Below are 72,089 nucleotides of genomic sequence, written 5' to 3' on the forward strand. Positions count from 1 at the left end.
GAAAATGATTTTATTTGAAAAGCGAGGGTTAGACCGAAAGGTATAGTGAATTCCCTTAAAACAGCTCAACACCTTTTGGAACACATTGAAATGTAAAACCCAAAATTTTAAATATATATAAAAAAAATATATATTATACGAGTCTTTAAATATATAATTTCTATTTATTAAATTTATTTGAAGTGTTAAAATATTTATGTGATTAGTTGAAGGAATAATTATCGAAATCTTAAAATTAGAAATGACCAAAGTTGAAATAAAATGTTGATTTAGGGGTAAAAAGTGTAAGTCTTATTAAAATAGTGAAATCAGGGGGTTGGTGGTAAATGTCAGAAAGTTCAGGGGAGCAAATGTCATATTTTTCAAAGATGAGGGACCTGTTTTGCCAACAGTACAAGTCTGTTTGGAGAAAACGACCTATCAGCCAAAAACTCGCGATTTGGTCCGATTTCGTCAACTAATAAGCCAAAACTCTTGCATATAAATATAGAGCACCGGCTTAAGATCATTTTGGTTCAAATAGCTAAGAAAATGAGCGAATATTGAGAGAGAAATCTAAGTTCGAAGTTCGGGTTAAAAATCTCGGTTTTCCACCGATTTTAGGTGAGGTTCTTAACTAAATCTCATGGTTTTTGTGTCTATGGTTTCGTTTTGAAGTATTCTATCAAACCCCAGTAGCGTCATATCTCAGATTTGGTTTTAATGGTTCGATTTATGTTTTTTTAAGTTGTTGGGTTTAGTTATAAAAACAAAACTTTAAATGAGTAAATGGAACTCATTTCTTGATGAAAATTCGTATTCTTTATGTCAAAGTGTTGGTAAAAATATTACCAAGAGTTTGATGCAAAAAGAATGAAGAAAAATGGTCAAATAACGAGCCATTTTCGAGCTCGAAAATGTAAAAATCGCACAACCATGGCTGTTTGGGCGATTGGGCCAGCGCTGGGTCGGCGGGTCGGACGGGTCAAGCTTGACCCGCGTTCGTGTACATCTTAAAAAAAACAGGAATAAGAGGCATCAAAGGCTGGATTCAAACTCTAGACCTCAGCCCCAAAGCATAGAACGCTAACCATTAAACTACCATTCAATTTTGTTAATCTCATGTACTGATGTTATTAATATTCATTAAACATTTAAGTTTCAGAGATTAACATTTAACCCCCTGAAGTTTCAGAAAATATTTTTCTCCAATATAACTTTATGAGACTTTCATTTAAGTTTGTTTGTATTTTGTAAAATGCAAACTTAGACCCAATTTCGATTATTTACCCCGTTTAGTTACCAAAATGACCCTACAATGTGGAAATCGGTATTTTAGCGATATTTTACGTATTTGCTTCATAAATTACCGAAATGACCCTATGTCTTGGGGATTGGTCTATGAACTTCATTTTTATATTATTATTTGTATAAAATTACCAAAACGACCATATATTTGGAAATCGGTAATTTAGCAATACTTTACGTATTTGCTTTATAAAATTACCGAAATGACCCAATGTCTTAGGAATTGGTATCTAAGTGTTATTTTAAATCTAATCTCTATGAAATTACCAAAATGTCCCTACAATGTGGAAATCGGTATTTTAGCGATACTTTACGTATTTGCTTTATAAAATTACCGGAATGACCCTATATCTTGGAAATTGGTATCTATGCTTTATTTTGATTGTTATCCTTATGAAATTACCAAAATGACCTCACAATTAGGGAATCAGTATTTTAACAATACTTTGAGTATTGCTTAATAGAATTACCAAAATGCCCATATGCTTGGGATTGGACTTTTAAACACCGTTTTAATATTCGACTTCTGAAATATACCAAGAATGTTCTAAATTAGGGAATTGGTTAAAGCTATACCTTTGGTATTCGGCTTTTTATGATTTACCAAAATGCCCCTAGACTTGGAAAATTGGTATTCTAAACATTATTTCGAGTATTAATTATGTTGAACGTTAAAGTTATGGAACGACCGTTATTATACGTGCGATTTATGTTGTCACATTTATTTACTTGCAAATCTTAAACGAGACATTTTGGTCGCAAAACATTATTTACGTTGCGAACTATTTAGTTTAGTTATTTTGGTAGAATATTTATTATTCAATAAAATGTGAAGTATATTGCTTATTTTATAAAATGAACGAGCAACAATTAATATTTAATGACATCACATTATTAATAATATTTCAAGAAAATATTGGAGTGAAACATGAGATATGATGTTATCGGGGGTTRATCAATAAAAGGAAAAGTCGTGTTAAGATTGTTAAGGAATGGTAATCAATTTAACTACRATTATTTAAGATGYTTAGRAATGGTATAAATTATCATGTAGGTTGCCGTTTTTGAGAGAAAGACCTATCGAACGTTAACGATTCAAGTTGAGTACATTATGCGATTTTTATGGGATATATACATGATTATTACAAAAATATTTTATCCATGATATTTGCATGATGTGTTTATATGCATATGATGATAACTTGATTATATTGNTATGGTGACAAATTAAATAAATAATTATAAGTATTAAAAATATTTCATATGTACTTATGATATTAAATAATATGATTAAATTCAAAAGTATTTAATACTGAGTTTATTTTAAAAAAATTGACAAGATGATTTTGATACTATAATTTAAGATAAAAACGTACCTTAAAATATCATGGAACTGAGCGACTTCTTTGTGGTCTACATTTGCCCACATTAATGCTTCAATAATGCCATGACTTTTGCGGCTTTGAGTTGTTATTACAGTATTTTGAAAAATCATAATTATAATCAGATGATAAAATCAAATAAGCAATTGTTTTGAAAATATCTCTTCCTTCCAACATGAACGGCTTTTATATGGTTTTATAAAATTTAAATATATTAATTATGAAAAATCAATTTATTAAAATTAAAATTGGATTTTCACGAATATTATATACAAAACGTCTATAATTTCCATGATTTATACATGTTTAAATAGAGATTTGAAATCAATCTCGAAAACAACCTCCAGCTATCAAGTCAATTTGAATAGGTTGTTGTAAACTCAGATACGTTTGATTTGAAAGAATGGAATGAATTTGGAGGGATTTTGATTTTAGATATATTTTAATTCATGTTTGGTTTTCAGAATTGTTCAGATTTGAAATTCTTTGATTTATTTAAAAACCATAAGATTTTGAAATCCCACGGGGTGGTTGGGATTTTATGAGATTTCGTAGGATTTTCATATAATAATGTTTTAAAATATGTTTAAAACACTTGTTTTCTAACAATTCATTAATAAGAAGATAATTTCATTATTTTTATAATTATTTATAATCTTTTTTTATAAATTATTTATAAAAAGTGGAATTCCATTTCATTCCAAATCCATCAAAACAAACATACCAACGATTCCAAATTCTTACAAATATAAATCCTTCCACAAAATTCAAATCTCTCAAAACTATTTCATCAAAGTTTCAAACCAAACGATCCCTTAGGGAAATTGAGAGAAATAATCATTTCTCTTTTCATGAATTGGTCTCTTAGTCATTCCTTTTTTTCAATTTACCTAATAAATATCACTACCTCCGCCGGTGGCATCTCCCTCACTTGTGCACCTAGCTAAAGAGAAAAAAAAATCAGATTCAACTCAATTCTGCAATTGCGACGGCTAGGTCCGGAATTACGACGTTACCACTTGCTAACCTGGTTGAATTTCAAATTCTTTTGTCTTTTAGCTAGGCCCGCAAGTGGGAGGTGCTATTTGCAGAGGTTGTTATATTTGGGTAAATGAATGAGAGAAATGACGATGAGACCAATTTATGAGAGATGAATGGCTATTTTGGCCAATTTTCTATAAACTTAAAGATAAGTCAGAGGTGATTTCTGTAACAACCCAAAATTCTATAACAACCGAATTTAATAAACAAAAGCCAAATCGGCAATATCCATTGTCAAAGTATAAGGTCATCCCAAAACACATCTCAATAGTAAACAACGAAATTACATAAATAACCACAACTGAGAATTATTATAAAACTAAGAACAAGAAAACTAAGCTGACAACCGCCTCTTCTAAACTCACATCTTTCCCTTCCCTTTTAATCCACTTTCTACCTGGTACCTGCCTGAAAATGATTTTATTTGAAAAGCGAGGGTTAGACCGAAAGGTATAGTGAATTCCCTTAAAACAGCTCAACACCTTTTGGAACACATTGAAACGACACGGATATTGCACATCGATTGTAGCAACCCCGTCACTTTCCCTTCGTGACAATAATAACGATCAGGCCCTTAAGAGGATCCTATCCAACATGCTTAAGAAACAGATTGAAGGCACGCGGATTATAACTCCCAAGAGGTATTACTAACTCAAGGTACCCTACGCCTGTCGTGCAACTCCACACACCTCACATAGATCATATAAAGCCAATTTCAATAGTAATGAAATAAGTTAAGTTGTTGTTTATGAAATCATCAACGTCTAAACCATAATCAGTACTCAAAGCTTTTAGAAACAATCTTGAGTTATAAACATCAGTGTAAGAAAACTCACGTGATGTTTCGTGCTCCACCCCAAGCCTAAAAGCTAAAAAAACCAGATCGAACGCCTGAATTAACCAGGTTAATAAGGGTGTTAATTCAACTTAAATATCCCAAAAAGTATTCGATTAAAAAATTGCATCTCAAAATGTAACATCCCGTCCCACATCGGTTGGTGAGGAGAACTAAGCACTCCTTATAAGGGTGTGGATACCTCATCCTAGCATGACCGGTTTTGGGGCTTGCGTTGTGCGGCTGCCAGAAACAAAATCGTGCGACTACTGCTTTGTGGTTGAGCGGGCAGGTTAGTCAAAGCGAACAATATCATTGCTACGGGGTTCTGGGGGCGTTACAAATGGTATCAAAGCCAGACCCGGATCGATGTGGCCCAACGAGGACGTTGTGTCCTAACGGGGGGAGGGTGTAACATCCCGTCCCACATCGGTTGGTGAGGAGAACTAAGCACTCCTTATAAGGGTGTGGATACCTCATCCTAGCATGACCGGTTTTGGGGCTTGCGTTGTGCGGCTGCCAGAAACAAAATCGTGCGACTACTGCTTTGTGGTTGAGCGGGCAGGTTAGTCAAAGCGGACAATATCATTGCTACGGGGTTCTGGGGGCGTTACACAAAACGAGACGGACGGAAGGGCATAGAAACAGGCCCTCACGCGACCTACACCGCGACCAAGGCGGCATGCCAGGTCACGCGGCTCACTGTTCGAGTTGTATTCCCATTTTTGTGCAGGTCTGATCTTCACACCCCAAAACCTCCAAATTCTCTATTGTTTTGCGATTTCTAACTCAATAATTCAACTATAACAAGGGAACCTTCCCATATCATTTCTAAACCAAAATCAACCAACTTATTGGAACCCATCAAATATTGTCTCAACCATGAATTCATCATCCATGGGGTTTCCACCATTGAAATCAAATTACCAAGGAGAAAACCCTCAAAAGCAAATACATTGTTGGATTTAATACACAAATTCGTGATGAATCCCCCCATGGATCATGAACTCTTACAACCAAATGATCTATACTCAAAGAAAATATAGAAGCCCTAAATTTTCCCAAATCAACAACAAATCTCCATTAACGGAGACTCTAGACTAGAAGGATGGTGGTCTTACCTGAAGGAGATGTTTCTTCCATTTGATTCTTCTTTAATCAATCAAGAGCTTCCACCTAGGGGTGTACGCGGGTTAGGTTGGGTGATTTTTAACATTTTTACAACTCATCCCAATTATGACGGTTTGGAAAATCTTAACCCAACCAAACATATTCAAAAGTATAACTCAACTCAACCCTTGCGGGTTTGGGCGGGTTGGGTTGGTGGTTTGGTATTTTTCTGCCATTTGTTGACTTCATTAATCTTACATTGAAGGTAGGAACAAATAACCACAAAATAGGCAGCAAATATAAATAAACCAACATGTTAATAATTGTTTGTTGTGAGGAAGGAGGCGTGTATCTGTGATAGAGAAGGCAAACGTACGGGTTAAGGGTTACTAGAAAAAGGGTTAAAAGGTAAATTGTTAATAAGTTGAATTTGATAAGTTAGGGAGGATTGACTTATCAAAAATTGCTTACTAGCGGGTTTATACCGGTGTATGCAATTTTTTTTCTTCTCATCCAAACACTCAAAATGACTTATTATAGGTATCACGCCAGAATAGGTCAATAAGGAGGTTTTATAAGCAATCCCAAACACCCCCTTATTTGTTGGGTTGTACAGTAGACTAAAAAATATACATATTTTTGGGATGTAAATTATAATTTTGTAAATATCATATATATATATATATATATATATATATATACACACACACATACATACATACATACATATATAGAGAAGCGTTCAAATAAAAACCACTCAATTTGTACAAACCGTGAAAACCTTATTCAATCAATCATAAATTTTCATTTTGTTCATTTTTTTGTAATTATGAGAGGTTGATTAACCATTTTTATTGTGGAATGTGTTAATCATAGATATTATCATCTTCATTATTTTAATTTTAGAGAAATACATTAAAAAGTTTCATTAAAATTTCATTAAATATTATATGAAACMATTTCATAACCATATATGAAACAACTTCATCAAAAAAAAAAAGAATTATATGAAACAATTTCACAAGATTAAACAATTTCATGAAGAAAAAAAAATTCATAAGATTAAACAATGAAATCGACGTATGAGGGTGGTTTGTACGGTTTGTACAAATGAGGGTGGTTTTCATTTGATCGCTCCTCTACATAGACATACATAATTTTATAAAAAATAATATATATTAGCGGCGGGTTGGGTTGGGTTGGATTGAGTCATGCTAACCCAATTTCAACTCTCCTAGTTAGCGGTCTGGCGGTTTGACGGGTTGGGTTTAATTAAGTTGTTAATGGGTTGGGTTGAACGAATTTCACATATTAACGGTTTTTTGTACACCCCTACTTCCATCTTTCTTCTTCTTTACTAATTCCTCCCAAAAGACACTACACCATGAGTCTATGATATACAAAATGGGTGAAATGAAAGTGTTCCTTCTCATTTAACCCTTGGTCCCTGAAGGTTAAGAAGGAATACAAATTTCACTGTGAACTCAATAAAACAACAAAATTGAGGTTATGGGTTATTACAATTTCATATCAAATCATGTAAATATTGTGTTCAAAGATTCTATCTTATATAAATATACTGTTATGTATACTTGATTCTTAATTTTTATACATACGAATAAGACTTGCATACAAACTGATAACAGTTTTATTTTTATACATAGTACAAGTCACTGTAACATTATTCTTCTGGTTGTACAAGTCAAACTTTGACCGGGATCGCCATGAGAGGCAAATTCTTTTGTAATGTCATCCCAAACTTATCACTCATATCCATCATCCCTCCTTTAATCTTCCAATCAAACTTGTAAATCAAAGATCCCAACATCAAATGCAGCATTCTATCTGCAAGAGGCAATCCTGGACACATTCTCCTCCCAGTACCAAATGGTATCAATTCGAAATCATGACCCTTGTAGTCGATTCCAACATCAAGAAACCGCTCCGGCTCAAACCGTTGTGCATTCGGCCATACGTTCGAGTCTTGACCCATTGCCCACAAGTTACAGAGGATCTGTGCGTCTTTTGGGACAATGTAGCCTTGGACCTCGACATTGGTTGTTGCCTTATGAGGGAGCAAAAAGGTCACCGGAGGGTGCAGTCGGAGAGTTTCTTTCACAACGGCTTGTAAGTATGGGAGCCTAGCGATGTCGGATTCTTCAAAGGTTCGGTCTTCCTTTCTGATTACTTCCTCAAGCTCGGATCGGGCTTTCGACATTTTCTCGGGGTTATTGATTAGTTCCGCCATCGCCCATTCCAACGTGCTTGATGTCGTCTCGGTTCCTGCAATAAAAAGGTCCTGCACACAAACCATTTGATTTATGGGGTGTTTGGGATTGCTTATTTAAAACAATTTATGTTTTTTTGTTAAAGTGCTTATTATCTTATGCGGTATCAAACCGGAGTTTTGTAAAAAGTGTTTGGATTAGCTTATAGTGGTACCAAACTGCAATAAGCTTGTTTTTTAGTGTTTGGCAAATTATGCTTATATCTGTAAAATGACCAAAAAGGACAGTCTTCTATATTATTGACTTATAGGAACGTTTGGGATTGCTTATTAACTTATTTGATTTTTTAACATATAAAAATTATTTTTCATCATTTATAATAATATCTATTCTCATAACATATATATAATGCTTTTTCTAATTGGAAATTGGTCGTTCTTCTGCAGAAATTAAGAAAGCATAGTCATATTATTTCACAAAAAACTGATGTCTTTTTGTTATAAACCTGCAGTTTGCCTACAACGAACTGATAGGAGAGGAAGAAGATAAGAACCCATTTTGTTGCAGAAGTAAACCTATAAAATGCTGGAGGCATAACTTAACGAGGGTGGATATTGAAAGCAGTGACGACGTCTGTCCCAATAATGGAGTCGAATTGCAGAAATATTTTCGTACAAACACGATGATGTTAGATACGATTTGTTTCAGCAAAGGTCAATTTGTATCTGTTGTGGAATCTCTGTTCGTATTGGGTTATCGATCTCTAGGGTTAGGGTATCGATTTGTTCATCGTATAGGGTAGACGATGATGTATATATGGAGGAGAAAAGATATCGAGAGGAGAAGAGGCGATGATGATGGGAGAAGAGATATCGATTTGGAGAAGAGGTGAAGAGATGGAGAAGACATATCTATGGAGAAGAGGTGAAGAGATGGAGAATGTATCTGTTAATGGGAGAAAGAGATATCAATGATTATTAGGATAGGTGTTAGACAGGGTTAAAATGGTAAATCGGTAATAAGTCGATTTTCATAAGTCACTACAGATTAACTTATCAAAAACTGCTTATTACCGGTTTGGCACCGGTATAAGCAGTTTTTTTTTTACCCAAACACTAAAAAACTGCTTATCTCCGTTATCAGATTGAAATAAGTTAATAAGTCGTTTTGATAAGCAATCCCAAACACCCCCAGGTCTCAAATCCCTTGTCCCCTCTCCGTCCAAACCACATCACTCATCTAATGAGAAAAAGAATTAAAAAATAGGACAAAATCCGCAAAATATCAACCTACTTTTATAAAATGTTTTATTATATCATTCTACTTTCAGTTTTTCTTATTACAGCAATGTACTTTCAAAATATTTTTTATTAGGGCATTGTACTTTTAAAAATTTACCCGTTATAGCATTAGGTAACATTTTAAATTAAATTTACTCATTATACCAGATTTATTTGTCACCTCATTGTCCACATAGGCTCTCCACATGTACGATAGTGCTGACATGACATTTCTTATTATAGCATTATACTTTCAAATTATTTTATTATAACATCACTAATTTCTCTTACAACATTGTGCTTTTGATTGTAATATTTTTTTCATTTAAACATTATAAATTTAATCAAATATATTTACTAAAAATTGTAATATTAAGTTGTATTGGTGATACTTATATGTGTTAGCTATTTTGATTTGTGTGCAGAGTTTTAAGAGAAGGTGTTTTTTTATTTTAAAAATATAATATTTAATTTAACAAACAACTTACATAATGGTAAAAAAAAAGTTAAATTTCATGTACTATTTGATATATTATTGCAGATATGTTAATGTTAAAAAAAGGGCAAATTGCATGAAAAAGTAACGTACTTTAACTTGATTCCTATTTTGGGTAATGTACTTTCAAAACTTCCATTTTGGTACCTAAGATGTAAAATTTTAAACATTTAAGTACCCGGGTAACYCARTGAAGACTAATTTTAGACTAAAAAAAAGACTAATTTTAGATTAAAAAAAATCCACGTCACTGACTAGGTCAACAAATAATACCGAGTTGGATACCACATCACTCGCCACATCAGTATGATAACCGGTTAATACTTCAWTCAGTTACCCGGGTACTTAAATGTTTAAAACTTTACATCTTAGGTACCAAAATGGAAGTTTTGAAAGTACATTACCCAAAATAGGAATTAAGTTAAAGTACGTTGTTTTTTCATGCAATTTGCCCTTAAAAAAATATCGATTTGGGTGTCTTTTTGCCTTCTATAATATGTCAAAAAAACAAAACAAAACGATATTATAATCTCAAATAATATTTTATTATAATTTTTAGTAAACATATTTGATTAAATTTACAATGTTTAAATGATAAAAATATTAAAATTAAAAGTGCAATGTTATAATAGAAATTCGTGATGTTATAATAAAGTAATTTTGAAAGTACAATCTTATAATAAGAAATGTAATGTCACCACTATCGTACATGTTTACATGAACGATGAAGTGATAAAAAAAACATGATATAATGAGTAAATTTAATTTAGGTATCCATTGGTGGAATCATTAGAAAACTACAGATTTGCGGATAGCTGTTCTTTATTCTTCATTCGTTGCATGAGTACATGAAGTCTCATAGAATAGATCGAGCTGAATAAAGATTACTTACGAACACCAAGTATCGAATGCCGACGAGGTTAATCGACGATTTCTCGTTTTGGCTCATATCTAACAGCAAATCCATAAGATCTTTGCTTGATGAAGCATCAGATGAACTTGTAGCAGTTCTTTCTTGCAACCGTTTACTGATATATTCTTCAACAATTGCCAATAGCTTCCCAGTATAAAGCTTCGCTTTTCGGAGCAATCCGTGCGGATCCAACGGACGAAGAACGGGAAAGAAATCGGCCAAATTTGGTCTTCCAGCATTTTCGAATAACAGCCATACGAGATCCATAAAATCTTGAGAAGACTGGGAATCATACTGCGCTAAATCAACGGAAAAGACGAAGTTGGAAAGAACGTTAAGAGTCGTTATGGATGCGATATGACCTATATCTACCGGTTTGCCGCTGTCTGAATAGTCGTGAACATAATCAAGAAGTTGCTGCACCTTTTTCTTGCGTAGGAGGTGGCTAGCATCGAGTTGTCGTGCAGCAAACAAGTGTTCTTTGTATATTTTTCGTAACATTCGCCAATGATCCCCAACCTGCGACCAACCCATGGCGTGTTTATAGTGGTCGTGAGCGGTGGCAACATATGGGACCGATCTGCCAGAGAAAGAGACGTCATGTTTCGAAAAGAATTCTTTCACGATTTCACGAGATGAAACGACGATCGTGGTGGTGGTGCCAAGTTTAAGAGACATTAAAGGTCCGTAAGTTTTGGAGAGGGCGGCAAGGGAGTGATGCGGTTTGTTTCCGAGTTTAAAGATGTTTCCGATGATCGGAAACGGGTATGGGCCGGGCGGCAGTCGGGTATCGCGGCCAGATCGGGAAATAAGAACATAGAAACATGTGGAAATGGAGAGAAGTATGAAGATCATTGTGTAATCCATCTGTTTTTCCTGCTTAATCCTAATTGCTTGTGGTGTTCAATTTGTAGTGGTGGTTCTCATAGAAGACAAAGATGGATGACATTGACAGCAGGGGTGCATCTACTCCATGCTGTAAGGGTTATCAGGAGTGCTAAAAATCCGACCAACCCAATCCAACATGAAATAATTCAAACCAAAACAACCCGATGTTTAATCAAGTTGTAAAATTGTCAAACCGTAGGTATTGGGTTGATATTAGGTTACTATTATTTGAACCCAACTCAACCCGATGAACCCGATATTCTTTTATTTCTTGGATTTAATATGATTGTTGAAAATCTATTAATATATACATTAGACAATTACACTATTATGTATTATCTTCATATACACATATTTTCAATCTATTCACATCTCTATATAATTCATTCGTATATATGTTGAGTAACTGTGAACATATATATGTAAATTGTGAAAATTAATTAAATATGATATACGTAAGAAGTATGTATAAGTTGTATCAAATGGTTGATGATGAAAAAGAAATTATGAGTATAGAAATATCATATTCAAGATGAAAAAAAATATTTTAATGTACCAAAGTATCAACCCGACCAACCCGTACGGGTTGGGATGCACTTTGATTTGGGTTGAGTTGGGTTGGGTTAAGATTTTTTCAAACCGCAAGCATTGAGTTGCGTTGTTCAAATGTCTTCAACCCAACCCATGAGCACCCCTAGTTACTAGTTCCCCAACAAACCCATCAATTTTTTAAAAAAAAAATTATAACAAGATTTGTTTAGTAAATTTTCCTATTGTACGTCCAACAAGAACAAGGCAAGGGCCCTCAACAAAAACAAGGCAAAGGCTTGCAACTTGATATTCTGAATGTTAATTGGTCCATTTGCAACATACACTGATATTATCATTCAAAATATAAAAATTATACACCTCGATGAATTAGTAGAAATGAACTGAAAATCGACTTGAATAAGTTATCTTTGTTCGGTTAACTGAACCGTTTAATCCAAAAAAGAAAACCCAAAACCGTTTTCATCCGGATGAATTAATTGGTTTTGAATTTTTTTTTCTACATCCCTAAGTGTGTCCTCAACTATAAAAATTTCTAGATCCAGCACTAGATGACAACTTAAAGCCTTTGGATAACAAACAATGTCGCAAAAGGATAAAGGTCTGGGAAATTACCCAATTCTTTTTTAAAATACAAATATGAAAATAGTAAAATATTAAATAAATATATACCTTCTTTCAGAAATATCATAGGCATGCAAGAGTAAAATAAGAAGAAAAAAAAAGACTTTAAATATGTGATAACCGATTATCCGGTTATAAAGTTGAGGGTTGTTTATAATTGATGGTGATAAGTTGAAGGGCTAAATGTGTATGTGTGCTTAAATTGTTTTTAAAAGCTTCCACCCCCTCATTCTTTAATTGTTGATAATCTTATTATCTCAAATGGTGGTTAAGAATAAAAAGCAATAAGCTTTTTGTGTGTGTTTTTCTTGTGTGAAGAAAGGAAGAAATAGAAGTTGATTTTATGTTCATTAATTGTTGTTGTTCATCTTTATATCAATATCTATGTGTAATTCATAAGGTGAGTTTATTTTTACAACTTTCATTTTATTTTGTTGGGTTAGAACAGTATGGTTTTTTTATATAGGAATGATTATAAAACTGTTTTGATGCTATAATTAGTATAGATTGGTATTTTCATATGAGTATATAATGTGATTAGAATAAGAGTGACATGTGAATGAGATGTGTGTTTTGGTTATAAGGGTTACATATCAATAAGAGGTGTGTTTTGGGATAAATGTGACATATCAAGGAGAGGTGTATACCAAGATAAGGGTGACATAATCAACAGAATGTAAAATCTGGGTTTTTGATCAAATTGTTAGTTGTTGTTGCATCTTTATGATGCAATGACTTTGAATTATCGCATTTGTATGATGCATCGACTTAAATCCGATCCTACATTTAAATATTGCATAAACCCAAATCTTGGTCCCAAAAATGTCCTAATTGGACCTAGCATATCCTAAAACGAGACATGCAACCACTTTTCAAAAAGACTTTGCTATAACATCTTTGGTTCAAGTCTTGTGTCTCATGCCATGTTAAGACTGAGGCATGTCATGACGTAATGAACGATTTTTGTAACACAATATCTGATTTTGATTATCTTTTTTTTGTTAGTTTTTAATATATAACTTAATTTAAATTGTTTATTATCATTGATTTATTGAGTTATAATAAATATTTTATATATATATGTTTATGTATATAGGTTTAGGTTCCAGTGAGAATAAGAGTTAATGTGATAAGCATAGAAGGAATCTCCATTCTTGTATGCACATTAGGATGAGATACACCAGATGAATCACATTATCAAGCGTGATTCATGGATAAGCTTAAGATTGAAGGTGATCAAGGGCCCATATCTCTTCTTACAATTCTCACATTAACTCTCTTTCTAACACGATCCTTTACATTGGTGTATATACTCATAAAATTAATATATGTATTGGTGTATATACTCATAAATATATAGAGAGAGAGTACGTTTGCGCGCTTGGTTCAAATATTAACCAAAATTATTGTATTAAAAGACAAGTCTTCGAGGCTTAGAACCGTTATTTTCGCCATCATTTTTCATAATCCTAACACAAAACATTTGTACGCATGTTTATATATCCTGATGAGTTGGGTATCCGATAGTATCAGATTTTGATCGGATTGGCCACGAGAGGAACGCTCTTGTGTAACGTTATTCCAAATCTCTCGCTCATATCCATATCTTCGGGCTCGAGTTTCCAATCGAATTTGCGAATCAGGGAGCCGAGCATCAGATGCAACATTCTATGCGCAAGAGGCAATCCAGGACAAATTCTCCGCCCAGAACCAAACGGAATGAGCTCGAAGTCTCGGCCTTTGTAGTCGATATTGACATCTAAGAACCTCTCTGGCATGAACTCATGAGGGTCGGACCATATCGACGGATCTCGACCAATAGCCCACACGTTACATAGGATTTGTGCATCTTTAGGCACAACAAACCCTTGGATTTCTACGTCGCACAAGGCTTTGTGCGGGAGTAGAAATGGGACCGGAGGGTGTAGCCGAAGGGTTTCTTTAACGACCGCTTCTAGGTATGGGAGCTTACAGATGTCTGATTCCTCGATAATGATGTTGGCGTTCCCGGTGATTTCCTCAAGCTCAGACCGAGCTTTCGCCATCTTTTCCGGGTTGTGTATTAACTCGGCCATCGCCCATTCCAACGTGCTTGTTGTTGTATCGGTTGCCGCAGCAAATAGATCCTACACAAGATATTGTAAAATGAATTCATGTCAGATACGGACCATCAAACCTCTATATAAATGACTTTTTAAGAGAGATTCAAAAAGGTTCCACATATGCTAACGGATGCATCATGGTAAAAAAAAAGTTAAATTACGAAAAGAAAGTGAAGTATGTCGTTTCGGCTAAACTCGGATTCATTTTTCGCACTGAGGTCCAGCAGCAAATCTAAAACGTCGTTGGTTGAGGAAGCAGCAGCCGAGGATTTGGCCCTCGCTTGCACCCGTTGATCGATCATCCTATCCAATATCGCCATTAACTTTTCGGCATGAACGTTGGCCTCTCGAAGCAACCCTTGTGGATCGAATGGTTTTAGTAAAGGAAAAAAGTCTGCTAAATTCGGCTTTCCAACAACATCTGCTAAACCAGATACAGCATCCTTGAATTCTTGAGATTCAACAGAATCATAAGGAGCCATATCGGTGGAGAAGATGAAGTTGGAAAGAACGTTAAGAGACGTTGTGAATGCAGCTCGACCAATGTTTATCGGTTTTTGGCTCGTACAACATTCATGAACGTGATCAACAAGTTTTTGAATCTTTTCCCTGCGTAGGAGCTGACCATCATCGAGCTGTTGTACTGAGAACAAGTGTTGTTTGGATATTCTTCTTAGCCTTCGCCATTGATCCCCAACCGGCAACCAAACCACGGAGAATAGATGGTGGTTAACCACCCGACCCGTGTCTGGGACTGATCGGCTTGAGAAGGATAGATCGTGTTTGAGTAGGATTTCTTTGGCTATTTCGGGTGAGGATACAACAATGGTGATGATGCTACCCAATTTAAGCGTCATCAACCCACCATAGATTTTGGAGAGCGAAGCAAGCGAGATATGGGGTTTTTCTCCGAGTTCAAAGATGTTTCCGATTATCAGAAGGGGGTATGGACCAGGTGGAAGTCGGATAACGTTGCCCGACTTCCACCTAGTAAACTTAGTGGTGACGACATAGAAGAATATCAAAATGGATGCTATGAGAAAGAACGTGTTATTCATCTTTGTGATCTCTGTATCTTATCTTTATAATCTATCTATCTATCTATATATATATATATATATATATATGCGTGTGTATGTGTGCACTTATACATATCTGTTGGAGACTTTGTGTTGTTTATCTGTAAGTTCACAAGTAAAAGATAGCTTCATGTCTTGATCTCTTTTCCATGGCAGTCTGTATATATAGATGTAGATCCATGGAGTGTCTGCAGGTGTTTTATGCTCCGATGTTGCCACGTGCATGCAGTGAGGTTGTCTTATTCTAAACGTAGAATGTAAATATAAGCTTTTGTGGTTCCAAGAAAACTAGTTGTCTTACCGGGTTAAATGCAGTGGGAACCGTAAATTTTAACGATTTTGAAGCTTCATTGGTTTTATTAGAGAAGATTTAAGGATGATATAAGTTACTTTTGGTCTTTACATATTAATACAATTTGAATAAATAAAAGTTATGGTTTCAATTACAGTCTATCAATAAAAAAATTGTATGGCAGTTCAAAATCTAATATATTTAAAATTCAACATATTTAAACGACTCCACAAATGTGTTCGATTTACACCAAGAGTAAAGAATCAAGAGATCGAGACCGAGACCGAGAGTTCTAGAGCAATTGAATGGGAGATGAATGAGAGAACCTTTAATAACTCATGGTGAATATCAGTTTGAATGTCACCTTGGGGGATGGGGAAAAGACATAAAGGTATGAGATGGTGAAGGCATGAGTGAAAGATGTCAAAAGTATCTTAGGAACATGAGAAGAAAAGACAATAATTTGCATTGATAACTTGTACTATATGTTATTTTATTGTAGATTAAGATATTTTAAGACTGAATCTATAAAGTAGTAGTATTTAATGCATTATGAGTTGTTTTTAAGATTTTTAAGACTTTGTGCATAAATATATAATACTTTATGTATTAAAAAATATTTTAAAACTTTTAATAAATCTGATTTATAAAATGGTATACATTATAAAAAAGGTTTTTGATCTAAAAAGTTTATGGTTATGGTTTCTATTATTTCATCTTTTATTATTTAATATTTCAACACCGCGACCTCCTCATAGGTATTCTTGTAAATTGTGAATTCACAATTTTTTTTATAAAAATAATTTATTGACTTATTTCAATAAGATATTGGTAATTAACATTTTTTAGTGTTTGGATAAACAGTTTATATCGGTGTCAAACCGGTAATAAAGAGTTTTTGAAGAAGTTAAACTCTGCTGACTTATAATAAGTAGAAAAACATGAGTTGTTTCAAATAAGCAATCCCAAACACCCCATAATTGTGGAATTAGGGGCATGTTTAATACCATCTAACAAAATTTCTAGTTTATTTGGTTAACTATATATGATTATTTGCTAAATATTTAGTGATGTAGAAAATAGCTTATTCACTAAGCTACAAAGAAGAGCATTATGTAAAAAGCCAAGTTTTTTCGAAACTTATTCCTCCAATCAAAAAGCGTGTTCCTTCAATCTCTAAAAAAAACTTTTCCAAACAAAAAGTTTCTCAATTTAAACAAATTAATATACAAATACAACTTTATCCATATAGAACTTAGACATTGTTTGTCAAAAATAAGTTAGTTTATTTCTTTTATATACGTTTGAATGGATATAAGTTAGTTTATTGAAACGTTAGTTGGAATAGCTTATGATAAATTTTTTGTCACTTTATCCAATTATAATATTCATTAATATTGATTATTATTTATTACTATTAATTATAAATAAAAATTAATTATTACTAATATTAATTTAATAGCAATTAATATTAGTTAAAAATTATTAATTAATTTTAATTATTAAGTACTAATATATTTTTTTGAAAAATTACTAATTAATCAAATATGCGATGTTGACCAATTTTATTTTTATTCATATTATTTATAGTGATTATTTAAAAACATAAAGTAATGTAGATTTTTTTAAAATTTATTTTAACAAATCCAAACTTTATAATATATATAATAATCAATTAAATTTCTTTAATTAACATATTTTAATTTTTCTTTATTATCTTGTTTGTATTAATATATTATATTATTACATATTTGTTTAGATTATGTTATAAAATATTGTAATTGACTAACTTTTTTAAGATGCTGTTTCATGGATCTGTCTATACATGCACCCCTCCCCCATTTCATTTGATAGTTTCTTTCTATGACAAAATGAATATCTGAAAGGGGTGAGTAAAGACGGATATTTAGCCAAAATTTATGAAACCGACAGGTTCTTGAAATGATAGAACCGGAACCGGTTATACCGGTTCTTTACATTTGGAAACCAGTCTCGGAAACGTTTTGGAACCGGTTTCGGTACTGGGTACCCGATGTTTAATTTTTTATAAAATTTTATCGTCTTTTACCATAAAAAAAATAATTATTAGTTTATTACAAAGTACCAACGTAAAGAAATAAATACTACAAACGGTGAAAACTAATCCGATATTAAAAACTAATAATTACATAAATAATGTAATAGAAACTCTTGAGAGCAACAAAACGGCTTCAAGAGCACTTCATGTCAACACCTAATAACAGAAAGAAAAAAAACAAAACTTATTCAACTTTTAAGGAAGCGACGGCAAATGTAATCTTAAAAAGTGATTTAATAATTTCAATTTTTGTTTATTATATTTAATAAACATATAAAATAATCTTTATTGAAAAATAGCGAGTACCCGTATATTTCGATTATGGATATCCAGCAGGACTAGGTACTCGATTCCGGAACCGGTCTCGACGAATACCCAACGATTAATGGTTCCAAAAAATGAGAACCAAAACCAGAATCAGTTACGTATTTTAGGAATTTGAGCCTGAACCCTTGGGGACCTAAAACATGTCGTTCATACCGACCACATACCTACACTTTATTTTCTTTGTTTTCTTCATGTTTTTTTATGACTTTGACACGTAATCTTTTTTGTTTTTACGATCATTTAATTTGAATATACATCCCTTACATTTTAGTAACGTTAAATACAATAAATAACAATTTATTTTCATAAATTTATTTATAATAACATTGTATTTTCATTTTTCTTTATTACAACATGTATTTTTAAATTATTTTTATAATTGTATATTATACTTTGAAAAACTTACTCATTATAATAATGGATAACTTTTTCATTTGAATTAATATGACATGACACAAGTGACTAGTTTTCTATGTCATGTTATTGTCGACATCATATGGGATGTCTTGATGTCCACATAAAAAATTTGCTGATATGATATTTCTTATTATAGTGTTGTACTTTGAAAAAAAAATTGATTTTATGTATTATTTAACTAGAAGGGTACTCGTGCAATGCATCGAGACACATTTTCATTTCAAAGTTTCGTTTTATTTTTTATCCATGTCGATATAATACGATTTTATGTGGTTTTGTAAAAGTGATAATGTTTTTATTTTTGAATAAAATATAAATTTAAAAATATCATATAAAATTTGCAAAAAATATCAATATTAGTATCAAGTAACTATTTAAAAGTTGTTGTTTGTTTATTTATTTTAATTCAATTTTTTATTATAATTTAATTTAATGTAACGAAGTAACTTAATTTAGGTTTAATAATAAATTTTTTATAAAGATAATAATTAAGTATTATGTTAGAACTAAATAATTATCCTAATTATACTTTAGATTTTTTTATATTTTAAAATGAGATGTTTATCCTCTATTTGATTATGTTTATCCGCAGTTAGTTACACGAATTCAAACATAAAGCTTTAATAAGTTATATTTATGCACAATTTACTTGTAATCTTGAATTTTAAGTAATATGCATCAATAAACAGTACTTTATGCATTAAAAAATAGTTTTTAAAAGTTTTTGTCAAATGCTTTATAATATAGTATAGATAAGCATATTAAATAAATCAAAAAAATTATAAATTATTCATTAATATGTCAATATTAAGAAGACTAGTTAAAAGCAATTTATCTCGCTAACATTTTTAAAAAATATGTATTTTTGAACAAGCAAAATAAGATTTATTACGTTTTTTACAAAAAATGTATTTATCTATTAAAGAATATATCATACTTGTTTAAAATAAATTTCATTGACATATAAATTTATTAAATTAATTAGATTTTTTTTTAAATTATTCATTAATATAACAATATTAAAAAAACTTATAGAGCACAATTTATGTTGCTAACATTTTAAAAGAATGTTAAAAGATATGTATTTTTTGAGCAAAATCAAATAAGAAGTATTACTTTTTTATAAAGAAAATATTTATCTCGGTATATCATATTTATTTCAGAAAAAAATATTCTAAAATATTTAATTTACAAACAATTTAATAAGAAAAAGTTAAAAAAATTAAAATGTATTTTTTAATCGTTTATTGGGAAAGTGAGCATGATTAAAAATAAACCGAAAGACTTTTTTATTTAGGTCACGTTACTAAAATAATATGTTATCCAAATCATCTCATTCAAAGCAAGTGAGAAAAAAAAAATAATTAACCAGTTTAAAAAATAACAGTTTATCATTGCTATAATAGATAGATTTTTTTAAAGTAAGATACCCTAATAAAAATAATTTGAATATACATTGATTTAATAAAGTAAAAGTAGAATATGATAATAAGAAAATTTATGAAAATAGTTGTTATTTCATGCATTTAACCCATAATCCTATATTTACATTACCATCCCTAGTCCCTACCATTACATATCGGCCTGTACCTTTACACATGTTATAGTCGATTCCGACATCAACAAACCTCTCGCGCTCTGCCGTTACCATGACTATGATTCTTGGCAATCCTAACACGATCCCGGTAGTACCAGATTTTGATCAGAATGGCCAAAGAGCGGAAAGTAAATCTAAATCATATCCATATCTCCCCCTCGCGTTTTTAATCAAATTTGCGTAACACACATCAGATGCAACATTGAAGGACAAAGCTTCCTCCCAAAACCAAACAGAACGAGCTCAAACTCTCCGCCATTGTAGTCAATATTGACATCTAAGGACGTACCTTTCGGCATGAGGGTCGGACCATATAGACGGATAACAGCCCACATGTTTGTGCATCTTTAGGCATGTGGCCTTGGATTTCTACATCACACCGTAGAAATGGGACTGGAGGGTGTAGCCGAAAGGTTTCTTTAAACTACAGCTTCTACGTATGTCTGATTCCTCGATGATCATGGTGTCCTTGGGATGCATACTAACTCCGCCATCGCCTATTCCAAGGTGTTTGTCCTTATATCGGTTGATGCAATAGATAAGTCCTACACAAGATATCGTTAAATGAATTTATCATCCAAGAGTTTTCCAGAAAAAACTTTCAGGTACGGATACAAAATAATCAGCATAATATAAAATAAATAAATAATTTATTATAAAAACGGTTTCCAATGAAAGTGAGATACAAAGGGTTTTTTTTCTTTGTTACCAAAAAATATTAGAAGGAAGTTAAAAGGATTCGAACTTGCAACCAATAATGCCACATGCAATAATACTACTAATAGATTACAACCATTATTTTTTTTTTTAACTTAAGAGAGCAGATAGCAATTTAAAGCGGGTGCACCTTTATAGACCCCTAAAAGAATTCCACTGCATCGGGACGATAGAGCGGATGCACAAGCACACATAGCCTAAGCCTAAGTCCGCCCTAGGCTGTTAGAGTCTCATGTCGGCTGGACACAGACCATCAAACCTGTAAATATGTAAGAACCTCTCATCTCTTTAAAATGGATCTTTTAGAGAGATCTTCAAATATATTCCACACATATCCTAACAGAAGCATGATGGGTAAAAAGAAAGATTAATTACCAAAAGCAAATGCAATATGTTAATTAGGCTAAACTCGGATTCATTTCTGACTGAGCTTCAGCTGCAAATCTAAAACACCGTAGTTTCTGAAGAAAACACCAGCCAAGGATTCTGCCCACGCTTGCACCCGTAGATCGATCATCCTATCTATCCAATATCACTGTTAACTTTTCAGCATACACGTTGCCCTCTCAGAGCAACCCTTGTGTCTGCTAAATTCAGCCTTCCAACAATATCTGCTAAATTAGATATAGCATCCTTGAATTCTTGAGATTGAAGAGTATCATAATGAGCCATATCGGTGGAGAAGATGAAGTTGGAGAGAACAGTAAGAGATGTCAATGCAACTCTACTGATATTTACAGGTTTGCTGCTCGTAAAACACTGATGGACGTAATCAACAAGTTTTTGAATCTTTTCCCTAGGAGCTGGCCAGCATCAAGTTGTTGTACAGAGAACAAGTGTTCTTTGGGTATTCTTCTTAGCCTTCGCCATTGATCCCCAACCAGACGATGGAGAGTGGATGGTGGTTAACCAACCGGCCGGTGCCTGTGACTGATCTGCTCAAGAAGGATAGGTCATGTTTGCGAAGTATTTCTTTGGCAACTTCAGGTATGATGACGCAACAATGGTGGTGGTGCTACCCAATTTAAGCTACATCAATGCACAGCAGGTTTTCGAGAGGGAAACAAGTGAGATGTGGGGTTTTTTCTCCTAGTTCAAAGATGCTTCTGATTATTGGAAGAGGTTAGGGTCCAGGTGAAAGTCTGCCAAACTTGGTGGTAAGAACATAGAAGAATATAAAAATGGATAGTATGAGAAAAAATGTGTTCCAATCCACATGCCCCGGACTTCATGGGACATTCATCATGAATGGTGTAGCATTCATTATGAATGTTGTAAAAAAATCACGTTTTTATTCATGATGAATGGGAGGCATGTGTCCCACTCTCGTTTGTGTGGTGTTGTTTATCTACAAGAGTTTTTACAAGTAAAAGAGCATTGAAAGTTGTACCTTATCCATCCTCGTATTTATCAATTTGTAGAATCACCATCTACTTATGTCTGTTTATGCTCAGTTGTTTTCATGTGCAGTGAGTTTGTCTTGTTGTGAACATAAGATGTAACACTCATCAAATTACGTAGACAATGGTCTCAAGTAACAAAGCATACATTTTCAATACTTCACTATAGCTCAAAATCTTAAGACACAACAGAAATAGTTAAGAGTATTAAACATATTAGATCCCCTAATAAAGTATAGGTAGAATCAGAAAAATTATCATCTCCAGATCTTATTTTATGATACATACATAATTTACATTGAAATAATCAGCCAGCCAAAGACTTCAAAAGTTTTAATAACATGCATGATAATCATAAAACTGTACTTTATGATGCATGTTGATGTAAACAACATCATGAAGTAACAGATATCATAAAAAAATTGTATTAACAGACTATCTTATGTGTTGTATCTTTATCATAAAACATTATCTTTTGGCAAATCTAAAAACGTTTTTCATATAATACTTCAAAAGAGACAGGTATATGAATATGTACACACACATATATTCCAAGTTTAAGCAAAAATATAATCCCAGAGTTGGAACGCATACCTGCATCAATTGTGAATTGGTGTCGTTGAGCCAATTGTACATTTTCTTGCTTTTTGCTCCTTAAACGTCACTAAAATGATGACAGATCCAGCTATCCCTTCCTCAAAGCAGCAAACCATATTTCACAGATACTTTTACATAACAGCTTCCCTCACTTCACAGTTCTTATTAACACAATTGATCAAACCAGAATATGTAAACACCGAAGAAGCAATATGTTCTTGCTCCATTTTCTCTTTCAGTTTCTTTGCCTCACGAGTATTTCCAACCTTGCTACATCGGTCCATTAAAGTATTGTAAGTAATGACATTAGGAACCACCCCTTTTGAACGAAGCTTATGAAAGAGTCTTAATGCTCTATCAAGATTCCCCGATTTGCACAAACCATTTATTAGAGCATTATATGTAGCAATATCAGGAACAATACCCTTTTTAAGCATCTCATCCCGTAATTTAAAAGCCTCATTAACTTCACCAGAAGCCGATAAAGCATGAATTAGGGTACAATAAGTGAAATTATCAGGAGTGAAGCCTTTTTGTAACAATGCAGAGATGAATCTTTTTGCATCATCAACTTTTCCAAGTTTGCATAGCCCTGTGATCGCTACATTGTACACAACGTTATTGGGAAGAAGAGTAGCTTCCACAACTCCATCAAGTAAATCTGAGAACTTTTGGACATTCACATTTCTCATGTCCCACTCGAAGAATTTCCTATTGTCTCCAGGTAAAAGATCAAAATCCATAATTTTCTGCAACAGCATGTTTGCTTCATCAGTCATACCAAGCCTATATAGTGCACTAACTATTGTGCTACATATAAGAACATTAGGAGCTAAACCCTTTTCTTTCATCTCAAAATATGTAGTGAAAGCTTTATCCAGCATTCCTTCTCTGCACCAACCAGAAATTAGGGCACCATAGGTTACAATGTTGGGGATTAGCGCTCGGTTTTGCATCTCATTGAGTAGTTCTGTAATCTTGCTTAACTTCCTACATCTAAAATATCCGGTAACAAGTGAGTTATACATTTCAATGGACAAAGGGACGGATTCCCTTCCCATGGTATCCTTGATTTTAAGAGCTCTTTCCAAGTTCCCATCTTTACAGTAACCATCTGCAAGCGTATTATATGTGATTTTATCTGGTGAACAACCTAGTTTAAACATCTTATTGAATACCTGCTCTGCTTCAGCCATTTTCCCCATTTTGCACAATCCATTAAGCATTGTGTTAAATCCAATGACAGGTTTAATGAATCCCCGAGCTAAAAATTGTTTCCACAGCAGCAAAGCCCCTTCAAAGTCCCCTACTTTAAAGAGCCCATCAAGTAGAGTGCCATATCCAACCTCATTGGGGGTCAAACCTCTTTTTATCATGAGATGCCAAAGTTGCAAAGCCTTATCAATGTCATTAGATCGGCAAAAGCCTTTCAACAGTGTATTATAAGTTACAATACTTACATCTATGCCATCACGGACCATCTTATCACAAAGCTCTAAAGCCTGAGTTGTATAACCTTCCCTACAGTACCCATCTACCAAAGTATTATAACTGTAAGAATCTGGCCTTAATTTCCATTTACTCATACTTGTTACCACTCTTGCAGCTTCATCGAATTGGCCAAGTTTACAGTATCCATTGATCATCGAATTGCAGATGAACAAATTTACCTTCAATCCTGTTTTCAACATCTCTTCATGAATCCGAACAGCACAATTCATCTTTCCAATTCGACAGAACCCATCTACCAGAACACCATAAGCTTGCTCATCTAAGACCAATGATGGATTATCCTCTTTCATATCCCTAAGCACCTTCTCAGCTTCCTCCACTTTCCCCTGTTTGCAGTATCCTTTAGCAAACAAGGTATATGTAACCACATTTGTCAACAAGCCTCTATCATTCATCAATCTTAATACTCCATTTGCACTTCTCAGATCACCCATACCAACATATCCATTAATTAAACTATGGTATGTCACTAAATTTGGCTCCAAACCAATATCCTCAAACTCTCTCACAAACTCTGCAGCCCTCCCCACTTTCCCATCTTTACAATAAGCGTTCACAATAATACTACATGTACATACATCAGGCACAATCCCGATCTTATTCATCTGATCATACACTACAAAAACGGAATGAAACTCTCCCTTCCGAACCAAACAACTCAACAAACCATTACAAGACTGTAAACTAGGCACTCTCCCCAACTTACACATTCCATCGAACACGTAGAGTGCATTCTTTGTCAACCCTTTTTCCGCATACAACTTCAGGGTAATGTCAAACACTGTAGGAGAAAACCCAAATTCTCGATACACACGAACCAAATCATGCCAAATACGCAAGCCCAAACGACCATCTTCCTCACAAAACCCAACTAGCACCCTCAAGTGCGCTCTCGTTTCATCAAACATCCGTGCCCTCGACAGTATGTGAACTAATCTACAGTATGACTTGGCATGCGGTCTAAACTTCTGCTGCTTCAAAGCTAAAGTAAAGAAATGCAAACACGCATTTGGGTTTAATTTGAGTTTACTTAAGATTTGGTTTAAAAGGTCGTCGGAGAAGTCAAAAGAAAGGGTATCTATAGCGTTGAAGCGGCGGAGCACGAGGAGACGGCAAATGCGGTCGACCAACTCGGTTCGGGTCAAGTCGGATAAATCCCGGGGCTGCTTCCATTGGTGGATTAAGACCCGACGGTGAAAGAGAGAACATAGACGAGCAGTGGCAGTCGTATGGAGGGTGTATCTGAGCATCGGATTTGTCGCCAGCACTGAGAGGAAACAAACTCAATAACCATTCGGCCGTCTCATACTTTAATTTCACCTCAATTACAAAATAGGTCCCTCAACTTTAAAACTTTCTATACAAGGACCGATATTTAAAAAACTGTTCACAAACACTTTTTAATTGTGGAATTTTTGTCGTATGTCCATTGTTCATTAACACACGCCACTAATTCATCAAACATGTCCAAAATAAGCATTCTATCTTCGACATTAGTCTTTGCATCTTGGGAACCTGTAAGGGCTTAGGAGCCGTTTATTAAACGCTTACCCGATAAGTGTTTATCGGGTAATTTTCTTTACCGGATGAATAGAGCAAGGGTCAAAATTTACCCAGTAAGAGGAACGATAATGATGGAGAGTCTTACTCGGTAGGTGAGTGTGACGCTCTTACTCGGGTAAGTGCTTACTGGGTAAATTGTTGCATATGATATCATTTTGATGTACTACAATCTTACCCGGTAAAATAAATTATAGTGTTTGCTCCTAACCTTAAGTACTTACCGGGTAAGCATTTAGGTAAACAACCCCTTAATGAGAAAATCTCGTGATTGAAAACGATTTTGAACGGGTAGAAGTTTAATTTTATTATCCATAACTTTTTTTCCTGAATAAAATGACAGTCAATCTTAACATATTTACATACAATTATTAAAAGTAGGATCAGGAAAAATGTGATGAGCAGACGTATTATGACAAATGAGTATGGGTATTGTATGCAACAATTTACACAGTATGCGATAACCGTGGTAAAAGTCGTCACCTTCACTTACCGAGTAAGACTCTCGTCCTTGCATTCGCTCTTACCGGGTAAGACTCTTCATCCTTGCCATATTCATCCGCTAAAGTAACGTGACTTGGTAAGCACTTACTCGGGTAAGCGTTTGGTAAACGGCCCCTTAGTGTAATTGAATTTGTTATTTAACTATCACATAAGGCATGCAAGTGTAATGAGGAAGAGATGGAGAATAATAACTATTTGCCAAGGTGTTCCTCAAGGTACTAACACTTGGCAGTTGTTGAATGATTTGGTGCAGAATGATTAAGTGTTCCGAATGATTAAGAGGCTCTCATGATATAAAACAAAATAAAATATAATTGTTTGGTAATTGTTTACAATGAAATTAGAACGCTAAATGGTTAAGGGAGGCTCTAACATACAAAATCATTCAGATGGTTTTAGAACCATTAAGAGACACTTTTTTTTATCAAACAAAATTCATCTCTTAACGATTCAGAGGTTGCCTCTTAATAGAACTATTAAGAGGTAAACAAACAACCTTACTCCCTTCTAGCTTGTTAACTTATTTTGGTGCGGTACCAGTAATAATAAAAAGTTTTTAGTTTTTGGATGGAAAACAAATAAATACTTATCTGCTTATTATGTTTTAGTACCGCCATGAGCTAATCCAAACACTTTTTATAAAACTCTGATTTGACACCACATAAGTTGATAAGCTTGAGTTGTTTTAAATGACATTATAACAATTTCTTGTTTAAAGAAGATGATGTTAGTTTCGAAGCATCACGGTGGCAGCTACGAATGTGAATCGACAAGTTGATAAGGTTTGAATTGGGTTTGATTGAAGTAATAAGGTGGGAATGATTAGGGTTCGTACAACCAAATGCCTTCGATTTGTGTAATTTCCTTTAAGGCAGCAGCATCTGGCGGAGGAGGTAGGGGCCATTTACCAAACACTTACCCGGTAAGTGCTTACCGGTAAAATTTAACACTATTATTTACTTACCGGATAAGATTTTAAGTCCATCAAAACGACATCGTATGCAACAATTTACCCGGTAAGTGTTTACCATGGTAGTCGTCGCCCTCACTTACAGGGTAAGACTCTTGGTCCTTGTCTCACTTTTACCGGATAAGATTCTTGGTCCATGCCATATTCATCCGGTGAGGTAATATTACTTGGTAAGTGCTTACCCGGGTAAGCGTTTGGTAAACGGCCCCGCAGACTGATTCATTCAGCGGAAACTTACCCCCAACACTACAAATCAAAAAAAGAGCACCTCGATATGCAACTTACATCTCATTAAAGACGTATGATGATTAGATGTAATTCAACATCAAGAGTTTCTTCAAAAAAAAGTTTGAGATTTTTACAGGATTTTAAGGCTGTGCACTAACCAAGTTATATAACAGAAACAGAATGAGATCCATAACAATCTTAGGCCTTCTTACACATATTTTGCCTTTCTGAATCGCTGCAAGTTGGCAATTTTGTTGCAAACAAACAATCAATCATTCTAACGAAAATGTAACAATCATACTTGAACATACATACAGGACTTGAGCGGACCCAGAAACAATTTCAACCAATTCTGCTGCGTTCCTTCTAAAATTTGCACAATTGAAGTCTCTCGAAACCCATGTCCAGAACTCAAAACTTGCAAGCTTCCATTTAACATCATCAACGGTGAAGATCCGATGGTCAAACAAGTTGACTGTAATTCGCTCTGATCAGGGACCAGAAGACTTGAAGTACGGTGTTTGCAGGCAATATCAACTAGGTAGCCATGGAGGGTACTGAAGTAGAATACTTGACACCAAATACAGTCCCAACAACTGGGGAGTATTTTGGGATTCTAATGGATTCCAACAAGGTTTTTCATTGAAAATAAACTTCCTTCTTGCAAAAATGTCAAGAAACCATAACAGCTTCAGGATTTGCAAATTTGGACAAATTATGAGAACATAAATGCAAAAACGAAACCACAAGGGTGGTGTCTGATTGGTTTGAGCTTAGCTCCAAAGGTCAAAAGTACCCAGAGGTCCCATGTTCAAGTCCAAGGAGGAATAAAAATTCCCTTGTAGCCATGGAGGTTCAAATGCGGTTACTCGGGCTATCTGCAAAGCAAAAAAAAAAAAAAAAAGCAAAAACGGGGATCGTATCATTTTTTTATGTTCAAATATTATAGTTCTTGCTAAAAAGTAATGTTTTTTTTCTTGCATTCTTCACAAAAACAATGATTTGATTGTAAATAAACCAAATATTCCACCTCAACTTAATTTTGTCTAGAATAGTAATGAAACAACTATGCTTCATAATGAAGAATTTCTTAGGTGAGGTTGAACTAATTTAACAAGAAGTATGCTAAAATTATGTTAAATCACTAACTAAAAGTGCAAAAAGAACACAAGATTTATAACCTTCAAATGTTTACTTATCTTTATAAGCTTTCTGAACTTCTCCAATCTCCATCTCCATCTCAGAGCATTGTGGAAGCAATTCATCTTCAAGATCACTCATTGTACCCTCTTCTTTGAAAGATTGATCGATTCGAATAACGTTATCATCCTCGGATTCACTCTCAAATAAATCATCATCTTCCAAATCAGGCAAATCATCAAAAGTTTCAATCTTTTTCTTCCTTCCTCTATACCCAGTAAGATTCACAACTTTCTCCTTCCAAACTACCAATGGGGATTTCTCAATCAATTCAGACCCATCATAAGCTTCTGTCAAGAAAACCCGAAATCTTTTCCCTCTTTCAGAAACATAAAAGATCCCAAAATGTTTCAATAATATCCTCATCAGCTTCTGGGGCATCACAAATTCTCTTCTGAAGTGAGTTAAATGATCAGTAACCAATTGTTTCTCATTCATAAAGCTTAACACCTCATGCATTACTGCTATTGCTCGCTTATCGAACTCCACCGATCCAGCTTTGAGCTCCTTAGCATCTGCATAAGGAGAGAGATATTCCCTTTTTTGAAAATTCTCAATCTGCCCACCATATCTATACACTTTCTTGTAATCAGGAGGGAATTTCATTGGAAATGGAAGCGAAAGCATGCCGGGAACATGATCGTCAGCTTTCGTGATACCCAAAACCTTCTTTTCCAATTCAGTAACAGACCATGATGGATTCCAAGAAACTAGCTTCAAAAACTCAACATCATCTTCATTCTTAAGAACTTGAAAAATGTCTGGATATTTATGCACCAATTGTTTCCTAAAATCATAGGGCAAACCCAAATCTCTTCTAAAATGTGCGATCTTATCCAAGGGTAGAATCTTTTCCACTGACATCATCAGCAACCTTGTTACATGCTCAACAGCTTTTTCTTCATTGTCTCCTATTAATCTCTCTTCTTCTTCAATCAATTCTTCACCTTTTTTCGTTAACCCAACCCACGTTGTACCCCTTTGGTCCTTGTACAACTCGAACAACTTTGGCGATTTCCGAATAAAGTCTGATATCTTGTGGGGTTTTGGCAAGTTGAGTGGACGCCTGTGTTGATCAAGAGACCTTATGGGTATGATTTGTTCGGGCTCATGCTTTAATAATTCCAACAGAAACAAGATTTTTGAGGCGATTTTGTGCTTTTCGACTGCGACTTCGAGGGCGTGTACTCGTTTCTTTTGGCTTCGGTCTTGAACTCGTCTGCTCGTTGTCATCAATCGTAAATGCGAGGCTACGTAGTAAAGATTTTTGAATAATTTGGTGAAGTTGGTTGGAGGTTTGATAAGTTGATTTGACATTGAGATTGATCTCAACGAGAGTGTTGATCAAGTGTTTGTAGAAATGCCTGACTGAGGTAACCAAGTCGCTGGCTACTGGTCAGCGAAAGACACCACGCTCGAATTACCCCTACTATTGGGCTGGGCTGGGCCGGGCCGGCTCAGGTAAGGATCATAATATATAACATACATGGGATGGGGTACACCACGGCAAGTTGGATGAGACTTGATGGGGGCAAGCATATGGCTATACGGGACCGGAAGAAAACCATATAAGATAAGGGTAAAAATAGAAAATTTAAGTTAATCAACAAACGTTTTTTGTCTTTGATTAGGGGTCTTTCTCCCAGTCCTTAAAGGCTAGATTCGCCCCTGATGGGGTATTATAAAATTATTTTCCCAATATCTAATGATGATGATATATTATGGTATCATTATATCCTATCAAAGATACGTAAATAATGAACTTTCATATTAAGTACCTTTATACAGGGGAGGGTTCTGTTGGGAGCTCAATTTTCATCGTGAACCGAGGGTGCTAACAACGTCATGTGTCAGGGTTGTCCCAATTTTTTCTACGTCTCGTTACATTACCAAAATAATATATATGAACTTTTTCCAATAGGTCGTTAAATTGAAATATTAGAATATAGGAATTCACCAAATGTTGTTTACCTCTAAATTTTTAAGAAAGCCTAACTCGATTCTAGGGTCAAATTCTCCCTCAACTCGTAACTTTTCTACGTGGTATCAAAAGGCTATGATACTCTGAACAATTACGATCAATATCATGATGAACTAAGTCAACAAAATTCTAGGTGAAGACGCTCGTCAAACAAGAAAGAGAGAAACAAAAAAACAAGAGAAAGATTACTAAACATGGTTGTGCTTTGTTTATTAGCCATTTGGAAGTAAAGATGAATGGAACTAGCCGATTACGAGAGATAAATTAGAGACCTAAGGATAAGGGATTTCAGATTTGCAATCATAATCTAAAATCAACGAATCGGCAAATCTGGTAGAAGAGGGAAGGGACTGGGGCATTATGGCATTGAGCTAAATTGCTAAAATATTATAATCGCCAAATAGGCTAAAATAAGATGTAAGAGAGCCAAGGAATCGACATATGTATATATATATATACACACACACACACACACTGAGGAGGGGGGAAGTTCAAATGCAAACTCAATTTTCATTGTAAACGTGAGGATTGATCTCGGCCATGCATTTTATTTGATCCAACAACTTACATTAAATATAGTTTTTAATTAAAGTTATTAATTAAGGTGGTTAGGGGTCAAAAAGACATTTAATTTCAATCCATGCCTACCCTTTTTGACTTATTATTTTCTTTTTTAATTAAAATTTTTTACCTCCTTAAAGTTTAAAATAAATTATCTTAAAAATCACTAATACTTTAATCAAACAAATTATATCAAAAAAATGAGAATTTCATGCTTTTCGATATGACATCTATCTCGATATACTTTTTTTTTTTTTTTTCATTTTAACCGTTTTTTTACATGTAATCGTATACATGTGTTATATTCATTATGAATATTTATGTACGTTCAAGTGAGTACAAAAGTTCGACACCTTAAGTTCGTAACTCGACATCATCTTCTTCAATACTTCTTCAATATCGTAAGGTACCATTTTCTTCATCACCGTAACCGAACACCCATCAAGACCGAGCGAGAGGACTTATCGAGATCGAGCGAGAATCCATCGAAACTAATTGAAATGGTCGAGAAACTGTTCATTGATTTAGTATGTCTTTATATGTGTTAAACCATAATCTACCACCTTCATTTTCCATCGAGAGCCTATCAATTGATTTTAAAATCATAGACTATCACTTTCATTTTTTTATCGAGAAGGATTGGGAACCCATCGACACCAATCAAGAACACATCGAGATCAATCGACAACTCATTGGGACCGATAGACACCACTCAAGACTAATCAAGAACTCATTCATTGACGTGGTGTGTGTTTGTTTGTATAAAACCATAACCTACCAATTTTGACTTTTGTCGAGATGGATCGGAAAATCTATGGAGACGAATCAGTAACTCATCCAGATCAATCTAGAATCCAATAAAGAAAAACTAATGTATGTAGAGTTGAAATTGTGATATATTCATGATGAATAATATGTGTATGCATGATGGATATTAAAATAAAAATTAATATTTATGATCAGTAGCATACTAATATAAATACTAAAGAGTTATTGTATACACATGATTATACATAAATATTCATGATAAATAATATGTATATTCATGATGAATGTACAGTGAAAATTTATATTAATGACGAATATCATACTGATATATAAATTTAAAAAAATGTTATATACACATGAACATATATAAATATTCATGAATAGTATGTATCATATTGATGCAAGCATACTAAAGAGTTATTGTATACACATGAATACACACACATATACATATATATATTCATGATGAATGTTATAAAGAAAATGTATATTCATGATAAATGTTATAATGAATATGTATATTGATGATGAATGTCATAGTGATGTATGAATACTGAATATTTGTTGAATACATAAGTATTCATGATTAATGTTATAGTAAGTTATATATTCATAATGAATAGCATACTGATGTATAAATATTAAAAATTGTTGTAAACATATGAACGTACATAAATATTCATAATGAATATTATGCAGATATGCTATTTGACGTAAAAAACGTTAAAAATATAAAAAGACACTATATCGAGATGGACGTCAAATCGAAGAGAATGAAATGTTCGATTATTCAATGTAATTTGTTTGATTAAAATATTAATTATTTTTAAGATAATTTAGTTTTGAAATTAAGGGAGTAAAGGTTTTTTAATAAAAGGGAAAATAAAAGGTCAAACATGTTAGGCGAAAATTCTTACTTCCATTTTTGTCTCTAATCACTTCTTAATTAACTTTTTTATGTTCTAACCATTTATTAATTTTCTATATTTTGATCAATGACTAAGATTTGTTCTTATGTTAACAATGAAAATTGAGTTTTTATTTGAACTCACCCTTACATTAATAAATATATATATATAGGGGCTTAATCAAATGAGATCTGAATTGTTTGTGGTAACTGTGAGAACCAATCTCAACCACATATTATAATAATCAATGGGTAAGATTAAAAATAATCTTAATTAATGTATTTCTATAAATAAATTACTGTCATTTAATGACATTATATGAACAAGGGCAAGATGGTCATTTTGTATGTTAATATTCTTGTTTCAATTGGAATCCAAATATAGTGAAGATATTTTCYTGTATTTGAGACGGAGACGATTGCCTTAAGCCCTAGAGTAATCTCAATTTGTGCTACATTGTGGTACATTTAGTGTTGATCATAATCTGTTGGAAAATGGTGTGATACATTGTGATAACATTTAGCCTTTGTAATAATATTTGACTGGACATTGTGATAATCAATTTGTGCTACATTGTGGTAACAGCATCTCTGCTACATAAAATCTGCAGATGTATTAACAACATTAGTACAAATTGGTGTGATAYWTTRTGATAACATTCTTAAATATTATGGATACAATCTTCAACAAATATGTGTGATTTCATGTGATTCATCAGAATAATGAACATGTTTACACAAATGAATTTATTTTTTTTGAAATTATTTCACTAAATGATATTAATATTTTATTTTARRAATGTAAATCAATATTAATTTATTTTATTTGAAACGGTTGCATTTAAAAAATTAAAATTTAATTTAAATTAGGAATTGACTAACATACCCTTTTAATTTGATTTTAATTGTATAATTAATATGTTAAAATGATTGATTGAGATTGGTTTTCACAGTTACCACAAACAACTCAGTTCTCCCTTGAATAGGCCCCTATATACATATATATATATATATATACATATATATATATACATATATATATATATATATATATATAAAGAGAGAGAGAGAGAGGGAGGGAGGTTTAGGTGAAAACCACCAAAAAGTTGAAAAACTAGAAACACATCGGTAACTAATTGTTTTGATGGTATGCATATGTGTATACAAGCAATTAAAGTTGTTTCTCTGTTTTTATGCAGATGTGCATATCGTTCAAATGAATGGTTACGAGATTGTTACTCAATTTTTTTAATTTTTTTGCGGTTTTCTCCTAAACTTGACCTTGTGTTTGTGTATAGGGAGAGGTTCAAATAAGAAGCATTAAATATATGAGAAATAGAGAAGCAATCCTAGTCGTTAAATTAAATGATCAAATTTTATTAAGTAAATGTAATATGGTAATTAGCAATTCTTTCAATATGAATATGATCTAGAAAGCAATCTTGAGTAAGATGTTGATTTTGATCGTAAAACTATAATCTTATATGTGAATCTAAGATTAATTTGTGAATCAATTAAATATACATGCCTTAAAATAATTCATATGTGAATCAGTGAAATTTTCTTATGCGAATTACACGGGTTCATATATGCACATATAGTGCATATGTAAGTCATATAGGTTCACATATGCATGTATTATAATTTGTTTGCCGCATATCTGTAAAAGTTATGAAACTACTCATTTATCTTTCGCATAGTTGTTGTCACGCAATTGAACTATCTTGTTTTGCACTATTAGCCCCTCAATCTTGACCGTTAATTTTATAGTGGAAGGCTATGATTACTTAATTATTTCTCATATATTTGATACTTCTCAAATAAAACTATGTATATATATAAACCTACATACATACATACATACATACGTATATATAGATGCAGGTTCAAACGAAAACGCTAATTATTCAAGAAAACAAGAAAAATGTCGTTAATGTACAAAATCATATACAATTCACGTACAAATCATACAGGATCCGGCAGCGACTTAAGTCACGGCAAAAGTCGCCTGATTCCACTTTTTAACATTAATGTAAAATCACATATGATTTTGTACATTAACAACATTTTTCTTATTTTCTTAATAGTTAGCGTTCTCGTTTAAACCCTACTCTCTCTCGTTCTCTCTCTCTATACTATACTATACTATAAAACATTTGATGAAAACTCTTAAAAACCATTTTTTATGTATGAATTACTGTTTATTGATGCATATTACTTAAAATTCAAGATTACAAGTAAATTATGTAAAAGTACAACTTATTAAAGCTTCATGTTTGAATTCGTGTAACTAACTGCAGATAAACATAATCAAATAGAGAAAAAATATTTTATTTTAAAATCTAAAATATAATCAGGATAATCGTTGATTTCTAACAAAATACTTAATTATTATATTTATAAAAAAATTATATTATTAAATCAAAAATAAAAAATGAATTAAAGANATATTTATAAAAAAATTATATTATTAAATCAAAAATAAAAAATGAATTAAAGAAATACACAAAAAGGGTAAATTTTAAATAGTAGTTTGGTACTAATATCAATATTTTTTTTTTAAATTTTATGATATCTTCATATTTATATTTTTTTCCAAAATAAAAACATTATCGTTTTCTCAAAACCACATAAATGATAAAATTGTATTACATCGACTGAGACAAAAATTAAATAAAACAAAACATTATAATTGAGATGTATCTTGTTGTATCGTGCGAGTACCCTTCTAATATATATATATATATATATATATATATATATATATATTCAGTCGATGTTTACTTTACAACCACGTTATTTGTACAAATCGTGCAAACTTCATTCAACCAATTATATATTTTCATTTTATTCAAATTTTTTATAATTATGAGAAGTTGATCAATCATTTTTATTGTGTAGGGTGTTAATCATGGATATTATCATTTTCATCATATTAATTTTAGATAAATACATAAAACAATTTCATTAAAATTTTATAAGTATTATATGAAACAATTTTATAACCATATATGAAACAACTTCATCAACAAGTATTATATAAAACAATTTCATAAGATTAAACAATTTTACGAAATTTTTTATAAGATTAAACAATGAAATCTACGGATGATGGTGGTTTGCATGGTTTGTAGGACCTGTTCAGAATCTCACATTTGTACACCTTCAGGCATGGTCGCCACGCGTCAAAGATATTCACGGGACATGCACCATGAATCATGTAAAATTTTCACGTATATCAAATTAAATGAAAACATAAATTAAATAAAGTGAAATATTTATATGTTTTATGTAATTGTAATGGATGGAAAAAGAGTACGAAATTTAAAATGGATCCACCGGACCAGCAATAAAGATGCATTTTATATTGGTTTAATGATGTAAAACAAGTGACAATAAATATTGTGCTTGAAAAAATATTTGAATTCACAACACAACTACCGCTTTGGCAGTTGGGCCATGGGGAGTGGTAGTACTCCAAATAATGGTGCCCATTTAGGGCCATCATTAAGCATGGAATGACAACTCACCCTAAATTATCATACCTTCTTTAAATCTTATCATACCATAACTATTTTTTTCCAGACATATCTTAATTTTAATGTTTTGTTTTATACTTTTATTCTTTATATTTATCAATATTAAAAGGGTATTGGTGCAATGCAGCGAGATATATCTTAATTTTTTATTTTATTTTTTTATCTCAGTCGATGTTATAGTATGGTCTTATGATATCTTTAAATTTATATTTTGTTTAAAAATATAAATTTAATAAGATGTAGTTACGCACAATTTACTTGCGATCTTACATTTTAAGTAATATGTATTAAAAAACAGTATTTTATGCATAAAAAATAAAAAAAAATTATCAAATGTTTTATAATATAAAGCATTCAAAAGAAGGCATTTTACATGGAACCTAAATATGCTATGCATTAATGAATGCAATTTATGAGTCTTCTAAACACTAAAATTGTTTTATTGCAAGTAAATCAAGTGATCAAAATATTATATTATAAGATACATTTATAAAAGTTGTTACCACATCGATCTTAATGTACGAGTTCATTAAATAATTTTAGAACGAAAACATGAAACTGCATCTGCATTTAAATAAATCTACCAGTTTCATGATCGTTCTTGTATTAAATAACTAAAACTGTTATTAAATAGTTTTTATTGGCTAAAAGATCTTTTACGGGTAAAAATTTAATCTTAATTAATATCTAATATAAGTTATTAGATATTTAGTAACACTTTTAAAGTGTCTCATATGACAAATTAACTAGTTTATGTGAATTAATTTAATTGAAACGAAATAAAATATAATTAAATTTAATATTTAGTATCGTAAACTATAATTATATATACAGAGAATGTTACAGAATCTTCAATATAAAATTATTATCAGTAAAAAGTGAAGTGTCTTGTAAGAATTACCATTTAGAGAGTTCTTATAAGAACCTTATCTTCTCTAAGTTCTTGTACAAGAATTTTAGTTCTCATCATGAAGTTTGTTAGAAATGGGTATTTTCTAGTTTTTTATATACTTTTCTTAATCTTATAATTATTATTGATGTCGAAAAAAATCAATGAGATCCACACAAAAAAAAGATTCTTATAAGAGCTCTCATTATGGACCTTTTTTTAATTTGATGAGTTAGAGATGAGGTGACAACAAAAAGTTTTTAAAAAAGGGTTTTTTTTTTATTAACCTGGATATCCAACCCGCTATGCGAGCCGACTAATTCCAGGACGACTACCTGCTTTGCAGATAGTCCGGAGTCATCTATTTGAACCCCCATGACCACAAAGGGATTTTTATTTCTCTTTGGATTTGAACCTAGGATCTTCAAATACTTTTGATCGTTGGAGCCAAACTCAAACTAATCAAACATCACCCTTATGGTTAAAAAAAAGGGGGGTTATAAAAACCTCAATGGGAATTTTTGTATGCACCTCTTTCATGTCAGAATCAAGTCATTTCATATATTAAGAATGTAAAAAGTAAGTATTTGTGATATAAAAATTAATATGTAAAAATACATTTAATAATATATAAAAATTTATTTAATGCAAGTGTAAAAAAATCATAATTTTCAATATGAGAACATGAAACAACTTTATATGCACGAAGTATATGCCTCTATAACATAGATGAACGATCAAATACAAATCGCCTCAATTTGTACAAATCTTACAAATTAATTACAACTAATCTCGTAAATCCATTTGTTTTTTCTTTTAATTTATAAGGGTATTGTGGTCATTTGAATTTATGTTTGGTAATTATTTAATATTAATAGATAAGTTTAGTAATAACATAATATTTATATAAATATGGATGATATATTGATTAGCACAATATTGGTAAAGATTTAATTGAGGTATCCATAAATTTTTTTTTAAAAAAAATCGCCACATTTTAAAAAATGTAGAATAATTTTGTTTAAAAAATTGCCACTAATTTTTAATGAAACAAGTTTAAACTGTTCAATGAAACAGAATAATTTCCAATGAAATAGACTGAAACTGTTCAATGAAGCATGTCATATATGATTGCATCAGATTCATATGTATAACAGCTGTAATGAAATATGTTTTATATTCATATGTATGTATAACGATTTGTAATGAAACAAATTCATATATATAACAGTTTGAAATGAAACATGTTTATATGTATAACAATTTGTAATGAAACATGTTCATATGTATAACAACTGTAATAAAACAGATTCATAAGTTATATATGATTGCATCAAGTTTATATGTATAATAGTTATGATGAAACAGATTCATAGAACATGTTTTTATCCATTTTACCCTTCCATGTCTCTAATATGAATTCTTCATTTTCTTTTATTTTGTTTACGTTACTCATTTAGGGCCTGTTTGTTTTTTTAAATTTGCCTCTTAATTTCCTCTTATGTCTGAATCAGTCAGACATATAGATTTTCAGATCGTTTGTTTTTTCCTCCAAATTAAGAGCTGAATTCATAAGGTTTCATCTGAATTTTTAAGTGGTAACCTTAGCTCTTAATACCTCTTATTTGTTTATCCGCCTCCTTACGTCGCTCTCATCCGCCTCCTTTACGTCGCTCTCATCCGCTCTCGTCCCATTCATCGATTGAAGCTGGTGTTCTTCATACATCGCAGATTCAAGCTGGTGTTCTGGTAACAAGCTGGTGTTCTGGTAATCTTCTCGATCTCTCTTTGGTTTCAGATTTCAGATTTCAGACGTAAAAACAAACAGTCTGGCTGATTCAGATTTCAGACGTAAAAACAAACAGTCTGGCTGATTCAAATTTCAGACTTCAGCACCACCTTTTAAAATTCAGAAGTGAATTCAGACTTCAGACTTCAGCACCTCTTAAAAAACAAACACCACCTTAATTTGTTTCAATCTTGATCTTTCATTAAAAAAAAGAATGGATGTAATTAGTTTATAAGATTTATATAAAATAAATGGTTTATAAAATAAACCTCCTCTATAACATAATCATATGGATTTGACAAATTTGGACATGGAAAAAAGGTTTTACGTTATTAAATGCCAAAAACACAAAACCACCACAATGGTTAAACCTTGAGGACTCTTTTGTCTTTTTGACCAAATAAGGGCAGTTTGATTTCCAGCTCATTCCCCACAACATGCATAGGTTTAAAACTAACCCAAGTTAGAACTCAAATTAACCATGGTTAAGTTAAATCCCTATTAAACTCTGATCCCATTCTCTAACCCCATAACCCCACTCACCCCATTCATTCAGTTTCAGCTTGCACTGTCTTTGGCTAAAGTGCGCCACCATGGGTGCATTACGCATCATCACCATCCTCATTGTTTCTCTACTCGCCGCCGGCTCCGTCGTCACCGCTCACAACATCACCGCTATCTTGTCGCAGTTTCCAGAGTACAGCGAGTTCAACAACTACCTCTCACAGACAAAGCTCGACGATGAGATCAACAGCCGTGAAACAATCACCGTTCTCGTGTTGAACAATGGCGCCGTGTCGTCACTCGCCGCGAAACATCCACTCTCCGTCGTCAAGGGCGTTTTGAGCCTTCATATCCTTTTGGACTACTACGACAATAAGAAGCTTCACGCCATCTCCGATGGCACCACACTCTCCACTACTTTGTACCAAACTACCGGAAATTCCCCAGGGAATGTCGGATTTGTTAATATAACAGATTTGAAAGGCGGTAAGGTCGGATTTGGTTCGGGGGTTCCCGGCTCGAAGCTTGATTCGTCCTACACCAAATCTGTCAAACAGATTCCGTATAACATTTCGGTTTTGGAGATTGACGCCCCTATAATCGCTCCGGGGATTTTAACGGCCCCTGCTCCATCAGCAGATGTAAATATTACTGGTTTATTAGAGAAGGCAGGTTGTAAGACGTTTGTGAAGTTGATTACTGACACCGGAGTGTTGAAGGTTTTCCAGACGGCGGCGGCGAAAGGATTGACGGTGTTTGCTCCGTCGGACGAAGCGTTTAAGGCGGCTGGTGTGCCGGATCTGAGCAAGTTATCAAATGCTGAGCTTGTTGCATTGTTACAGTACCACGCTCTCGCGACTTACACTCCAAAAGGATCTCTGAAGACGGCGAAGGATCCTATTAGCACACTCGCGACGAACGGCGCCGGAAAGTACGATCTGACTGTTGAGACCGCTGGCGATTCGGTCACACTAGATTCTGGAGTCGGCACTTCGCGTGTTGCTAGCACGGTTCTAGATTCGACGCCGCTCTGCATTTTCACCGTCGACAATGTACTTCTCCCAACCGAATTATTCGGCAAATCTCCATCTCCATCACCGTCTCTATCACCGGAAACTTCCCCTTCGTCCTCGCCTGCACCTGCTGCTCTATCTCCGGAACCTGCAGCAGCACCTTCACCATTCCTTTCACCTCCTGCACCTCCGACGTCATCCCCCACCGCTGGTCCTGCTCCGTCTGACGGCCCCACTGCCGATTCCCAAAATAGTAACGCCAGCAATGCCGTTGACGGCGTCAAAGCTCCGTCACTCATCCAGGCTCTGGTTACGGCGTCAGTTTCGGTTATAATATCATCCGTTATGTCCTAAATCGTCATTTCACTTGTTTGCGCTTTTTGTTTAATTTATGATTTAATTTTTGTTTTATGTCTAGATTATGGTGATGATTATTATTAGGGCTTGTTCGGTTAATTAGATGCGCATTTTAGCAGCAGGTGGCGTTATAACCTTGATAACTGCGCGTGTGACTTTGAGTGATTTGAGAGTGATACTGATTACCGAGGAACGGTTTCATTGATTCAAACTTATTTTTGTACTTTTTTATGTTCTTTTCTTTTCAAGTGTTACAGTTTATGCATATCTTTATAAGTTTTGGATTTAAGGTGTTTGTCAATATTCTTTGACTAAAATAATTATATACTAATCACGAGTGGTGAGAATTTGAGTTTGTGTTCCAGTAATTTTCAATTCATGTCCTTTCACAGGATCGTTAATAGTTATCTATACTATATTATAATAAAGTATTTGATAAAAACTTTTAAAAGTTATTTTTTATGCATAAAGTATTGTTTATTAATACATGTTACTTAAAACTCAAGATTACAAGTAAATTGTGCGTAAGTGCAACTTATTAAAGCTTCATATCTAAATTCGTACAACTAACTGCAAATAAACATAATCAAATACAAGATAAACATCTCATTTGAAATATAAAAAATGTAAAATATAATTAGGATAATCATTGAATTCTAACAGAATACTTAATTATAATCTTTATAAAATGCTATATTATTAAACCAAAAATAAATTATTTCATTATTAAACTTAAATTAAATTATAATTAAAAAATTACATAAAAAATAAGTATTTTTATTAACATTGATATACTTTTTTTTTTTAAATTTTATGATATCTTCAAATTTATATTTTATTCAAAAATAAAATCATTATTGTTTTCTTAAAAACATATAAAATCGTATTATAACATCAACAGAGACAAAAATTAAAATAAAACATTAAAATCAAAATGTATCTCGTTGCATTACACAAATACCCTTCTAGTTTTTTTAAATTCATTTAGATACCATAGGCTAATGGTTTCATCATTCCTATTTCCTTGGCAAAAGTGAAAGAAAAAAGTTTTCATTCCTCGGATTCTATAACTTAGTTTTAAAAGGGTAAAAATAATACTTGCATCCAATTTAACCAACACTATTCATTGTTGTTGGTCTTCACAATTGCCACCCACTCACCCCAACCCCACTCTCACTCACCCACCACTACACCACTACAATTATCATCGCAATCGTCATCCACGTCCCACCCCCCTCTATCATACCCACCACTGACCATCAATACCATAATGCCACTATTGTTGTTATCACATCTCCCCCACCTCCCCCACACCACCACCATCGGTACCCCCACTAATTAATATTATCATTATATTATATTCATAATTTAAGAAAAAAATATGAAAATGTAATAAAATAAATGGATGTTTTGATCATTTATTGTTATTTATTTTCAGTTTTCAAGTTGTGTTATGCCAAGAAAGAAGATTGCAATTCTTTTGATAAATTCCATTTCATTTCCTATCAATCAAACACGTAGTAAAAATTCGTTAAATTTCTTCAAAGTCATTCTTTGATTGATTTCAGTTCTACAAAATCATTTTACAAACAAGCCTCCCCTTAGAGTGAATTATGGATTTGGTCCTTGTGGTTTAAAGAAAATTGGCTAGCGTCCATAAACTTGAAAGATTATGGATCTGGTACCCATGGTTGTGATTTTTGTATTACTACGGTCCATCTCCTAACTTTGTTAACAGTGACTCTGTTAATACAGGAACATTTAAGGTTTTTTTTTTTTTTTTTTTTTTTTTTTTTTTTTTTCTCTTGTTTTTCATTATATTAAAAAAACATATCATACTATATTTATGTATTAAATTATATATATATAGTTCAAACGAGAATGTCTTCATTTTGCGAGAACGTAGGAACACCTTTTTACTATAGACAATCACATGTGATACTATTATTTCATCACATATGATACACATGTGATACTAAATCAGAGACGCGGACGATTTTCGATGCGATCTTGGTTGCGGGCCAAGTCGCTCTTACACCACTAAGCCCCCTCAGAAGTATTATCACATGTGATAAGGGTGTCGTTGATATGATACTATAATCCATTAAGACCATCATATGTGCTGCTAAATCATAGACGTAGACAACCTTTGGCGCGACCTAAGTCGTAGAACACGTCATCCGCACATCACATGGCCCCCTTACGCGTATTATCACATATTATAAGGGTGTTCTCACGTTCTCGTAAAATGAAGGTGTTCTCGTTTGAACCTCCACACATACACACATATATATTCACACACACCAACAAACTTTGACACATATACTGTTGGACCCTTTCCATCGTCGACTTCCTGATACCGCCAGCGTCCTTTAGTTCCAGCCGTTTGACCCCTCCCACTACTAACCTCTAGTTCTAGCTTCCTCTACCGGTGGCTTCCATCTCCAGCATCTCCTACCTCCACACCTACAACTTCCCTCTCTTTTTCTCCACTAATCCCCTTCTTCACCAAACACGGATGCACAACTCACCTCCTAAATTGAGAACCCTTTGATGAGGAGGTTGGTAGTGGAGGTCGACGGCTGGAACTGGAGGAGACCACTGGAGTGAGGAGGCCAACTATGGGAATGGTCCGACAATATGAGGTGTCAATTTATATGCGTGTTTGAATATTATCTATACTATATTATAAAACATTTGACAAAAACTCTTAAAAAACTATTTTTTATGCACGAATTACTGTTTATTGATGTATATTACTTAAACTTCAAGATTACAAGTAAATTTTGCATAAGTACAACCTATTAAAGCTCTATGTTTGAATTCGTGTAACTAACTGCGGATAAACATAATCAAATAGAGAATAAATATATCATTTTAAAATATAAAAAATCTAAAATATAATTAGATAATTATTGAGTTCTAACAGAATACTTAATTATTATATTTATAAAAAAATATTATTAAACCTAAATTAAGTTAATTCGTTACGATAAATTAAATTATAATAAAAAAAACTGAACTAAAAAAATGCACAAATAAAAACTTTTAAATATTTATACTATATTATAAAGCATTTGACAAAAACTTTTAAAAACCATTTTTTATGCACGAAGTACTCTTTATTGATGCATATTACTTAAATTTCAAGATTACAAGTAAATTTTGCATAATAACAACCTCTTAAAACTCTATATTTTGTGTAAGTAACTGTGGATAAACATGATCAAATAGAGAATAAACATATCATTTTAAAATATAAAAAATCTAAAATATAATTAGGATAATTATTGAGTTCTAACAGAATCCTTAATTATTATATTTATAAAAAAATATTATTAAACCTAAATTAAGTTACTTCGTTACGATAAATTAAATTATAATAAAAATTTTGAACTAAAAAAAAATACACAAATAAAAACTTTTAAATAGTTAATTTGATACTAATATTGATATATTTTTTACAAATTTTATATAATATTTTTAAATTTATATTTTATTAAAAAATAAAGCATTATCGCTTTTTCAAAACCACATTAAATCGTATTATATCSACATAGATAAAAAATAAAACGAAACATTGAAATCGAAATCTGTCTCGATGTATTGCACGAGTACCCTTCTAGTATATATATAAGTACAATCTTATACATATAAAATAAAATAATACATTATATTTTTCTGATTATAAAAATAAAAGAAAAGGATAAAAGGATTCAAATATTCTCAAGTCAACGAAGTCATCGTCAATAAAAAAAAAGGGATTACGGTCATGCAAAAAATGAAAACCATAAGGACTAAATCCATAATTTTACAAGTTTAAAAACGTTAGATGAATAAACTCTTATCATTTGTTTTTTTTTAATCATGAACTAATACAGGGATTGTAGCGGAAAATCTAATTTGTTTTTTTAAATCATGAACTAATACAGGGATTGTAGCGGAAAATCTCATCTAGGCTTGGTTTGAATCCAAAAGCTGTCAAAGTCTTATAATCATGGAGGTTCACCTGCGATAACTACATGTCATTCGTGGTTGCAGAGTGATTCACATAAGCTGACCTGAAAACTCACGGTTACTCAAGGCTAAACATGTAAAACATCCTTAAGAGTCTGTCTGTTTGGTTTGCAAAATTATTCTTTTAGGGATTTCGATTGAATGGATTTGAAATGAAATTGTATTTCATTATTTATAAAAATAGATATAAAATAACAAAATTACATTTTCATCAATCGATTATTACAAAACAAATTATTTAACATTTTCTAACAACTTATTGCATGATATCTTATGAAATCCCGTGAAATTCTCAGCATCCCTTGGTATTTTTTAAATGTTTGATTATTTTGGAAGAACGATAATATAGAAATCTTCCGACTAAAATGGCATATTGGTCAATAGTTGAAGGGGGGATTTTGTAATTTAGTCATTTAATGATGAACTCCATGGAGCAATGAATTGTAGCTTTCAGTGTGAAGCACGTGAAGAAGGCCTGACCCTATAACCCCACACATAATGAATACGATCAGATTTTATGGGCCATTTGGAAATCCACAGGGACCATTTTTGTAATTTTTCATGGTTTCTTCTAAAATAAATATGATATTCTAGGATTTAATTTTGGGAAATTTATTAAAATAATCATTTTTATTATATTCTGGGTCATTTCTTTCTTAAAATTACAAAAATAACCATATGTTCGTAATGCAGGGGCCAAATATGTAAATTTTAAAAAACACATCCCTAATCGCGAATGTATTTTTACAGACCTATTAACTAATTCATATATTTACTTCATTTTTTTATACTTTGACATCTTCATAAATTGCGGACCTGTTAATTATGAACCTATGGCTATTTTTGTAATTTTAGAAGAGAAATGACTAAAAGATAAAACTCACCAGTCAAAATAGCTATTTTAATTAACCTCCCTATATTTTTTGTTTTTAAATTTACAAATTGTTAAGAAAAACTTCTAAAGAAAATTTATTTATGCCAAATAAAATGTTATTGTCGAGCAAAAAACTTTTTGGTATTTGGAAAATCAACATAAAAAATGGTGAAAACGACTGTACATTGGTGTGTTCTTGTTAAACTCTAAGATGTATCATGATAATTTTGTCGGTTGTCACACCCCATCTGTTATAAGTTGTGACGTCTTACAAACCAAACTAATGATACTGAGTAATATAATAAGGGTGAATCATTAATCTACCCGTTTAATAATTTGTACAGAAATATATATTATGCGGTTACATTTGATGCAATTTAAGGACTCGCAATTTATTTTTTGCGAGCTACAATGTTTTCTAGAGAGTTGCCAAATGGTAAAGACAAAAATGCACTTTTTGTATGACAAATGTCAAGTTTTGAGGACCTCGTAAAAAAACATGGTATTTAGAGAGACACCTCTAAAAAACATGATATCTTGGCTTTTTTTGTTAATTAGTGGTAAAAACAATAAAATGATTAATGAAAAATGGTAGATTAGTTATTTATTCATAAAATAAATAACACTACAAACATCACGATGAATAGGGAAGGGTGCTTAAAAACCCGATCAACCAAAACAACCCAACACAAAATAACTTAACCTGAAGCAACTCGATGTCTAATTGAGTTATAAAATTTTCAAACCGTAGGTATTGAGTTGAAATTGAGTTACTATTATTTGAACTCAACCAAACCCGATGAACCCAATATCTTTGTATTTCTTGGATTTAATATGATTGTTAAGTTTTAATTAATATATACATTAGACAATTACATTATCACGTACCCTCTTCATATACATATATTTTCAGTCTATTCCCCATCTCTATATAACTCATTCATATATATGTATATTGAGAAAATTAATTGACTGTGATATATGTAAGATTTAAGAAGTAGGAATAACTTGTATCAAATGGTAGATGATGAAAAATAAGTTATAGTAGAGAAATAACATATTCAAGGTTAGAAGAATATTTTAATGTACCAAAGTATCAACCCGTACGGTTTGGATTGGGTTGGGTTGTACTTTTTTAAACCGCAAGCATTGGGTTGGGTTGTTCAAATGTCTTCAACCCGATCAACCCAACCCATGAACACCCTTAACGATGAATGACTTAAACATAAAAGTTAAGTTATGAACCTTGGAGACCATCCACATATGGGCGTCTTGCACATAACACCTAGTTGAAACACACAGCTCATTTTCGAAACGTTTTTAAACTGTAACATAACATGCTACCACGACATTATCTACTCCATTTTACTTTTCTTTCTCATCACCATCTTTGTCTTCTCACAAGATACATATCACTGGTTGAATTTTAAGTTCACTGAATTCAAGATTTTTTAAGTTAAATTTTTTACGAAACATGGGATCCAAGTCCCAAGATACACCAATTTGTCTTTCATACAACACATGTAATATGTTGTAACAACTTGCATATAATCATGTAACGTATGTTCTGCAAAACAAACCTTTTTTTACATTGTTATGCATTTAAACTTTCTCACGTTTTCATTCAAGCTAAAAAAATAATTTCTGGTGAGATCTCAACTCATACTACTGAAAATGTACATAGCCAGCCATGTATTATAGTTCATAAATCACATTAAACATAGTTGGTTTGCTTTTTTTTATTATTAACCTGGATATCCAACTCGCTATGCGAGCCGACTAATCCCAAGGCAACCACCTGCTTTGCAGATAGCCCGAAGTCACCGCATTTGAACCCCCGTGGCCACAAGGGAATTTTTATTTCTCCTTGGATTTGAACCTGGAACCTCCTGGTACTTTTGACCTTTGGAGCCAAGCTCAAACCAATCAAACACCACCCTTGTGGTTATAGCTGGTTTGCTTAAGTTCTACGTATAAGAACTTTGTATCTTCAAGTATCATCATTTTTGTTTTTTTTACAAGAAGCTTCTAGTTTTAAATAATGTTTTTCTACTTTGGACGATGAAAAAGATGCTTAGTTTACTCACTATTTTGTAAGCTGCCTGCTAGGCTGCTAGTTATATGTCAATATGCTAACTGTGTGTTACATATTTCATGATTCTTGTCATTTATATGGTATTGAATTTGAGTTATTGCAAACATTTAAACTTATGACCTACAAATTATAGATCATTAAAACACTACAACAACTTGCATAAATTATCTTTAACACGTGTTTGATAATTCAGGAAATTGCAAAATATATTATAACAGTAATGCAGATCAAATTATGAAATATATAAATAAAATAGCATCACAAATTAACATTTTTTTGCTAATTTATTTTTTAATTGTAAGAGTTTTAAACACCTTTTAAATCTGGAAAGAACAACTAATTTAGAATTTTCATTAATATAGCAAATAAATGGGCAAATCTCTTTTCTATTAGTCAATACTTGAATTGTCTCGAATATCAAATCTAAAATCAACATCAATAAATGATGGACCGAGTCTTAGACAAAGACTAAATTGAGGTTGGGTGCTAATATAAGCGAATAATTGTCACTAAAGGCGGAAGACATCAACGATAAGCTAAATCCTTCTCGTGCAACTATCTAGCACTCATCTCATCATGTTGTCGCTAGTACCATTTTCCCATGAACCTGATGCACATGCCGACAAAGGAAAAGAGTTGGCTTAACGCCTAGTGAATTCAAACAGTTTTCATCATAATCATAAAACAGTAAAATTGAAAGACTGTTGATTTAAATCATAATTTTGCAAATGAAATACAATTATCGTAAAAGAAACATCTTTCCAGAAACCCGCCATTTTTTTGATGAAAAGTCACTAATCAAATACCCAATTATACGCAACCAAAACCCAATACTCACACGACCAAGAATAAAGTTATGAAACATTAAAAACGGGAAACAAATCTTTAATCAAGTCTTATAAACAATTAACTCATGTGTTACCCTTGAAAGGGCATAAAAACATCCGAAGATGACGGGGGAGATCCAATTTGTCATTTGTTGTGACGGAACAAGTAAGTAAGCCACAAACCAATATTATAGGAGCATTACACATTGATAGGCATACCATGACATCAACTAAATCCAATCTATAGTCAAATAAGGTAATAGACTGGTAGATAAGTGCACAATGACATCAACCAAATCTAGTCTATAGTCAATTAGATACACGATGACATCAACCAAATCCAATATATAATCTAATGAGATAATAAGCTCATGCACTTGGAAATTACATGATAATCACAATGCCTATTTCCAACTAGCACGAGCCCAAAATTCCTGGCGCTAGTTTTAAAGTGAGTTTAGCTCACTTGACAACTAACTTGACACTTTATTGTATTTTTAAGCTGATTTGCGACCTCTCGAGTAATCAAACTTGCGTCGGAGGTCTCTTAATCTCTCGGATGATCTCCAACACAACTTTTCTACATCCCTAAATCTACCATGACACTTGATTCTAAAGCAACAAACATTTAATAATAGCTGGACACTGACTAACTTGCTAAAACAAATCGACACTCTTAAACGATCAACCGTAAAAACACGAGTGTTACAGTTTTCTTGACGTTTTAGGAAATGATAAAGTATTTTTGCAATGATCTGAATTCCAATCAATATTTATAATGGGTATTTCTAGCTAAAACGAAACCAAATCTTACAAAATCAGTAATACCCACACAACTGTAGGTCTATTGTAATGTATAGACAAGCATTTCCTCTACCCGAAGGGGTTAGAGACGCATTTTCATGAAAAAAAATCCCAACTTGCAAACAAAAAAGAAACAAAAGTGCAAGTTGTATCTAGTATATACGTGACTTGTGACTGTGTACAAACAATCAATATTAACATTGTTTTCTTGAATTTAGGAAGAAAAGAAATGAAATGAAAGGAAGAAAAAGAAAAAGAAAGAAAAATATTTTTTTATATGTGTTCTCTCAAAATGGAAGGAGAGAAAAGGAAAAAGAATGTGTGTTTGGTTTACAGGATTTGGATTAGAACTGAATTTTATTCTTTATAAATAAATTATAAAAATATCAAATTACCTATTTATTAATTGATTATTATAAAGCAAACAAATATATGAAATCCCAAGAAATATCAACTACCCCAATGAGATTTGTAAGTCTCATATTTATGGGATTTCAATGAAATTCTGGAATCCAAGCTTTCCTTCAAACCAAATGTAGGATTGAAATGAAATTCAATTCCAAATCACTCCAGATACTATTAAATCTTGCAAACCAGATATATTTGTTTTTTTTATAGAAGAAATGGATAGTTCTTCAAATATACTAAATATTTCCAAGGGTTATGATTTCTTTTCTTCCATTGCTTCCATACCTGGGATGAAAGTTCTCGTCTAACTTTTTTTTGAACGGCGAAGATTTTATTACAAGAAACTAGTAAGAAGCTAGAAAAACAAGTTACATGTAAGAGATAGCAAAAGGGGGGGGGGGGTCTGTAACCAACCCACCCAATTAATGCTAAACTTACTACTCCTATTTGTAATCCAAAAGAACGAATGAGTCACAATGCTATCCCATAACGCCGCTTTCTTGTTTGGTTCATAGAATGGAATTTGATGGAATTGGAATCCATCAAAGAAATTTGACTTTGAAGGAATTGGAATGAAATTTGATGGAATTTGACCATGCGTTTGGTTGGTAGGAATTGGAATGAAATCTCTCAATAGAATTGGAACAATCATCTTTGTATGGACTATCCCATCCATCGCCCCGTGCACACCCTACCAGCCACCATGTCACTGATATCGTCGTCACAACTATCACCCGCCCTGCCCCCACCACTTCTGCCCTACCCTGCTCCATAGGTGGGGATTGTTGCGGGCAGGCATGGGTAGGGCGAGGCAGTGGAGGTGAAGCCAGAGTGGGGCAATAGGTGGCAGTATGATGACTACAATAGTAGGATGGTGGTTAGTGATGGGTTAGAGTAGGGTAAGGTAAGGTGGGGGCAAGGCATGACGGTGGGGTGGGTAGGGGTAGGTGGCGGGGTGGTAGCTGTGATGATGCTAGTGGTGGGATAGTAGTCGGGTGGCTGGGGCCAGGGAGTGGGTGGGTATGACGACAATAATAATGGCATGGTGTTTAGTGGTGGGTTGGGGTTGGGTGGGGTGCGGATAAATGGCAGTTGTGAAGGCGACGATAGTAGTGTGGGGGGTGAAGGGTTAGGTTAAGGGCGACATGGGCAGGGAGGTGGGGATTAGTGACAGCTTTGACGATGATAGTGGTGGGATGATCGTCAAGGTGATTGGGAGTGGGTGGGTATGATGACGACAATAGTGACATAGTGGCTAGTGGTGGTTAGGGTAGGGTGCGATAGGGTGAGTGGCAGTTGTGACGACGACAATAATGTTGTGGTCGTGGGGGTTAGGTTAGGGGTGTGACAGTAACGTTAGTAGCATAGTCGTAATAGGGATGTGTAGTGAGTGACCGGAGGGTAGGTAGGTGTGATGACAACAGTAGTGACATAGTGGTTAGGGTAGGGTGGGTGGCAGCGACATCAGTGGTGGGGGTTAAAGGTGGGGCATCACGAACAATAGTAGCATGATCGTGGTGGATGGTGATGGAATTCAATTCCTTCCATTATGCCAAGAAATGATGAATTCATTAACTTGTGGAATTCAATGGAATTTGAAGGATTCCATCCATTTCAAGAAATGAACCAAACAAAGGAATTAGAATTTGGTCAAAGGAATTAGTCATTCCAATTCCATCAAATTCCTTTGAATTCCGCGAACCAAACGGCCCCTTAGGCTTAGGAAGCCTAAAAAGAGTCTCACTAAGACTAAATAGCCTCCAAACAAAAGCCAACTCCACTTTCTTCAACTGCAATGATGATAACCAACCAATCCGATCCAATTGGAACCGATTCTTTACTTTTCTCGTCTAAAAAATCTCAAGAACACGAGTTCTTTTCTCTCCTCATTTCGCCCATATCATTTGTAAAAAGGGTCTCGAGAACACATCATAATCGTAAGATAAGTAAAAAAGACAACAATAATAAATGTGAGGAAAATAAGTTAAAGCAAAGAAAGAAACATATGGTGTAATACCGACAAACGGCTACCAAAAATAATAATAATAAATACCATACATAAAAGGTAAGAAACGCGAAAGCTACCTTCTATTTAACGTAATAATTTTTCAAATTAATTGTCACCAACCCCTCCTCCTCATATCTCACTTTCTATCTTCCCAAGTACCCCTCCTCCTATCCATGCTTGTTACACCCTCAAATTTGAAAAGAACGACTAATTTAAATTTTTTGATAATATATCAAATAAGAATTTAATCCATTTCTAAAAGTCAACAACTGATTACCTATAATGACAATCTAAATTTTAACATCAATGAAATTTGTTCCAAACCTTATACAAGTTTATAATAAGAGATGAGGTGTTACTAAAACCTGACACAAATCGCTATCTCCAACATATGAAAGATGTCTCTCGAATAGTAATTCCTTCTTATTACTCTAACTAGCATTCATCTCGTCACTGAGTCACTAGAACCATTCCCCCAAGGACCTGATGCACATGCCGACAAAGGAAAATGTTAGACGTTATCTAGTGAGTTCAAGTATTTTTCTCCAGTTATAAAAACAGTGAAATGGAAAGAATATTATTAAATCACAATTTCCAATATGAAGTGTATTTGGAATGAAAGCGATATCTTTCCCAAAACTCACCATTTTCGTGATGAAAAACCCATTAATTAAGACATCCATCAAACATGAAAGTAGAAGTCCAAGACTCACAAGAAATGCAAATAAGTGTTAATATCCAATCACTGAAAACATAAATAGAACTCTAAATTCCAAGACATTAATATATGGAGGGGATCTAATATATCAAAACCATAAATCATGGCTACTCGTCAGACTCGAACAATACTAAAAATGGATAATTTACTACCCAAAAATAACATTTAACAATAACGAGGGAGACCCGTATCTATTGAGAGTGATGAGAATACAAAATTATGTCACTCGAACAATGTTATCGAATAACACTTCACGACTTAAAGTCCAAGTGTCCATACGACTGCTTAATAAGTTTCACTTCAAGAGTCGGTTAAACTAAGTGTCTACTCCCACTAGTAACACCCCAAGGATCCACACACTTAAGGACTACCTCCAAGGCATTACCTCAAGCGACAGAGTTCTTAGTGCCTACCTCCAAAGTAGCATCTCAAGACTCAATCCTCCCAGTGCCTACTTGAAAAGATCATCTAGTATATAGTGACAACTGACAAACAGGGAATAATCATATGATTTAAATAGGGATATATACTTTGTTACTCAAAATGAAAGGACTAGTGGTCCAACAACCATATACTCATCATATGCGATATGACGAGTTAATTTACAATCACCCCAAATGGATGACCAATGTACTTAAATAACGTGTAATTTACAAACAGATATGTCATAACTGCGTATAACTCCAAAAGCTCAACATAGAGCAATTTAAATCGGACAAATATCTCTAATATTCATTTAAGTCAAAACCGAGCCAACAACTCAATTGACTATTAAATAAAAATAATCAAAAGCAATAAAACGCATTTAACCGACGGTTATGAAAATACATGATTAACTCAAAGTCCATCATAGGTTGGGATAAATCATTTTTCAATTAAAAACCATACCATTTATATTTCCAAGTATCCCGTAGCACAACAATATGCGTTCTATTTATGAGATAAAACATCAGAATAACACACACTTATGATTTATTTAATAAAATATTCAAAGATCCCAAATATATGTCTTTTCAAGATCTATTAACTTAAATGTACCAAGTATGCAAATTTCACCAAACACTCAACACATTTGATAATTCTTAAGGAAAACATTTTAATACATCAAAATACACATTTTTGGCATGTACATAGTTTTTACAAGCAACTTGAATTCACCTTGCTAAATTTAGGTTAAATCTAGATTTTACCCCAATGTTAACTTTCCTATTGGAGAAACTTGAGATCTACGGACAAGTCTTCCAAATCCTAGCTCCAAAGCCTTCCAGAAGATCTTTTCTACTTCAAGGAACCCAAAACGTAAGATGAAGATGTAAGACGAGGATGGAAGATGAAGAACACACAAAACCCTAGTTTTTGGATTCTCAAATACTCTTGGATCTCTTAATAAACTTTAATCCTCTTGATCTACTTTTGAAAAGCTTCAAAAACCGAGACTATAACAACAAAAATCGTCCAAACGGAGTTGAGATGAAGGAGATATAAGATAATGAAGAAAACCTTTAGAAAAATCGACTTAAAAGCTTATCTAGGCGCGAATGCGGGTTTCATGTGGGTAAAGTTGCATGAAAGTCCCCCTTATCCAAAACATGAAGAAGTCGCATAAGTCACTGATCGCGTGACTTTTTTTTTTGTTTTTCAAGCCCGAAACAATCTCCAACCATCGTTATATGATAATTATATAAAACCTTCATGATTATTATCCTTAACACCATTGGGTAACGTGATTAATCATAAATGGAATCCTGAAAATCATGGTTGTTACAATGCTATATGTATCTTTATTCATAATCCGATACCGCTCTATGTCTCCGAATGTTTCTAACAATAGCATTTACAGAGGGTGAACATATAAATTTTTTCATACAACAACACAATTTGACTATAAGAACAAAGATATGGATATTTTTTATAAATTATTATTGGTCTGTTGGTTAATTCTTTATTTTTCATATGTGAGGTCCCATGTTCAAGACTTTTATTTCAAAAAATTCCAGAAACATAAAAAATCTGAAATTAAAAACTAAAAATTAAGAAGATGACACAAACGAGATTCAAACTCGCCCCTCGGGAGAAAAATCATGCAAACCAACTCCGCCAAAGAAAACTTGTATCATCATTATAGTTTCAAAATATATACGATTACACACAACAAAATCATACAATGACACATTTACAACCCTATAATTTTTTACATTACAACGAAGGAATAAAGTTCCGACCCGTGCCACCATTATCCATAGAGTAGATGTGCCAAAGCAAGCATTTCTAACAATAGCATTTACGGAGTTTAAATATTTTAATTAAATTCTGAAATTTAATTAAAAAATGCTTCCAATTACTCCTTGCTTCCAATTAAATGTTAATTTTATTATTATTTATAATTAAAAAACAATTTTTTTAAAAAATATTAAAAAAAGGTATTTTTATATTTTTTTCATCATTGTATTTCAATTCTACTGCAAACCAAACAAACAAATTTCAATTCATTAGACATATTAAATTTTATTATGCAAACCAAACACTTAATCAAACCTGATAACATTTAATTCCAATTCCCTACAAATTTTAATTCCTTTAACAAATTCGAGCCTAACAATACACTTTGTTACAAATATTTGTTTTAAACATAGACAGCTATATACTGGAACATTACCGTTTAAAGAATCAAACAACCGAATTCAAACATCTCTACTTATTCCTCGATCGTTTTCCAACTTGTTCGCCGATGTTAGTCCTTTTTCTTGCCGATTATTCAATACGAATCTTAATTTACTAGCATCGCTATGATTTGGGGTTTTGAAATCAAGCAACTGAGATGGAGCGCTATAATTCTAGGGATTTCGAATATGTTTTTGATAATCATCAGCCTCATTTTAATCACTGCAGCTTACCCGGACTGTGTAATTGGAGATATTGTTCCATTTCTTGTGATTTTCTTTGTTTCGTGTTTGAGAATGGCGTCAATGATTCCGATCGCAATGGCGCAGAGAGCTACGGCCATGACGATTATTAATACTCCTTCTGAAACACGTGCTGTTGGAACCCTAATTCGGCGTCACCAGCGGGTAAAATTTTACGTCAGTTTTCTAGCTTTATTGTTCTTTTTTATGATTAATAATACAATAAACGGGTTGGTTCAAGGGAATTTTTAAGCAATGAACAGGAATTGGAGATATGTTTTTACTATCGCATTAGTGGATCAAACTCTTGATGCATGCTTGTTTAGCTATTTGGTTTTTTCAACTTGCTTAATATAACGCGTAGTGATTCTTTTTTTGTTGTTGCTGTACTAGCCCATGAACCTGGCCAAAGACAATAAGAAAAAGTGGGTAGAGCATTGACAAAATGAGGCTACATCAAGACAGCTGGTCATCAACATTTTTAGAGACATCAGTTTGCTGCTATAAGTAGTACTTGACACATAACACTTACTTTTATAGAAATGAGGTCCTTGGTGGTTACGTGCACTACAATTTGCTGTACACAAATCCGTACTGGCTACTGTTTGCCCTTTTCTCCTAACAATGTATGTACATGGAAATATGCTGTGCATACGTATTTATTAAGAATCCATTGTAATCGACCTCTAAACTGCACAATTCAGATACCAACAATGCAGCTTCTGTTGTTCTTTGCTCTTTACCCGGCTTCACATAATCAAGTTACTAAAACAAACACTCTTTCATCAGAAAAACCAATCCTGCAACCAGATCTGTTATTTAGTTTTCTTTGTCTTAAGTCCATTAGGCCTCAGTGAATCTAACTTTTCTTCCTTTGCAACCCTACAATTCTCATTAAAAACCTCCGAAAAATCAGAAAATCTACCAGATTTTCTACTAATCTCCACATGAGCATCATCTAAACGTCATATGTTATACTGCTGCTCCCTTCAAGTTAGAGCTTATGTGTCACACATGCCAAGATTGCTATATATAGGATTAAACTGAGCCTTATGAAGGGGTTTATGCGACATCATGTCCATGTACTAACATGGAGAGAAGAAGTAAGCTAATCAAATTTGACGTAATTGCCAAAATTTAGCTGGCCATAGTTTGTAGGCGACTTTCTGGGAGAGTTCGAAGTCACTTTAGAGCTCGCCCGGTCTTTCCAGATTATGTCGGTATACATCATGTGACTTTGTACATGGCTTCCCAAGTCACGGACAAGGTTGCTTCTAATGCATCACAAGTTGCCATGTGATTTAACAGGCGACTTCAAGTGGCAAGCCAACCTCCTAACTTCCAGCGGACTTCACAGGCTACATCAAGGTTGGGCACCAAGTCGCTTGCAATAAAGTGTGGAAATGTGTTGCTTTTGAATGGGATGGATGATAATTTTTGGTCAGTCAATAAGAGGCAAAATATTAATCTACCAAAAAGTGCACTCCTTTGACCGAGTCAGAGGTCATCTTTGATTCAGCCGAATCAGAGGCAATCAAACACTATCTAAGATTACTCAAGATGCTTGGTCCCTTATTGATAGGATAACCATGTCTTTGGGTTTGCGCAGGCTAATATAATTTCTTGGCTGAGATGCTACTCAAATATGGCTTTCTTCTAGTGCTTGAGATCGTATTCTCTAAATGTGACTGTTATCTAGGTGATTGATTCTCTGCAAGTTTCTTGTTCCCTGAATGGATGTTGTTGGCTTTCTTGAACGACTCGTTTCTTGGAATGGATAATTGGATTTGTAAGAGCTGGGGGCAGGTCGGCCATTCGTGAAGTGGAATGTTGTTCAATGGGCTCCCCAAAAGTACCATACATCTGTTTCACATTTTCATCTTTCGGATTTTAAAGAATACGAAAATTTCTGTCTGCAAGCCTTTGAAGCCTTTTCTCTCATAGTTTCCATATAACTGTATATGCCGATTGATTGGTCTGAGGTTATCGACAAAAAAGATTTGTCTAAGCCACTTCGTTTCTTTTTGTCCAAGTTGCACACGAATTCCAATGAGATTCCATTTTCAAAGCAAGTTCATCATCAGCTTCTTGTATAGAGATATTAGGTGGGCTCAGATTATCTTTTCCCTTTTTTGTAAAATATTCATTTCTTTTATGTCTTCCAACTGTGGAAATCTTATTGTTTACTATAAGTAGAAAAAGTTGATATCCTCCATTATACAATCTTACATATAAATAGGTTTAAAATAGAACTAAACTGGGGGGAAGTTAGCTATACAAAATCATTTGCTCTTAGCTAAATCCCATAATTCTAGAAATCATCTAAAAATCAAATCCCTTGATTATTTGAGTGACGCATTGCTCTATTGTTCTACTGCCTTTATTGTACTTTTTGGCGCACACTCTAATTCGACAATTTTTTATACTGTCTCATGCTCTTTAATAACGTTCCAAAACCTTCTAAACGTGTTTGTGACTTCCCAAAACTTTTTTTCAAGCTGGGGCCTTCATGGAAACCACCTCTCTACTCCTTGGGATTGAGAAAGGGCCTGGGTATATCCTCCCATAGGCCCTACTTCTGAGTAGGATACAGTGAGTATGCTGTTTTGTGGTTTGATGTAGAATATTACATATTTACTAAATATACTTCTTTCCCAGTTACTGTGGAATGTAAAAGCACATGGATGCTGGTTGCGGCTCACACTTCCGTTCTTGCGTTGTATCTAATAACACTTGGGGGAATCATAAAATATTGTCTAAACTGTTCAGGACTTCAGGTAGAATTGTACTTAAGTTGTTCACATGTTAACATTGATGGTTCTGAATAGTGCTGAATCCTCTTGGTTCAATTCGAGTTCGTATGGTTTCTTCAGACGTTGGCGTACATCAAATACTTTTTGTGCTTGTGGGAAGTTCGAAAAGATTAGGATGCAATTTTTACATTAACAAAATGTGGTTTCCTATCTACCAATACCCAATCATGGGAAATGATATATCTTTATATATACATATTCTCTTTAGATTGGCATGTGTAGTGATGTCACCTAATTTAAAATTTCTGTTATTACTTAACAGATTAGGTACATGAAGTGGATACGGTGGACCCGGTTTGCTTTTGTAATTACAGTGCTGCAGTTTATGGGAGCAAGTTACCTTCTAATCAATGTTTCAAAAAATGTTTTTAAAGATCGAACTCCAAATGCATGTGTATTAGGTAAACTTAGGGCCCCTGAACTTTCTATTTTTGTAGATCTGTACAATTGTTGCCTTGTTTAAAGTTTAATGAATAATACGATAGAGAGAGGCTCAAATGCTTCAAGACATTGCATGTTTATGAGAGTAGAATGTTCTATAAGCAAAACCTTAATACCTTATTATGATTTTATATTTTCTTATCATAAGATATGTAGATCAGTTCTATATTGTAGCCTATTTTTTTATTCTGAACCTCCTTGGATCTATTAGTTGGTCTGGTCAGGTCCTACATTAATCCCCCATTCCCCATTTCCCCATTTCTTGGGTTTCTTGAAACAAGGAGAATTTTGCTCTAACAGGACATAGTTCGTCCCATCTAGCAAATAGGTAACTGAAGATGTCTTTACCATTATTTCTACGAGGGGTCGTGATATTTCCCACTTTTTGTTCTCTCCACATGTTACAAGTGGCTTTATATCCATAAAATTGTTGTTTTTGCAGAGCTTCTTTCAACTAACACCACATGGCTGCATAATATGGCGGTGGTATTTGTTATCATGGTGTGTTATGTCACACTGGTACAATGTTATTCCGGATCTGATGTCCTAAGATGGAGGTCTTTCTACACGAACGAAAACAAAGCATGGAAACACCATTATCGAGAGGTATTTGATCAAGGACTTCGTGAAGCATTGTGCTGTATGGGACGTGTCAAATACTTGTATGCTTCTGCACTTCTGCTTGGCCTACAAGTCTGAATTCTTATGCATTTTATTGATTTTGCTTACTTCACATGCTTCAATTTCTAGGACTGTAATGGAAGAAGATGAAGTTTTCTCAGTGGCACAGTTACTAGGAGACCTTGTTTCTTATCGTGCATCTGGGACAGGGCATCTAGAACTCTTGGCAGGTCTGTCTTGTTTTTGGATGGAACACAAATTCCTTGTGATAAAATGATGCTATACTTTGTTATAACATTTTCATTAGCAGTTCATGCACTCTTCTCTTGTTTTTGAAATTAACATGTTACATTGGGTACAATACTTGTAAAGTGTTAATAGCAAGTAGTCATTTATTTTCAAAATAGGTGCCTTCTCCTTGATTTTACGTTCCTCACATGAAGTGATTTAGGTGATATATGGCCATTGCTGTAAAGTTGCAAAGTTATTATGTTCCATGTAACAGTCATGTGTAGTTCATTTATGGCCTCTGATGTAAAATTTGTAAAATTAATATGTTCCACGTATCCGTCATGTGTAGTTCAATACCATACATTGGAGTGGACTGTATAGATTGGTTGGAGATGAACAGAAAAAAGCTTCTCTTGTTTTTTTATTTATATTTTCCGTTGGTTAGATTCGAGGTCAATTAGAAGTGCAAAATATTAATCTTTAAGATTGGCACTCCTAAAGAATTGGGTAATTTGTTAACAAGTGCCAGTCTTATATTTGTCTAACATACGTGGGTATAGGGTTTAGTCGGTTTTTCTTTTTCATATCGTGAGATTTGTAAGGTTGAATGCATGGGTCTTCAAGGTTCATGTGACGTCCGCATCTTTGTAAGGTCACAGATTTCACATTAGTTAATACTTTGCTTCTTGCCAGTGGTTTTTTACTCTAGGCAATTCTTTATATTATTTTATGAACTTCACGGATAACTATAACAGTAAACAAATCAAGTTGAATCTGAAGAAAACGGACTCCATTCAAAGGGACAGCCACACTGGACCATCGAGCAGAGAGATTGAAGGCAGCCCAAACTTGAATTGAATCCAGACAATTGTTGAGAGGCAATGAAGCTTGAAACTTGAAACTTGAGAAGGCCTGCCTTGATGAATCACAAAAAACCAAGATATTACCTTATACAAGTTGAGGATGGATAGTAAAAACTGAAGAAAATAGCAGAACTGCCTAGATGGAGTCATTTGAAGCTTTATTACTTCCTCTATACTTGGTTTTCATTGATTATACTCCTTCCATCAGTGTCATTCTACCACTTCTACTTGTCCCCAACAGATTTCTATTTCAGATTTTAATTTTAAGATACATTTGATGTTCATAAATTATTCTTCCTCTTTTATCAGTTGTTTATGTGCTTATGCCACAACAAAAGTTTCATTAGTTTCATTATAAATTATAAGATATGTGTGACAGGGATTGCAATCTATCAACTTCCGTACCTTAATCCGAAAGTCAAGTGAAAACACTATATTTCTCAAGTGACCTTATTGTCCATAAACCCCTGAAAGCCAAGTAGAAGATAGGAATTATGCATTTTACGAATTCTCAATTAACACCAAATATCATGCTTCATTTGCTTTGATCAGCATCTGCTATATCTAAAACTCATCTATGTTCTTCTACTGAAGAAGATGGTGATCGTGAATTTTCTCGAGCCTTGTCCATAGCATGTGTAGTTATTACTTTGCATGACTTGTTTACTTACTCTATTCAGGCCTAGCTTTGTTGCAAAGGGAAAGCCTAATGCCTAAATATCAAGAGGAAACTGTGGAGGCACCTGAAGAACTAATTCAAGGAGCTGCTGATTTTCATCCATTCGCTGAAGCTGCCTATACGGTCTTTTCAGAACTAAAAGTCTTTTTGTAGCTTATTATGATACTTTCTCAGCACCAACTATTCTCTTGGTACAGGGCCTTTTACTTGATGTTGGAAGGAATCCTGTATTGTTTCTTTGTGCATGGTTGTATAGGCAAGGGATTTTGACCCCTTGGACTTGGAATAGGTCAACCCACACTAACTCCTTTTTGGTGCAAATCATTTATTTTGTAATTTCCCTTGTCATCTCTCCGCTTCCTGTCTATACTGTGAATGACCATTTATGTGTTCTTATATCGAATAATCCCCACTTGCCGTCTTGACATGCAAGCAGTGGAAACAGGATGTCTAAAATTTTTGGTGCTTAGAGAATGCTCAGTTATGTGGTCTTGGTTTGCACTACGAGTGTTGAAAGTGCTTACCATTCACGAATAATCATAAAATGAAGATCAACTTCTAATTGCTCGGTTAACTTCAAACTACGTGAACAAATGCTAACTGAGATCCATCGTCACAATTATTGTAGATTTAATTTTCAAATACTCCCAACCGAACAGTAAGGCATGGAATTATCTGAAGGATTTGGTGATTCATTCATTTGCATTCCGTCTCTGTGATTAACTTATTCAGAATATTTGTTGGGAATCTCTCTTTTGCAACAAGATAAGAGGCTGATACTCTAGTCATGCATATGCTATCTTCCATGCGATGCCACTTCATTTATTATAGTCCCTCCATCCATAATAATTTGCAACCTTAGATTGCACACAGACTTACAGGAGTCTTTGGCTATTAATCAAATGTCCAAAATCTCCTCCACCCTTCAAAATTATACATGGGAAGGAAACTGGTGGACCAAAATCAATCCTATCAATAATTTGTAATGATGAACATGGGCAAATATATAATGTTAGATTGAAAATTTACAAATAATTATACAATCCAATTAATATTGGACATTCCAAAATGCAATAATCACACTTTTCACAGGATAGAGGGAGTAGTATATATAATATGATGATTATGATCTGATAAAGCTTACATCTGCCTTGGTCTAAATAGTAATGGTGAATCTTGGTCGGGTTCCCCTTTGAATTCAAGAAGTTAGTAGTTGTCCATACAATCATAAGTAGAATATTTGTTCATTTCTGCCATGTGTATATTAACAGTTCCACCTTCCTGTAGGCTTCCCAAACTCGAAGGTGACAATTGGTGGCGAGGTCATGCAAGTGCTTTTCTGAGATATGTAAATTTGCCTGCTGAAGTGCTTCGACAAGGCCGTGTTTGTCAGGTCCTTGTAACTTTCTGGTTACATATTTTCGTATATATCATATACTACCAATATTCAGGAGTCAATATTCTGACTGGTGACACAATCAGCTAACTGATCATTTTCCTGCTGGTATTGTCGCTTACAGTTTGTTAGAGGTGTGATTTGAATTCTGTTTGTGTTGTGCACAATGGTGCACCTGTATGTGCTTGCCTTCTACCAAGGTGTTCATGTTTCTTGTTACTTTCTGTCTGTTGCTTGCAACTGTAATTTTCAGTGTCTGGTGTGCACATAATAATGCACCTTTACATGGTTCTCTTCATGCGTTTTCGCATGCAAGGGAGATGATAGCTTAACATGCAAGTATAAAGAAACTGATGGATTCACACATCATGCATCCATGCGTGCATCATTCTGAGTGCTATACTTTCTCTTTGCAAAATTTAGTGACATCATTATCCTTCATGGGTGTCTTAAACTTGTCTAGTTTAAGAGTGGAAGTTACTTGTAAACCAGTTTCCACGTGTTGTTTATCCATGTATTACAAATTTGCATTTGTTGTTTCAGGCAAGGTGTGAAGCTGCATATTTTGTTGTGGTTCTCCATCATATAAAATCTGTTGTGATATGTGTGCGTGGAACTGAAACCCCAGAAGATCTCCTAACTGATGGTTTAAGTAGGGAATGCATGCTTGCTACAGAAGATATAGATGGTTTGATATAGTACGTTCTCTCCTGGGTTTTTTTTCCCCGGCTATGCCTTTGTATTCTGTTTAATACTGTCCTGTTTAACTACATATTTTCTATTCCCCCCCCCCCCTTCTCTCTCACACACACAACGATACATTGTACCAATCGGAGAAACTTTAGCACATGAACTTGTCCTTCCCATTGTCCGTCATCAAATGGGAGTATTCATTTAGGCAAAATAGATAAAGTGATCACTGAACTTTTATGGTTTTTTAACTTGCATACCTCTAGCAAATTATTATTTTTTGATCAATCATATACTTAGATTCTTACCACCATATCAGTGATATCTTTTTCTTCCAGTTGTCATCCAAATTAACAAACTGAAGTGAAGATTGAGGGAGTTCAATTAATTGATAAATCAAAAAAGTCAAAAAGACAATTGCGTATGAATGAAATCACCTCTATTATCACACACTTGAATTTGTGAGATCCCACTTTAGGATGGCAACAGGGCGGACTTTAGGGGCATAGTGTTGCCTCACCCGCCCCTGTGTGCGGCATATAAGGCTGTCTGGTAACAGGTGTGGGACTGATATAGGGGAGATCTTTTAGACCTGGTCCATATTTAGGACGGATTGAGGTGTAGCTCAAAACCCATACTATCCCACGTACACATATGCATACACACACAAGCATGTACGTGCATGCACACACACATATGTGTGTGTGTGTATGTAGATGCGTATCCATACATATACACACACACTTACAGACTACAAACATACACAAATAAATTGTATATGTAAGTTTTTTACAAGAACACCTCACGTGGATTTCTAATTTCTGATTTCTTTTTCTTTCTTTTCATTTTATTTTTTTCGTTTTGATTGTTTTTTTTAATTTACTTTTCATTTGTACTTTAAATATAGAAGTTTTGAAAAACTCATTAATTTAAAGTGTTGGGGTTGTGGGTGGATCTTGTAACAATCCGGCTTTACCGAATAAAACAAATATATACAAGTAACTAGATAATTAAGTTTTATTGACTTAAATTGAAAAGTAGATACATTGGAATGATGTTCCGATGATGTAGGAAGTCAAAAAAGTTATTATATTGAGTTATTGACTAATATGCATATAGTTGTCAAAAGCTATCTAACAATATCAAGAAAGTTCTTTATAATGATTACTGAAGGGTCAATGACTAAGTTATTGGAATAATACTTTCCCTAAGAGAAAAGGAGATATTACGTTTATTTTAGGACACCAAAAATGGAAATTGTTGCATTTATTTTTGGATAAAGGGTTTACGAGTAACATTCTTTTAAAATTGCTCTTCTTTTTCTTGGTCTCTTATCATAACATTTTCATGACCAGAATTCTTCTTCCTTCTCATCCCTGTCACAGTGATAATCTTATTCCGCCAGGTTCAGCATATTATGGGCACTCTGGTATAGTGGAAGCCGCGAGGGATCTGTATGTGCAAATTGATGGAAATCCTGGAAACAAAGGTATGGTATGATCTGTTGCTTGTTGATTGGAACTGTTTAGGGTGGAAACATTTATGAAAGGGAATCCCCATAGCATGCATCACATACACCTTCCATCCCATCAAATTTCAACAATTTTCTTTGTGGGATATCTCATGGAAACTATAACATATTCGTTGTCAGTAAAAGTAAGCATGTGAGGTCTTAATTGGGCAGTGTTCATAAAGTTTATCCAAATACTCCTCCTAGCATTGTTGTCAAAATCTGAGAATTGAATTGTGAACTCAATTTCCCCTAGAATAATTTGTTTAATATACCATAATTACATACAAACACAAAAAATAAGTGAAAAATAATTTCATGCTCTTCCCAAGGGAGGATTAGGGAAATCCTTCTGATTTCAGCTTTCTCCATACCTTGGGGAAAAGCATGAAAAAAGGCTTAAATGGTATGATCCCTCTGTCACCCCAGAATGAAAGAGGTGATCTCGTAGCTCTTGAGCTGTGAAGATGCGTTGTTAGGTGCTCCATTTTATTTTTCCATTGAGGCCGAACCTATACGGCTAACCTGGCTCGAGAGATAGTTGTTCATACATTGGTAAGGGATGTATGGATTCTCAAGAAGAGAGGAGCCATGGTGGTCCCCCCGGGGATGAGGTATAAAACCAATATTTACATGTAAATCAACAAGAACTTTCTTATGTCCAGTTAGTGGTGGTTACTATTTTATGATATACCAACAAAACGTTTTGGTCATCTGACTGCAAATACGTTGTTGGTTCAATAAACTCTACACAGAAGTCCATAACAGCGTCACAAATAAGCTAAGAAATCAAGGCTAATTTTTATGAAATTGTGTAATATGGTTCAGTTCACCAACACAATGATGAATTGCCAATATGATGGTGAATCAAACAAGATACTGATCTCCTAATGAGATTCACACTGTTTTGTTCATGAATCGAATTCGTACAATTCGAATTGCGAATCAGAATTCCAGGAAGGTGGATTGCTTACGTCATTGCTAGGAGCTGGATGTGAGTGTGAAGGGTACAACCTTCGTGTTGTGGGACATTCGCTTGGAGGAGCTATTTCTGCACTGCTAGGATTGAAGGTCTGTTCTCATACTTTCATTCAGAGTAAATTAACATTTGGTCTCTGGATTTACAGTCAATCTGCAGGTTAGTCCATGGACCTCTTTTGGCCCGAGCCCAAAATCAACTATTTTGTAACAATCAAGTCTATTTGTTTAACACTGCCAGTGAACATCCATTAAGCAACAGGCATGCCTTGCAAAATGCATGTCTGTTGGGGGAATTATTTGTCTTTTTATTGCCTAGTATTTTATATATTTGTTTTTCTTTTGTGTATTTCTTATGTTCCATCTTCTACATTATTTTATCTTCTGTCTTCTTTATCTTTTTGCAAACCAAATCTGAAAAATACAAAACGTTACCAAATGAACTTGAATCAAAACCTAGATCTAACCAGGAACACCAGATCCTTACACAAAAGAAAAAATTCAAATGCAAAATCCAGTATTAAGTTTCATATAATTCACCAAAAGTTTTCATTAATGTCGACCAAAAAGCCTATTTATTCCTATCTAATAGTTACCAAACTTTATCTGGTTCCTCAAGTGGTTTTGCATCATCAAATGGTATCATGGGACAAGAAATTGCAAATGCTATGGGAAGCAAAAGGCTGAGAACCTGTGGTACCTGTATAAGAAAGTGTGTTCAATGTTTATAATGTTGCCGATGGCTTTTTCTTATGCCAAACTTTTGATGCTTTCTTTCACTCAGCGACCAATTGATGTCCTAACTCCTAAGTTAAACACAGCCAATTTAGTTTGAAACGAAAATCCAAATACGTTGGTTCAAGAAGTCAATTACTCTCCTTCCTGCCCCCTCCTTGACAAACTAAACAGTAGAGGGCAATTGTAAAATTCATGATTTTAGTATGAAACGCAGTTACTGAACCAAATCATCTGCATCAAACATCCAATGTATTTCTAACTTTCCCATTCTTATGAACAGTTATATGGACGTTATCCACGATTACATGTATATAGTTATGGGCCGCTTCCATGTGTAGATTCAGTCTTAGCAAATGCATGTTCAGGTTTTGTGACAAGGTAATCTTGATACAATACTACCGTGCCTTATTATTGTCCTCCGTTTTCGTCCCACCTAGTTATTGGCAGAGTTTCATATTGTCCCTGCTGCTGCAGCATCGTGTATGATACTGAATTCTCATCACGCCTTTCGGTTGCTTCAATCATGAGGTTACAGACAGCTGCCATGCTGGCACTATCAAATGATGCAGATGCTGATTCAGCCGTAATTCATAAACTTGCTCGTCGGTTTCTTTCAGTAAGCACCTATCTGTGGACCAAGCCTCAGGAAAAGCCTCCAGCTTCAGAGTTGAATCCATTGCCACTGAGAAGAGAAAGCAAGAAGTTTAATCGGGGTGAACTTTTGCATGGTACTTATTATTATCATGTTTCTCTTATGCATATACCAATGAAAATTCTCAGATAATTTATCTGTGGACTGTAAGCCGGTCTACGGCTTGTAAATCCAACCCTTTGCTGAGTTGTTGCCTGTGGGGAAGTGTGAGGTTTTTCATTGTCTTATCTATTTACTAGTATATGGGGGTACTCTTCCTACTATAAGTGCACAACTAAGTTCACGAATTATATTATGAGAATCCCAACAATGACCGTGGATGTAATGATAAATCTGCCATTAGGTTACCTACATAAGACGTAAAACCAATAATAGTGGAGGTGGTAGTAATAAAATATATAGCTGTACAGGGGGTATTGAGTAAATAGTAAAGATTAACAACCCTATGGTCGCTTTGAGATGGGGAGGGTACCAAGCTATTTTAGAGGTTAAATAGAATCATCGAGAGGGGAATAGGGGTATTCTGTTTTGTTGAAATCATATAGGCGAGAGCCTGGGAATGCACCAGACTTTGAAGCTGGAACCATTGGAAGCATTCGATTAATAGTAAGGAAATATCCATAAACTTACCTATGAATTCACCAATTTGTAACCTTGAGGGCTAGCTCAACTGACAAATAAAGGTTAGGCCTTGGGGCTCCTCCCCATAGGTTACTAGTTCGGGTCTCCTCAAGGCCACTGGGAATTTTCTTAGTTGTTATCTTCAGGGTCCCATGGGATTAGTAGAGGTGCATGCAAGCTGTCCCGGACACCCATGGTTAACAAAAAAACTGAACTCACCAATCTGTTTTTGGGTCCATTGCAAATGTTGAGCTGTATAAATACTGTGTTCATTTAGGGGCTGTTTACCAAATTCTTATCGAGTAAGTGCTTACCGGCAAGAGTCGTTGCCCTTATTTATCTTATGGGGTGACATTTCTGGCCATCAAAAGGATTGATGGTAAGCGTTCATACCCGGTAAGTGCTTCCATGGTAAGAATCATCACCCTCACTTACAGGGTAAGACTATCGATCCTTGTCTTCCCTCTTACCGGGTAAGATTCTCGGTCCTTGTTGTGTTCACCAGGTAAGGTATTTGAACTGGTAAGCGCTTACTAAGTTAAGTGTTTAGTAAACGGCCCTTTAGTTGTCTCGTGTCAGTTTGTACTTATCAATCCTGACACTGCGCCATTGACAATCGCTGTAGTGAGCATCCAGGAACCAGATGAACGTTTCAGCCTTTGGCATGGTATGGACATGGACGATAGTTCAGATGATGATGGTGGTATAATTGATTCATCAGAAAGATTCTCTAATCCTTTTTATCAGTCTCCTGATAATCTTGATTCACGTGATAATCTCGTAACACGGTTTATGGAAGCTATGCCATCACGAAAAGGCCAGTCGTCTGAGAACTTCAGAGAAATGTTTTTGCCAGGTGTGGTCATTCATATAGTACCTGAGAAGAAAAAGTTTGATATGCCTCTATATAGACGATGGAGCACACCCGATGCACGATGTGGGTATGAAGCTTATGTGGCTAACAGGGAAGCCTTCATGGACATGATTGTTTCACCTTATATGTTCGTTGACCACCTACCCTGGAGGTAAATCATCTTAACACACTCTTTTTCATGTTGATGCGCAAATGATCTGCTTTTGCGTTGCCATATTCTAAAAACTTGTATTGTTATTGCCACAGAAATGAATGGTGGTCAGATTATTATCAATTGCCTGGTGTTAAATAATGTAATAAATATGACATGGAGTAACAACATATGTAATTGAACACCAATACAGCCTAATAATTTAAAAGACTTAACAATCTTTTGAATAATACAGAAGACGAAGAGTAAAGACTAATTATCTATTTAGAAAAAACAAGTGAAAGTTGAAGAACAAATTAAACAATTAAGAAAAATACATCAAAAATTCGGGTAGAACCTCATGGATAACTTTTTACACTTTGTGGGTCAAAAGATGAACACATTGAGTTGCTTTTTAAGGAACTGGGTAGAACTGTTAGATTGTTGGGTGATCGGTTTTACATGATTATTATAGATCTGGGTTGGGGATTTCACATAGACGCATTTTTCTTATTTGTTCACAAGTGCAGCTAGTTGGGCAGGGTTGCATTATTAAACCTTGTTGCATAGCAATAAGGGGAAGTAAATGATGAGTGGTCATTGCAATTTTTAGTAGCATTCACTCAAATCTTACATAAAATAGCTATGACATATCTGTACTATTTTGTAAAGCATCTAGTAAAAGTCTTAAGACCTCTGGAATTTCAAGAATATATCATCTATGGAACATTACGTACAAATCACTAATGTTAAACGTTACAATTTTTAGCTGAAAGCATCTGCTACGTAGGTGGAGCAACAAAAAGGTCCAGTGAGCACCATATTTGTTAAATGAGTCCAATGATTTGGTTGGAAATCCCAAATCAAGTGCATTTTAAGTATTTGATTATTTCTCTTTCTATTTCTCTTGTCATAAATTGTAAAAAGATGAGTTAAATATTTGGAGAGTGTGAGCGTAATACCATCTTCTTTACTTTAATAAACTAATAATACCATTTATTTATTCATCCTCAGATGTTCCCATGCGCTGAAGAAAATACTTGAAAAGCAAAAGCTTGAACAAGACCCTGTTGGTGTGAGTTTAAGACCACGCTGAACTAATACATTTCAACCAATCCCTGGGCCAACAAGGTACCAATCTGAGAAGCCCATACATAGTCTACAGGTATCCATCCATCCATTCATATCTATACTTTCTCTGATTCAAAGCTTGGATCATTTGCCATAGTAACATACTTAACAGAATCACTAACCATATTAACACCTACCATGATAAGCTCAGAAATGTAGGATGCAGTTTAGTAGCGTTAGTTTTCAGTAAAGATTTGAACGATAACTGTAGTACTGAACCTGTATTAAGAACAATTAGGAGTTGCATCGTATTATGTAGTTGAAACCGCCAGATTCGTATAGCAAAAGCACAATTTTTGCTCAAGAGTGTGGCTATATTTATATATATGTAGATATATTGTTTTGAAGTTTAAGATGTATATATTTCTGTTTGATTTATGACACACATATATATCTATATGTATGTATTTTGTTGTGCAATGAGCCAATGATCCCCTTTCTTGTGTATACACTTGAGGATTTGTTGCATCCATAGTCTTAACACAAGGGTGGATGATAAAATCAACCCGGGTTCGAATCCTACCATCTACATATACGTTTGTTACCTTAGGGTTGTGGGCGATACATACATGGGATTAGTCTGGATAAAGCTTTGGATCACTAATTTCAAAAAAAACTTAGGGCTGTGCGCATTTCAGTCCACACTGAGTAAACTGGCTAAACCAATAAAAAATGAAAAATAAATTGCTGGTTTGGAGATTATCTGCTAGTAATAGGCTGGTTGGTTTGAATTATTGAAAACTGAGTCGTGTTTGATTTGGTTTGATCACCGGTTTGAATTGAAATATTTTGTTATAAATTTATATTTGAAAAACAATAAAGTTTAGATTCGTTTGTGACCATTTACCGATGCTTACCTGGGTAAGTGCTTACCGGCAAAATTCAAAACTATCAATTAATTACCGGGTAAGATATTAGTTCACCAATACGGTATCGTATGCAACAAGTAACCCGGTAAGTGCTAATTGTGGTAAGGGTCGTCGTTGTCACTTACCAGGTAAGACTCTCAGTCCTTATCTTAGCTCTTACTGGGTAAGATTCTTGGTCCTTGCAATGTTGATTCGGTAAGGTAATATGACTTGGTAAGCCCTTACCCGAATAAGCGTTTGGTAAACGGCCCCTAAGTGTTTTAAGTTGTGATATGTCGTTTAGAGCATCTTTGACGACTTCTTCAAAATGGGGGAAATGGAGAAAATAAGGATTTTGAACCTATAGTTTGCTCTAGCAGCTTCCCCAAAACTATCTTCAAAATAGAGAAAGCAGGAGAGAGAAGGGTTATTTCTTCGAATATGGATATCACCCAAAAAATGATTACCAAGTGAGAGCACCAGTAGGAAACTTTGAAAATAAATATTTAAAGAGAGAAGTAATTTCTAATAGATGAATGAAATATTATAATCAATGTTGGAATCTCTAAAATGGGGAATCTGTTGGAGATAAATGTAATTTTTTTGAGATTTTGACTTCTAATTCTTTATTTTGGAGAAATTTTGAGGAATCTGTTGGAAATGCTCTTATACATGAAAAGATTTGTAGAATGCTGATAT

At 33.8% G+C, this 72,089-nt stretch overlaps 6 protein-coding genes across 10 annotated transcripts; 2 read left to right on the forward strand and 4 right to left on the reverse strand.

The window, feature by feature from the left end:
* Window positions 1-7,276: 7,276 nt before the first annotated feature.
* LOC112523159 (geraniol 8-hydroxylase-like) lies at window positions 7,277-11,439 on the reverse strand. 2 transcript variants are annotated; one of them, XM_025132640.1, is made up of 3 exons: window positions 10,996-11,424; window positions 10,552-10,866; window positions 7,277-7,954 (listed from the first exon to the last, which is right to left on the reverse strand). In XM_025132640.1, the coding sequence occupies exons 1-3, from the start codon at window positions 11,248-11,250 to the stop codon at window positions 7,358-7,360; spliced, it is 1,167 nt and encodes a 388-aa protein (XP_024988408.1). In that variant the 5' UTR covers window positions 11,251-11,424; the 3' UTR covers window positions 7,277-7,357. The 2 variants fall into 2 exon arrangements, with proteins under 2 accessions (XP_024988408.1, XP_024988406.1); XM_025132638.1 differs by having other exon boundaries at window positions 10,552-11,439.
* A 2,579-nt stretch (window positions 11,440-14,018) lies between these two features.
* LOC112523105 (geraniol 8-hydroxylase-like) lies at window positions 14,019-15,816 on the reverse strand. Its single transcript, XM_025132549.1, has 2 exons — window positions 14,897-15,816; window positions 14,019-14,759 (listed from the first exon to the last, which is right to left on the reverse strand). Exons 1-2 carry the CDS (start codon window positions 15,791-15,793, stop codon window positions 14,163-14,165), a joined length of 1,494 nt encoding a protein of 497 aa, XP_024988317.1. The 5' UTR covers window positions 15,794-15,816; the 3' UTR covers window positions 14,019-14,162.
* A 4,612-nt stretch (window positions 15,817-20,428) lies between these two features.
* LOC112522874 (putative pentatricopeptide repeat-containing protein At1g19290) lies at window positions 20,429-26,000 on the reverse strand. The gene is made up of 2 exons (XM_025132193.1): window positions 23,236-26,000; window positions 20,429-21,069 (listed from the first exon to the last, which is right to left on the reverse strand). Exon 1 carries the CDS (start codon window positions 25,998-26,000, stop codon window positions 23,370-23,372), a length of 2,631 nt encoding a protein of 876 aa, XP_024987961.1. The 3' UTR covers window positions 20,429-21,069; window positions 23,236-23,369.
* A 2,997-nt stretch (window positions 26,001-28,997) lies between these two features.
* Window positions 28,998-30,581, reverse strand: LOC112523096 (protein WHAT'S THIS FACTOR 1 homolog). The gene has a single exon (XM_025132538.1). The coding sequence runs from the start codon at window positions 30,527-30,529 to the stop codon at window positions 29,204-29,206; it is 1,326 nt and encodes a 441-aa protein (XP_024988306.1). The 5' UTR covers window positions 30,530-30,581; the 3' UTR covers window positions 28,998-29,203.
* A 9,658-nt stretch (window positions 30,582-40,239) lies between these two features.
* LOC112523235 (fasciclin-like arabinogalactan protein 8) lies at window positions 40,240-41,809 on the forward strand. Its single transcript, XM_025132758.1, has one exon. The coding sequence runs from the start codon at window positions 40,240-40,242 to the stop codon at window positions 41,515-41,517; it is 1,278 nt and encodes a 425-aa protein (XP_024988526.1). The 3' UTR covers window positions 41,518-41,809.
* A 14,163-nt stretch (window positions 41,810-55,972) lies between these two features.
* LOC112523389 (sn1-specific diacylglycerol lipase beta) lies at window positions 55,973-70,844 on the forward strand. 4 transcript variants are annotated; one of them, XM_025132980.1, is made up of 15 exons: window positions 55,973-56,339; window positions 59,250-59,388; window positions 59,871-60,090; window positions 60,179-60,279; window positions 61,824-61,945; window positions 62,020-62,111; window positions 63,110-63,215; window positions 63,762-63,916; window positions 65,294-65,397; window positions 66,368-66,489; window positions 67,415-67,512; window positions 67,609-67,862; window positions 69,033-69,074; window positions 69,264-69,432; window positions 70,426-70,844. In XM_025132980.1, exons 1-15 carry the CDS (start codon window positions 56,058-56,060, stop codon window positions 70,505-70,507), a joined length of 2,088 nt encoding a protein of 695 aa, XP_024988748.1. In that variant the 5' UTR covers window positions 55,973-56,057; the 3' UTR covers window positions 70,508-70,844. The 4 variants fall into 4 exon arrangements, with proteins under 4 accessions (XP_024988748.1, XP_024988747.1, XP_024988746.1 ...); XM_025132979.1 differs by having other exon boundaries at window positions 55,973-56,174; window positions 56,262-56,339; window positions 69,033-69,432; XM_025132978.1 differs by having other exon boundaries at window positions 69,033-69,432.
* The last annotated feature ends 1,245 nt before the right edge of the window (window positions 70,845-72,089 follow it).

Source organism: Cynara cardunculus, assembly GCF_001531365.2.
Source record: "Cynara cardunculus var. scolymus isolate 2C chromosome LG 12, CcrdV1, whole genome shotgun sequence".
Classification (NCBI taxonomy): domain Eukaryota; kingdom Viridiplantae; phylum Streptophyta; class Magnoliopsida; order Asterales; family Asteraceae; genus Cynara; species Cynara cardunculus.

Excerpts from the sequence above, each read along its gene's own strand:
- LOC112523159 (XM_025132638.1), bottom strand. The coding sequence starts at position 11,439 with ATGGATTACACAATGATCTTCATACTTCTCTCCATTTCCACATGTTTC. Across the intron at positions 7,955-10,551 it reads GCATTCGATACTTGGTGTTC|GACCTTTTTATTGCAGGAAC; the intron begins GTAAGTAATCTT and ends GTTTGTGTGCAG.
- LOC112523105 (XM_025132549.1), bottom strand. The coding sequence starts at position 15,793 with ATGAATAACACGTTCTTTCTCATAGCATCCATTTTGATATTCTTCTAT. Across the intron at positions 14,760-14,896 it reads ACATACTTCACTTTCTTTTC|GATCTATTTGCTGCGGCAAC; the intron begins GTAATTTAACTT and ends TATCTTGTGTAG.
- LOC112522874 (XM_025132193.1), bottom strand. The coding sequence starts at position 26,000 with ATGCTCAGATACACCCTCCATACGACTGCCACTGCTCGTCTATGTTCT.
- LOC112523096 (XM_025132538.1), bottom strand. The coding sequence starts at position 30,529 with ATGTCAAATCAACTTATCAAACCTCCAACCAACTTCACCAAATTATTC.
- LOC112523235 (XM_025132758.1), top strand. The coding sequence starts at position 40,240 with ATGGGTGCATTACGCATCATCACCATCCTCATTGTTTCTCTACTCGCC.
- LOC112523389 (XM_025132978.1), top strand. The coding sequence starts at position 56,058 with ATGATTTGGGGTTTTGAAATCAAGCAACTGAGATGGAGCGCTATAATT. Across the intron at positions 62,112-63,109 it reads ACCCCTTGGACTTGGAATAG|GCTTCCCAAACTCGAAGGTG; the intron begins GTCAACCCACAC and ends ACCTTCCTGTAG. Across the intron at positions 65,398-66,367 it reads TGGAAATCCTGGAAACAAAG|AATTCCAGGAAGGTGGATTG; the intron begins GTATGGTATGAT and ends ATTGCGAATCAG.